Source organism: Thunnus thynnus, chromosome 3 (genome assembly GCF_963924715.1).
Source record: "Thunnus thynnus chromosome 3, fThuThy2.1, whole genome shotgun sequence".
Lineage (NCBI taxonomy): Eukaryota > Metazoa > Chordata > Actinopteri > Scombriformes > Scombridae > Thunnus > Thunnus thynnus.
The window spans coordinates 673,710-744,220 of NC_089519.1; the positions used below are offsets into that span (position 1 = coordinate 673,710).

Sequence of the window (70,511 nt, forward strand, 5' to 3'; positions counted from 1 at the left end):
TGAATCACTCTGAAGATCATTAAAAGAAATAAAAGATATTTCTCAAGTAACACAACTGAGCTAGCTTTTTAACAAGAGTGAGGTTCTGGTCTAAAATAACTCCACATGCTGAGCCAGAGAGCTGAGAGCAGGCAGAACTTGGCTGTAAATGTGCTCAGGGCCTAACTAACCACAACTAACTTTAACTGACTGACTGAGCTGGTTCAGAAGGTTTGAAGTACAGTACAACGCCAAATCACAACAAAAGTCATCTCAGGGCACTTTTCACATGGAGCAGATCGTACTCTTTAATTTACAGAGATCCAACAACCCCCCCCCATGAGCAGCACTTGGTGACAGCGGTGAGGAAAGACAAACGTCAAGCAGAACCCGTCTCTGGGTGGAAAGCTGTCTGCTTTGAGCGGTTGGGTTGATTATTGAGGAGTAAAATGAACTAACTTGTGTACTTTTGCTTCTGATGGAGTATTTTGCTTTGAGGTATTGCTTGTTTTATTAAAGTAAATGATTGTAGTACTACCAGCATCACCTCTGGCTGAAAGATTCAAATCAATCTTTCCTAATAATGGTGCATTATTAACAGTGTTGATGAATAAGTAGCCTTTCTATTGACAGCAAAAATAACAAAAACATGTTGATAAAATTCAAGTGTGCAGACCAGAGTATAAATCTTTATTGTACTAACTGTGTGTGCTCACAAGTCTCAGTGACAGATTAGACAGCATGAGATGAAGGAAACACATATATACTGTATAGAACCACCTCTACAAAGCTTTCCTGTTTTAGGTGATCGGATCAAGATTCCATCCATTCCTCAAACAGGTCAAAGTCTCCCCTCTCATTCCCCCCCGGGCTGTTTGCTTCGGTTACATCACCTCATAGAAGAGTAAATATCTGCTGGTGAGACGCATCCACATAAAGTTTGTGCCAGGCAGTGAAGAGATACGCCCGAAGACAAAATAAAGGAGTGTGGGAGACAAACTGGGAGGCACATACCACAGAAGGAAAGCTTTGAGATAAAAAAAAGCCATCTAGAGGATGAAGTGTGTTGCTGTTGTTGTGTTGCTGAGTCTCCTGTCACCGGGACACTCGGCTCCTCTGAGCAGCTGTGACAGTCTGGTGAAACCAATAACTATCAGCAAAGAAGACGTAAGTGCACGCCTGCTTTACTTTGCATCATAAATATTAAATGCTTTAAACCCAGCTAAGATGAGACATCTTTTATTTGAGAGTCTACCAGCTATTGCAGTGTGACACGATCATCAGTCTGCTTTAAAATAAATAAAAAAGATGGCTCCATTTGATACATGTCTGTACTGTATGTTGAGAGTCTTATATTTAGGCCTTTTACCTCTTCTGAATTCAGTTTTAATAAACACAAAACTGCAACTTAAAATCCTAACTAATGTACAGAAAAGTTGATTTTTTAAATAGTTTTTTTCCAGACATCACTGCAGCCATACAAGAACAAACACTTTCAAATGTGAATCCTGTAACTGCATCATTGAAACAGACAGAAAATGAGTCAATCATCACTGCTTCACCACAGATGATAAAAGTTTGACATTTTCTAAAAGGACTTGGTCATTTCAAAGACACAGTATGTTTTACATCTAACAGGATTTCTTCTTTCTGGGCCGTGAACCCACAAAAATCATGACACCAGCAAGTTGTTGCAAGAGCTCCAAAGGAATGACTATGTAGAAATGATCTCAGAGATCTTAACAGCAGAACCACTGACTGTGCACTGTCTGTCGGGTCCAGATGTTGGGTAGGTGGCTGTACATCGGGGGGAGCTCTGACCTCCCAGGAAGCCGTTCTCTGGGACACCTGATGACCAGCGTGTGGCTGGACATCACTGCAACAGCTCAGAGTAACATCCTCAATCTCATCCAGACTCAGAGAATGTAAATCCCCACCAACACTGTCACACCAAAGATCTGACGCAAGGAACAAAAAGCATCAAGATACATTTAGTCTTAACAACAAGAACTGCCATTGTGAAAAAAAATCATCATAATTGATCACTTTTTTATCTACATAAATATATAAATATCTTCACTGTGAGGTGAATTCTATTTTTTATGATACAGTTGTGTTTTGGGACCATATGAGTACAAAATGCATCTAATTATGTAAAATTGAATAAACAGGGTGCAGTAACTTATTTGTAGCTGTGTCATCCATAATATTATGTTTTGATGCAGCATTTGTTTTTTTCTTCACAGATATGGTGATTGTTCAAGCTTAGCATACAGTGTGACTTTTGAAAACAGCACAATGTTAATTGGTGAGTGAACAAGAGCCACAACGTATGAGCGAGATCATTAACCTTGCAGTTAAACTCTCCTTCTCTCACTCATTTCCTGGGATTTCCTGTGTGTGTGTGTGTGTTTTTTACAGAGCAACCTTTCTACCTTAAGGAAGTCTACCTGCCAACTGACTGCTCAGACTGCCTCGTTGTCCATGAAGAAATTATCTCTGGCAAAGATACTTTTACCAGTTTTCTGCTTTTTAGTAAGAAACACTCACTCAGTCTTGAAACACCTAACAGATCCTGAACAGGATAAGAAGTCAATCAACATATTTCTAATGAAATCAATTTAAACCTGGCAGCTGCTGTAGGTGAACTTTTCCAGCTTAAGATGGGCTTCAGCATGAAAATACAACAGTGTGGAGAATGAACACATCCTTATAGATGGAAAATTCATTTTTGTTTTGTTTCAAATGTCTTTATTTTTGGATGAAATACCTCAGATTGTTCTTGACTGTGACATGTTGATATCCAGGTAGGAGACAGAGTGTCTCACCTGATGTTCTGGAGACGTTCAAGAGACAAGCAGAATGTCTGCGGATGCCGTCGCCAATAATGATCAACACAAACTATGGTGAGTATGGTGCCCTCGTTCATTTTCTTATCTCTGCATACTGTGCTCCTAGAATTTTCCAAACCACACTGTGTATTATACATGTATATATTTCTTTATGCGTATGTGCACAGAAATCTGCCCGGACAACATCCCACCCTCAGAGGGGCTCACTGCCCTCAACTCTTTATTAGAGGCCAGGATGGGGCATCGAGTTGCAAGATTCCTGGATACTCTTTTTGATATGTTTGTGAACTGATCTATAATTAGTTTTGATTTTGTGCCACAAGTCATTTTGTATGAAAAAGCATGGAATTTGTTGTGATATGCATAAATAATTAAGAAAATTGCATAAAAATCAAGGTTTAGGAGCTACCGTGTTTTCTTCTGCTTATTGGCAGTTGTGGTATGATTATTGTTTTTTTTTTGTTGTTTGATGTCTCACATTCTGAGCTAAAAAAGATATGAATAAAAACAAGACCTTTTCTTTCTTTTCTTTATTCCACAAAGACCCTTCGTTGAGGTATAGAGACAGAGTTGCACATGAGACGGTAAATAATGTCGACAGTTGTCCAGTTATTGAAGTTAAACTCTGGGCAGATGCAATACAGATACAAGAAAATTATAAGTAAACAAATGAATAAACAAATAAGCAAACAAGCACGCTAAGGTCAATATTCACCTGCTATTTAAAAGTAACCGTCATTATGGTAACAGACTTAGAACACTGTCTAAAACTTGAACACACTGTGAAAATATATCGTGACATATTACAAATATGTATATAAATATGTATGAAGTATGATATATGCCCATATTTTATCATTTAAATCCTTTATTACAGCAGCAGGATTAGGAAGGCTCTGTCCACATCATTGGCAATAAAGCTCTACTCATAGATTCATACATACATAACCGATGCTCTTCTCAGTAAACCTCTGCATGTGTACAGTGACAGGATTATGTGATTGAGGCACTTGAGAATGATAGACACACCTCCATAGTGCCAAAACCTTTCTGTGCTCACTGTGCATGCAGGTGCACAACAACTGATTGGTCCATTTAGCTCAAAGCAGTGCTGTGCTAATGTATAGCCTTACAGAGCTGCTAGCATGGCTATGACTGTCTGTTTTACTCTGACTGGACTCTGATCAACTGATTTATAATCATGACTGTTGAATTTTTTGTCCAATTCTGTTGTCACAGTTTCACAGTTGCTTCCAGTAAAAACTTAAATGGTCAATATTGTTTTCAGAGTTTGTTTGAAGAGTGTTGTATCTTTGTATTTGTTCACTGGCTAGTCGCTAACTTTGTCTGTCTGCTGTCTGGTGAAAGCAGGTAGGATATAGAGGGTCTTTCAAACTACTTGCTTAGCTGCTGTGACTGAATAACGCTGATGAGAGAAGCTAAAATGCTCCGTAGAGGTGAGGGGAACTGCAGAGTCAGAACATAAGTATCTGTGGATTTGTCACCACAAGCAACCCTTTTCACGCACAGTACATGCAGTCATTTGAACCATTGTTAATATAAAAATAGTGATTATAACAGGTTCAAGTTCTACTTCTATATACATACACATCTTCTAAGTGTCTGTTGAGTAACATATCATTACAGAAGAAGTATGGTGGATGTGTGTACATACCAGAAAGTATAACATCTTTTCATTAGCAGTACATGCAGCATTAAAAAAACTCTTGATGACAGCTTGGTTGTAGGATTAGCTAGCAGCTGGCGAGAAACACAGCAGCAGAAAAAACAGAGTCATTTATTCTGTAGAATAGTACTTTCTTCATTACGTTTGGTTTCATCTGCTCTAATTCCCCAGTTGTTATTGTCTTTAATTTGGTTGTCTAAATACAAGTCAATAAACCTTTTACTGTCTCCATCGCTGAACCAGATTACGACACATGTAAACAACTCAGGAGTCCATGTGGGATGAGTCTCTGACCTTTGATGCACCAGTTTTAGCTTTAAGCAGACACAACCAGCACAGAGACACAGATTCAGGATCTTTGTGAAAGTGGATGCGACGAGTCATGATGGTGTTTGTTCATGTTGCTGTGGCTGTGCTCAGTCTTCTGTCTGTTGGGCAGTCAGCTCCAGTTACCAGCTGTGAGAGTCTGATCCAACAGATTGAAATCCAAGGAAGAGACCAGGTAAGATACTCTGTCATCTCACCTGCCATCTGCCTTTCACACTATCACTCAGTGCATATTGATTTTTTTTCCATTTATCATCTTATGTAACTGAGGGAGATACTGTCTGTTTCAGCTGTTGGGCAAGTGGATGAGCATCGCAGAAAGCACAAACATCGCAGCGTTCAAATTGCTGACAGAGATGTTTGCGGAGACCTGCTGGGTGAAAATCACAGCCAAGGAGAATAATGCCATCGATGTCTTTCAGGCTCAAAAAATGTAATTTCATGTTTATTTGTTTATTTTGGAGCCAAAGTCTTCCATAGTGTCCAGAGGTGTTTTTCCAAATCTTAAAAAATGTCAGTTTGTAATTCCACTTTTAAAAAAAACATTCAATTTGTTAAAGGTCTGGCAGGTGCTTCACTCTCACAGCTAAGATGACCTTGGAAAACAACACTCTCTCTATGGGTGCGTAGTGCTGCTGAAACATGCTGTGAAAATATCTTGACTGACCATGTATCTGCACAGATTTGGACTTTGTGTCCAACAAACACTTTGTGTATTTGTATGGGTTGATGTCTGTGTGTGTGTGCTTGTGATCCCCAGTGCACCCCTTCAGTGTATCTGAGGTCTTTCTGAGATCTGGCTGCCCTGACTGCCTCGTTTTACAGGCAAAATACACCATCGGAAGAAGCACATACACGGGTCTTCAGTTACTGAGTAGGACATACAGACCAATAAAATGGATGTAGTAGAAATGTAACCACTTTTAAATTTAAAATAATTTATAAAATGTTATTAAGTAGTGACTTTGAAATGGATTTGCACAGATCTGAAAATTCGTAAACTGTATTAAGACTACAGATGGACAATATGGTTAAAATCTTCTATCACTTTTACCATTTATGTAATTCTATATTGCAGTTTCATTATTTACTGTTTAGATACACTTTATAGACCAGATGACAATTTCTAATCATCTCTTGGTATATATCGTTATACTACCAGAACCAGACTATTCACAAAGTTACTGTTCATGGGAAAACAAGACTACAAACATGCTAACTGCTCAGTGAAGCTGCTCTTAGAAACAGTGGTGCTTTTAGCCAAATGCTAACATCAGCATGCTAACATACTCATGCTAACGCTCTAATGTCTGTATAGTCAAGTCTACCATGCTCACTGTCTCAGTTTAGTGTGTTATCATGCACTAAATACAAAGTACAGCTGAGGGTGATTTGAATGTCATTAGTTTTCAGGTGTTTGCTGTTGGATAAATCAAGTTTTTTTTACCTGATCTTTTTAGTCCCAAATTCCTTCTTTTTGTTACAATACCACTGCAGCTGAACAGAAAAACACTGACTGTGGAGACACAATAAGGGAGTTTTTTACTAAAAAAGAGTGTAACTGTGGCAGATATCCGCTTTGTTTGACTAAGTCAGATGGCTGAAGCTTCATATTACCTTCAGATAAACTCTTAAATACATTTTTGCCCAAAACAAGGCCTGTGGATTTTGTCCCCCGTTACTTTCATTGTAAACACATTTGGTGGAGATCTTCTAATGGTCAGTATGAACAGGAGGAATGATCACAGCAAATAAAACCTGTTTCAATGGTTATATAGGCACCTGACTGTTGTTTTAAGACAGACTTGAACAACTGTGAACCTATCCTTTAATGTTTGAAGTTCCTTGAATGACCCTGTATACACCCAAGTGCTGCATCCTTTGAATACGCTTGTTGTGTCTCTCAGGCAGGAGAGCTAAGGTGACTGCTGCTGAGATGGAGGACTTTAAGAAGCAGGTAGAGTGTCTGAACCTACTACCACCCACTATCCTGGATCCAGAAAAAGGTATGAACTGGCCACAAAGTCTTCATATGAATTTGAATTATGCTGCAGCCATGTTGTTGAGGCTGTGAATATCGTCAGTTCAGTATCAACATTTTGATATTGTGTTATAAGATGTATTTGCCATTTTAATAGTCAAAAGAAACTGTGGTGCCTTAATTTAAACAGCAGCAGCAGCAGTTTCTTAGTCATGGTGTAATTACACATGAACAAAGCACAGTAAAGCCAATAGTGAAATGCATTTTGCCTAAAACAAAAGTGAAAAAACTAAAACAGAAGTTAGATTTATATTAGATCTGATTAATTTCACACACGAAAGGTTGTCACTATACCTAATATGTCAGATAAACCTCGTAACCCACCTCCTTACACCTTCTTCAATATGCGACAGCCCAGCAGGGGTGTGGGACAATCACACACAGTGGGTGAACAGTTGCCATTAAAGGAAGCAAATTATCATCACATTAATATCTTAACAGTGAATTTGATTTTTTGTGTTTGCCTGTATTTCATTTTCATCTTCAGTGCCATGGTTGATCAGGTTGTACATTAATGAAATGCTCTCTTGACTGGAGTAAATAAAATGAATCCACACTTCTCTTCCTTCACAGGTTTTTGCCCAGATGAGTCTACAATAAAAGGAATAGGGACCATTGACCTAACCGATGTCTCAAATCACATGAACTCTGAATCTGTCAGTCTACTTGAAAATGTGATCAACAGTGGTGGTGGAATGTTAGTCGAAACTATCTCCAGTCACATGGCTGAATTAAAAGAAAATTAATATTGGCATGCTTACATGGCCAGGTCTGCCTGAAAAGGATTCTGCCTGTAAAAATTAAAATACCAAATGAATATGAAGTATGACTGTTGTTCTGTCTGTCTTTGACTATCTGTTTTAGATTATCTGTTATCAAATTGACAAATCAGATTTATTCATTTTTCTTGCTGAACCCCTTGTAACCAGATTACCACATGTATAAACAACTCAGGACTTTGTTATTACATGTGGGATGAGGGATGTGGGATTTGAACTTTAATATGTTACACGATTCAGACGGGGACAACATTAGAGGTGTAGAAGAATGTATCAGTTACTTATTATGTATTAGTCTATCAACTGACACTAGTCTCCTCCAGTAATTTACCACAAACAGCTTACTCTGCCACCTGCTGGCGGGTGCAGTATATGAAACTTAACTTTTAAAGGGCCAGTGTGTAGGATTTAGTGGCATCTAGCAATGAAGTTGCAGATTGCAACCAACTGAATACCCCCCCCCCCCCCTTCCAGTTGTATTTGAGAATCTATGGTGGCAGCAAAACTCACGAAAAACACGAAAGGCCCTCTCTAGAGCCAGTGTTTGGTTTGTCCATTCTGGGCTACTGTAGAAATGTGGCGGTGCAACATGGCAGCTCCGTGGAAGAGAACCCGCTCCCTCGGTAGACATAAAGGGCTCATTCTAAGGTAACGAAAACATGATTCTTATTTTCAGGTGATTATACACTAATCTAAACACACTTATGAATATTATATTAAAGTCTGTGCTGCTAGATGCCAGTAAATTCTACACACTGCACCGTTAACTATACCGACTTCTCTTCAACATACGTTTGTTGTAGCTAATACGCTAACGGAAGCTCCAAATGCCCACCCTATGTTGTAAAATGTCCACCTTGTCAGTCACTCAGACCCGACCGAGTGGACATATCAGTCATTTGTAATTTGTAGATGGATGTTATTTTGTCATCCCTTTTAATTATGGACTCAACCAAACACACACACACACTAGATTATATTAGTTTATATTATTGCTTATTCCTTGTTGGGTCACACTGTATATTAAGTGTAGCATCATTATGCATTAATAAAGCCTTAATAAACGTGAAATAACCCTTTTCTTCCTCCCTGTCTCTCTAACAAATGTTATTAAGCAAACTTCATCATACACAGTGCATTATTAGTTATTTAATGTTTAATTAACATTAGTGAAGAACATTATTGCACTCTTAAAAAAAATCTCTCTGGCCTCTTAACCAAATGCATTAAGTTATTTACCCAATACTCCTGCTTCAGTTTCAATCGTTCCTGCATCAGTGATTAGTTGCGTCCTTCTCTGCATATTGAGCTCTTTAGATTTGTCTGAGAGTGTTTAGAGTGATAAATAGCTCCTCAGTTTCAAAACAAGAACTCACAGCACCTCTCACTGTCTCCACAATTACCCTTTCAGGATAGCCCTTTTTAGACCACTTTCAATCTTGTGCTTAAGGCTGCTAAAGCTCAAAGTATTTTTGCCAATGACGATGGGCGCAGTGGTTTTTCTCTGTCCACCTGACCTGGGGTCCGCTGTCTGAGCTGCCACCTCCCCTCCCCCCCCCCCCCACCGACCGCAGGTGAAGAGAAAAGTGGCGCTGATCCCTCTCCAGCAACTCCTCACGTTCACAAAACTTGAGAACGTGTTCAAGAATTGCATGAGTTTTGCTTTTTTATGTCTTCGTGGTCTTTGCCAAAAATTACACAGTAGGCCTACTCAAACTCAATGTAGTTCTTTCACAGTCAGTTCAAACAACATTTAAAAAAAAAATTCCAGCAGAAACTCTTCTCGGAGCTCTAACATCTCACTTAGCTGACGCTTAACATTTGAAAAATAACACAACCGATCGGTGATGTAGTAGCTAACTGTTAGCCACTAGCTAACCTAACTGTCTACTGCCCTCACACACCAGTGTTTTATCATATTTTCTCAAAGCCAGGGAGTCTTTCATCGTAAAGTAATATATCAGTGGAAGCTCCAAACTGTTACACCATTCAGACGGGACGACATTAGTGGTGAAGAAAAATGTCCATTTTTATTTCTTCACCTGCAAGACTCAACAACCTCAAACTACCAACAGACACTAGTCTTCTACTATATGGCCTGCAGTAATGTACTCTGCCACCTGCTGGTGAGTGCGTTGTATGACACTTAACTTTTAAAGGACCAGTGTGGATTTAGTGGCATCTAGTGGTGAGGTTGCAGATTGCAACCATTGACTGTATATAAAGATTATCTATCAAACTAGCATGTTCTTTATCTTTCTAAAACCAAAAAATATTTGAATTTGTCAGTTTGTTGTCTTGTTCAATTGAGGGAGACACCTTCTGTTTCAGTTGCTTGGCAAGTGGATGCATGCAGCAGAAAGCACAAATAAGCCCGATGCTGAACAGTTAATGAAAACAGCCACTGAGTGAAAATCACTACCACTAATGAGAGTGATGCCTTCAATGCCGTGGTAAAAAAAAAAAAAAGAAGCATAATTTCAAATCTACATTTTAAGATTTTTTTTAGTCCAATAATCTGAACCACAATGACTCAGGTTTGGATAGCTCTCCAACCAGGCGAGTGAAGTCTAATTAAGGAAGCATGCCGACCGCACAAACAGGTACTATGTAACTTTTTATATGTACTTTGTCAGGGCACAAGTAGTCTGGTAAAATTGTGATTGGCAACAACAAGAAAGGTTGCAGGCCTTACCTGAACCCCAGTGAGTTCAACTAGCTTTCTGCTGCCACTCCACTCTGAGCTCGGTGTTGGTTTCAGTTCATTATGTTATAACTTTGACACAGAGTAGTGTGATCTTGTAGGATCCCATAACTCATAAGGAACCAATTTAGAAAATACATTTTCAGGGTCAGGTGAGACATGTAATGCAAAATTAATGAAACATGCAATGCAAATATTTTGTCTGACCACATATCTGCACAAACAGATCTGAACTTTGTGTCTAGAATTGCAACAGCACTGTGTGTGTGTGTGAGAGAGAGAGAGAGAGAGAGAGACTTCTGCTTACTGACTAAGACGACAGACATGTTGACTGATAAAATAAATAAATGTAGGTCAATGTAGTCACAAAGCAAATGCTGGTTCAGTATCACTTTAACATTCTCACTGTAACAACTCTGTATACACATGTGCAAATCATTCACAGATTTTATTATATTTTAGATAATAGTAACTATTGAAGACATATGAGTGTATATAATTACAACTATGTTATACGGTGCTATCAAGCATTCATTAGCTGTTTATACACAATTATGAATTCTTCGTAAGAGTTTGTTGTTAACAAAGATATTAAACACTTAGAAATGTCTGCTTACAACTTAATTTCAGTGAGTTATAAATCATATTATTCATATATTGCTTATAAATGACAAATGTAGGGTTAAAATAATTTGGCAGTGACATAGTTAAATCTGAGAGTTTACATGCATTAGATTGTATTTCAGACCAATCACTAAGTTACTCTTTATCACACAAAATCAAGTAAGTAAATACACACTGTAGGCATAAATTGCCACAATTAGGGAGATGACACGAGGCTAAAAAACCTGAAACTCCATAAAATCATATTCATATTCAAACCTCAGAGAGAACACTTTATGCTATCTTTAGCATAAAGTGTTACAAGAGTACCAGAAAAGCCAACAATGTGACAACAGTAATCGCAGGTTTACTCTGATTGAAATATCATCTGAAGGAATTAAAAGCAGTTTAACATTCCAGCAGAGGCCACTCTGATCAGCATCAGTGCATAAAACGTAGTGCAATGTTTAATGTGAAAACATTGTTTAATGTAAGTGAACCTCGACTTTTGAGCATTTGTTCAACAAACAAGAAACAAAGCTTGCCCTTTATTTTTAAAGGGATATTCCACTGACTATGGATGTCAAAGATATTTTTTTAGGCCCGAGGTGTCCTATACAGCCTGTGAAAACTGTTGTATGAGCTTCGTCAAGTCTGACAAAATTTCTAAACTGACATGGTGCTTTACTTGTTTTCTGCTCAGGTAAGCTTACTGTTAAAGTGCTTTCTAAATGAAACCCCAAAATGAACCAGAGACAGTTGAAAAATCATCAAACTAAGGAAATGATGTTGAAAACCACAGTGACAGAAATATTCATTCTTGAATTATTAAAATTGTTTGGAGTTTCTCCATTTAACAGAGAAGACTCTCTGGACAAGGTAAAGCTGGTTTCCTGATTACATTTCATTACTCAGAAAAGGTTAAATCCTCTGCTATAACTTATCCTGTCAAAACCTTTGCATCCCTGAAATCTAACCTAAAAACTGACATCTAGTCAATCCAAGTTGTATAAGGGGTAGTTCTGTATTTTATATTTCTGCACAGGATACTGTATATTTCTGTATGTTTCTTGTCTCTTGAGCAAGAGAAGGACTGTGACTGTTGCAGAGCTGAAGAGTTTAAGAAGCAGGCAGAATGTCTCAACTTACCACAGCCTCTTCGCCTGAACCCAGAAGCAGTTTTTTGAACCTTAATTAATATAGCAGATGCCATGATAGGTATATGTAACTCTACAAGAATGTGCATTTGTTTATTCACGATACGCACAACCTCTTCTTTGGCATGAATGAAATGAACCCACACTTTCTCTGTCTTACAGGTATTTGCTCAGAGGCAGGGTCTCCCTCTCAAGACACAAAGATTATAGGTGTGACATGCTTGTTTGGCGATGGATCAATGTCTGATTTCCTGAAAATAGATTATGGAGAGTGTAGGTGGACCAAAGGAGTTTGTCAAAATGCTCTATGATGTATGAAGACTAACTGTACAGAGTTCATGTCTGTCTAAAGACAATTCTGTCAATAAAAAAAGTGGCTGGCCGCTGCTCATTCTGTCTGGCAGGTCAGAGCTCACTCACAATGATGTGTTAAACAACAATGATCAGCATGTAGCAGTAGTTCCCTTTGCCCCTCTTGACTGTAAACTGTTGCCTTTTAAAGGACTTTCCCCTGTTCTTATGAAGTAGATTAACTGCCAGGCTTTGTGTTGAGCTACTTAATCTGCAGTTGTGTCATTTCCCTGATGTACAGATGTAGGAACTTCATCGTGGGAACCTACGTACCAGTCAGTAGATTTGATGAAGCCTTTGTGGTCAACAGGAAAACCACAGCTGCCTTCGACTTTGTAAATCGAGACATCTTGTGACCTTAAGATAACCGAGAATCTTCACATGCTTTTTTTTAACACACACAAAAACTGAACTCACATGCTAGTTCAGCCCAGGTTTTAAAACATTACACTCAGTTAAGTGAGGAGGATGCCCATAGCCTTGTTTATTGGTAGTTTATTACTGTACATACACCTGCTTATGAGTCATATGTACATATATTTTTCTCTCCCTCACACACGCACACACACACACACACACGCACACAACACTCAAGATTATATAAAAAGGACTCAATTTCTGTGCAGGGTTCAATCACAGTCTGAGATCTACAGAGAACATTTGCATCTGCATACACCATGTGCACGCACACACACACACACACACACATACATACACACAACTATCTGCATATGGCCTTATGCCTTGATTTACATAGAACAGACCACGATCAAAAATATAGAAGAGTGATGAACCAATAGGCAACCCAGTGGTAATCAAGTGAATTTGGGTTTTTTAAACATATAAACCAACACACTGTCTGGGCTTGGTGGGTCTGTGGAGTATGTGCCTCCTTCACTATCTAAACAGGAAGACCACAGGAAGGTTAGTCGTCTTTTTCATAGGGGCATGTTTCAATTTCAAAACAAACTCCAAGTGTATATAGTTTTACAAGTATTCAAATAACGTGTTATCTGTGATAGTATACTTGACCTCCAGGTGTAATCTCGGAACATATCTGACAGTGAGATGTTTCCAATGCATTTTTTTTTTGTTTATCTAGTATAATCCCCTGAGTGTGATCCATACAATCACCAGAGCTGACTCATCTAAAAGTAAGTGGCTGTGTTCAAATTCTTGCAATACACATAACTTCCATGTAGTTATGACCAGCCTCCGTGACTGGATGTGTTGAGTGGGAAAAGCTAAATCTATATATTCAAAAAGGCCTTTTTTTTCTCCTGCTTGCTGAAAATGTGGGTATATTTCATTAAACTGAGATGTTCTTCATGACAGTTGGAAAAAAAAAACTCTTCGGTGTTCATCAGGAAGCAGGATTGTTATTCAGATAGATGACTGAACTAAAAAGTAAAACTGTACTTTTACTTTTTAATTAAAACTGCATAAATTGATCTTATGGCCCCTTGGGGACAGACCAACAAGCTTTTAACGCAACACTGACATGTCATCATTTTATAAAGTTGATATCGCTAGCTTGTTAGCAAACAGTTGCCTATTTACACATCCAGTAGACACAGAGCAACATTATCATTCATTTACAGTTGTGTGCCTTGCCACCTGGCTAATATAAATTCAATATATAATTCCTATTTTTAACTCTGTTGGTCTCCACCAACTCTGGAGGGAAATATTTTTGGCTCTATAGCAGCTGAACACTCCACTATAATCACCAGCTAACTGTGTCCACCGTTTGGTGCTGGGCAGGTAGCATTTGGCGGGTTAATCACCATTTTCTGCTGCTGCTGGAAACAAAGCTGATGAGCGCTGTGAGAATTAACCAAAACAGTACAGTTACGGGACCAAAACAATGAGCTGAAAGCAGCTAAAACACTTTGTAGAGTTTAGGGGAAGATAATTCTCTGTAGGTTCATCACTGTAAGTGAAAGTGACCCCTTTCACAGTACACAGAAAAATACTGATTAGTGCAGCTTTAAGTCCACATTTAGGAAAAGTTTGATTTTACTCGGTATAGTTATCAAGCTAATTTTAGTAATCTTGCTTCATGATATAGAACCCTGGGATTACATAACACCTACTAAAGATGACCTAACACTCTTGATCACCCCAGACCGCTGAATAAAATGAGTCATACTATATAAAAAATTGAAGAACTTTCTCATAAAGGGCCACATCCTTAGCTTGAACACACATATAAGCCGGAGTCAGGTGATAAAGAAGAGAGGCCATGTGAAGATGTTAAGGACAAAGCGATTGTGTGCTTTAGTGTTGACACATGACCAGAGACAAAAAGGAAGCAGCCATGGTATATCTTTGCAAAAGAACAACTGAGGCCTGTTTCACAGATGCACACATCAAATGTGCACTCACACGCTTATAAATTACAACAAAAGCAACAAAGATCGGTTATGGCAAAGAAATACTTTAAAGAAAGAACCCTGCCTTACAGAGTAAAGAGCATCTATTCATGTCTGATTTGTCTCTTTTTTGCTTCTGTTTCTCTCTCTCAGACATAGAGACACACACATACATTTAACAAACACAGTGAACAGTTTTGCAAACATCGACTGCCTCTCTTTCACCAAAACAGTAAACAGAATTTGAGATACTAAAAAGAAAAAAAAAAAAAAAAGGTTTCTTCTCTTCATCACCAGTGGCCTTCTTTACAGCTTACTTATTCCACTGTGACTCAGAAGCAGTTGCTAGGCAGCCAGCTCATCACCTGGACACACAACAAATTGTTCCAGGTAAATTGTGTAGCATAAAGACCCATTCATACTACAGAGTACAGTCAGACTGCATGATTGTCACTGGGTTAGGGTGATGCACAGTGAAGTGTGCAGGGATATGAAAGTAGGTGGGAGGATAAGGATGTCTGGTAGTTGATAAGTGTGACATTTATTGAGTCCAGCTATTCTGGCCACTGGCCAAACATGTTCCTGTAAGACTAGTCCGTCTGCTACAGAGTTGATTTGGATGAAAGTTCCTTCGATGTGGTTCCTTTGGAGTTCCATGTTGTGTTGTCTCTACAGCCTCTAGTAACGATCTAGAGCACCAGACCAACAGTTACAAAAGCACTGGGGTGTATTTTTTTTTTTTTTGCAGGTGAATGTGGCGGTGTGACAGTAGGTAACGTATGAAAGTGTTTGTTTGATCATGGTCAGACTGTGCCATGTGCTTAGGTTTGGAAACATATAAGTGACAAAATTCCAGTTGTAGCTCACAGAACTCCATTCAGGAGTCCAGTCTCCAGCTCGAGTTCCAAAATCCGTAACACTGCCCATGGCTGGTTCTCCTCTGACATCCAACAGGCTGGTGCCGGTTAGCATGGCCGTGTCACAGTGCGCCAGCTCGCCTGATCAGGTCACGGTTCAAGTCTAATTGTGAATTTCGCTCCAAAAAACGTGTGGGGATGCTGGATTTGTAAACAATGATGTTAGAGAAGGTACATGTGGGAGAACGGGTCAAAGAGAAAAGAGGGAGGACCGATGCTACCCTGTAAACAAAAATATTGGAGTATTTCGGAAAGGGTAGTTAGTCAGAAACTTGACAGCCATTGTGGATCTGACAGAGCTGGGCAGCAGTGAAGGTTTAAGATCTGCTGCAGTCGGGCTAATCCGGTCTGAAGATGGGGATCTTAGGTAGGAATTCTATTAGGATTACCTGTAGGTGATAAGAAATATAGCTGTTAGTAGTGAGAAGATAGAGATTTTGCTATAAGGTTTCTACAATTACATATCGTGTTGTATTTGGTCATTGCAGACAATGACAATGTGTTGGACTATAAATATTGGGTTTACAGAACTTTTGAATCAGTGGGATCAATTACCTTAATGTGTCAGGTATTAAATATTTTGCACCCACATTGAAGCATGTTGGGTGTGTCAGCAGGGGTGAGAGGAAACATGTAAAACTCTGTTTCAAGATTAGTACAATGTGGAAAAAACACAACCTCATTCACTTCAGTAAAACCACTGCATTGAAGCAGCAGAGGGATCCAGCAAGAAAAACCCCCAAAACAAACACTGTAATTCATCCAGCAAAAAAGTTTAACCTAGCTTAACTTTCGCTTTCACAGAATGTGACGTCATCTAACAACACACTGTGTTGCTCAATCAAATATACGCAATCAGTAGATGACTTCTTAATGTCAACAATGGAACTAAGATACGTCTGATTGTATGACTGTATTTTATTGTCCCCACAGTACTTGAAACATGTGTAACCTTGTCATTACCACAGTGCTGTTTTTACAAGTATTTTGGGACAATATCACTCAAAAATACAAGTACAAAGCTAAAACATTAATAACAACAGATACAATACTTACATATTCCATCATGTTGTTGGTTTCACACTTCCTTTTGCTTAGTCTCCAATGCAAACACAACTGCAAACAGAGTGCAATAGTGATCAGAGACTTTCTATAACATGTCACAAACAAGTTCACTCACTATTGATACACACACATCCATCTATGCCTTCTGTGCTCACCTTGTGGTAGAGTCTGCTGTTCTCCCACTCCAGAAGCTTCTCTATAGATCTTCTTGTCTGGAAGGCAACAGTGAGATAGGATGATATATTATTTTTTCCTGATTTCTTAGCTGATTTCACTAAATGCAACAGAAGCTGGTGTGAGGTTTAACATTATGATGCATATGAGTGAGGAACGGTGTGGGTGGGTATCTCACCCTCTTGCTGAGGCAGATGACAGGCCACAAACTGAAGCCCAACGTGCAGCAGCAGCAGAGGCAACCACACAGGAGCCACCGCACATTCACGGGCAGCGTCTTCCTCAGACAGCTGTTTACACGGTTGATACTGGCTTTGAATTCCTCTGGTGCCACCTGAGGGTGCACACATACATGGTATCGTTAATATAGTGACATTTAACCTTCTTAGATGGCAGGTTCAAATTTTGTTAGTGGTCACAAAAATGTTAACTGTGTTTTGTAGTGGTGATGAGATGCATCATTGTATGTGTCTGAAGGCCAATGGAGAAAGACAACATACTGCACTACAGTAATAATATTAAAAATGACCAAATGATATATCATATGTTAACTGGTGGCTAGAAAATAATGTAAGCTTGTAGTGGAGCCCAATATGAGAGTATAATTTTGTCATAGATAATATGTAATGATGACTAACGACAAGATACTCACCTTTCCTGTAAGTGCTGAAGGAAATTCTGACTCGAATTTATTACTAAGCCCAAACCTGCAGAGGTGAGGGAAAAAAGTAGATAGTTATAGATAAGCAGACATACACTGTATTTGGACTGTTGACTTAAATAAAGACTTTTACAAAACAGCATCAAACCTACCAATTGTGCAACTAATTTTAGGCAATAGGTGGGTAAATACTTCCCTCCACTTCACCCAGCAGAAATGAGGGGTAAATTATTTTCAGGATAAAATCATTGTCAGCAGCATCTTATTTTAGAGGGGTCCCATAACACACAGACATTATAATATTACCAAAACAGAAACAATCTGTTATTTCATAAAATATATTTAAGGGATTTTAAAGCAAGGTATATCCACGTATCTTAGTCCTAAATCAAATTGAATGTGTATTAAACAAATCCAGTCAATTCAGATCAATCACCTAACCAATTTTAATTAAGGTACTTATTTGTACCACCTCAACAAGAGTAATAAAGGAGACATATCAGAGAGGCCAACGCGGTAGCTAGTTTGAGAAAACAACTAAAAACACATTTGCACAACCTGGCATTGTATCAGCTCATGACGAGGGTGACGTTTTAAATGTTTATTTCTCAAATACATCTGTAGTACTTGCCAGATTATCATTTAAAACGCCCATCTATGTGAAAATTAAGTCATTACAATCAGATAAGCCAAAAGTTATTTGTAAATGACGTGCCCTGCTGAAAAATGTTCTTCCTTTGTTTCAGTAACATTTGTTGTACTTTAGCCATGCCGTGTACTATCGTTTCGTTATAATTGTCTACTCTGTTTGTGCTCCATATCAGATGATCATGGTCTTGAGGCAAATAAATAAAAACATAATTAAAAAACGCGGAACTATTAACATTTTTTTAAATTATCTGTCTTGATCAGTCTTATCTTTGAAGCAAGAGGAAAGATTGGTGAAATCAAATGAGAGTACTTTTGGCCACGAGTGTGTTTTTGTTAAAATAATAACAATAATCAAACGTTTGACTTGTCATTAGCTAACATAACAGCTTTCCACATTACTCGGTACATACAGCAAATGTTCATATTTATTAGGCCGTATACTTCTGCTAAAACGAAAGCTGGCTGCTAACTGGATGCTATGCTAACGTTAGGTCACTAACGGCGGCTAACCCAGCTAGCAGCCGGTTATCCACCGACACCGCCGCGGCTAACCGTCACACGGTGACGGTAAACGCCTCTCTCGGTGCCCGTTAATCTCGTCAGTTTGCTTACACGGTGACGTGGCCGGACCCTCGCACCACCACCGGGTCCGGAGCGTACTTGAGGAGCTGCTCCTCCGCGGCCCTGTCCTCGTCCTCCTCTTCCTCCTCCTCCTCTTCGTAGATCTCATCAAAGTCCTCCATCATCGCACGGCTCGGCCTCGCGCTTCCCGGGAGAGACGCCGGGAGAGACACTGTGCCGCGGAACAGCGAGACCTTACCGAGAAAATAAAAAAAAGTACAAAGAAAACCGTGAAGACAATATATATACCCGTCCCGGAGACGATACAGCTCACATCGCTCAGCAGGCTCCGAAACAAAACATCAACATCCGCCGCAGTAACCGGAAGGGGGACAGACGTGCTGACGTCAGACTTTTTCCCCCGAAAAGATCAGTGTTGACATCCTAAATCTTTAAAGATCCACTTCACTCATACTTTGTAACAAATATAAATCCTCCACTTGGAATAATAAATCGTGTCTGATTGGAGTTTTTTCCCACAAAAAAACTGTTTTATTATTATACATATATAATTTATTAATTACCTCATCTCAACCATTGGTAAACTCATTAGCCCCTTCCCTGTTGTTTCCTCTTTCTCAACCGCCAAATGCAATGAATTTGCATCATTTTTCATTGACAAAATTCTCAGCATTAGGTGCAATATCCCAGTTACTAACTTTACTGGTAAGTGTGACGTACCTCCACCATTGCGTGTTGGCGGTCTCAAGCATTTCTGCATTGTAGACTCCAGGGATCTCACTGATGCTATAAATCCACTTAAGTCCTCTACCAGCCCCCTTGATCCACTTCCAGCATCCTTTTTTAAATCTGTTTTTAATTTTTTAACAGATGACATCCTGTCAATAGTAAACTGTGCTCTCCAGACTGGTATCTTTCCACATTGTATGAAAACTGCTGCTATTAGACCACCTCTGAAAAGAACAACCTGGACCCAAATGCACTTAGCAACTATAGGCCAATCTCAAACCTCATCATCCTGAGTAAAATCATCGAGAAGGTTGTATATCAGCAACTTATAGATAATATTTATGATAAATTCTCATCTGTCTTCCACACATCTCATAGTACAAAAACTGCTCTTTTAAAAGTTGTTAGCAAGATGTTGTTGACATGAGGATCAACAGTGACAATAAAAAAAACTCAGTCCTAATACTCCTAGACCTAAGATCTGCATTTTACACAGTGGTTCATGGGATCCTGCTGCAAAGACTGAGAGACTGAGTGGGTCTATCTGGCATGGGTGTCCAGTGGTTTGAATTCTGCCTGCAAATGGAATTTCATTGTCACACTTGATGACTTCAAATCTAACAAATACGAATTAGTGCATGGGGTCCTGCAGGGCTCCATGCTGGGTCCTCTTCTTTTCAACTTATATATGCTTCCCTTTGGCTACACTATCAGCAAACATAACATTATTTACCATAATTATGCCGACGACACGCAGCTTTTCATCTCACTATCCACTGATGGTTCTGCAATTCTCTGTTTATGGGTCTTCCAAACAAAACAATCCATAGATAACAACTTATTCAGAACCCAACTGCACAAGTTCTAACCAGGACAAAAAAATGAGACCACATAACTCCAGTCCTCCGAAAACCTTCACTGGCTACCCTCTGGCTCTATAGTACATATCAGACATGCTGTCAGTATACCATCCCAGCAGATCTCTCAGGTCACAAGGTGGAAACCTTCTCCATGTGCCTAGAGCATTTTCAAAGTCTGGTGAGATGCATTCAGCATATGTGCACTTAAATAATGGAACAGTTTGCTTGCAGATCTTAGACTTGCTCTGACAATGTATTCTTTCAAAATAAAACGAAAGACCTTCCTTCTCAGTCGAGCATTTTTTTTAATGAACACAACATATTTTGTATAAGATGGTGCTATACAAATAAAATTTGAATTGAACTGAATTAAAAATTCTTAAAATGGCATTGCCTCCTTCTCCCTCATTGAAAAACTCAGAATCTATGAGTATGTAAATATTGATCATTTCAAAAGTTGAACTGATGGACACACAATGTCTCCTATTTCACTGTAAAGTCCATCCTCAGTGTATGTGCATCGGACACATCATACTTGTGTACGTTGTATACTGGACTGTAGTTGGCTCCAAACTAATTGTGATGTCACAGATCATCTTTGGAAGTACACACCTTAAAATCAGATTTTCTGTGAGAACAGAGAAACTTTTCACTTACAGCGGATTAATGTGGAAACAGCCTTCTACTGTCAGACTCTGCACAAACGTTATTCTGCACAGTGAAGCTCAAACATCCAACTTAGGGAACAAGAATAGTGATGGGGAACTTTAATGTATCGTGTTGTTTTTGCTCTGCACATCTTGAAACTGTGCCTCGTTCATTTTGACATTGTGACTATGGCAAGAGGTTTCTAAGTTTATTAATGATACATTTATGGCTGGTTTTGCTTTATTGTATAAACATGTACTATTTAGGTTTTTAAGTTACAACAGAAAGAATGGGAAACAAGCTTGCATCATCAATCTTCTAATTATCTTAGCTTCAGTTTCATATTCACGCGTGTAAGTTTACCAACAAAAAACCTCTCTTCTCAGTTCTTCATAAAGAATGTGAGCAGTACCTACAGACCATTAAATCTTGCATCAATAAGAAGGCTGTAAAAAATGTTAATGTGTTTATTGTTTTTAATGTCTTTATTTAACTTTATTCTGTTATTTTATTTTATGTATTTTTCTTTCTATTTCTTATGTGTTTTTTGTAATTGTAAAAATACTCATTTACAAGTACACAAGCCCTTCATTTAAACTTTAGAATGTAGGATGAAAGTATAAGCAACAAGCACTTTAATTATCAGAAGCAAAAGTACTTATTCTGCAGAATTACTCATTATTTAGAGTGTTATATGACATATTAATGGGATATAATTACTTTACTTAACATGTAAATATCATTGTAATGTAAAGTCTACACTGTTTTATCACACAAATATAATGATAATGATAAAAGTTGTGAAATGTTATTATTATATTATAATACGGAAAATCAAAAACAAAAAACAGAACAATAAATCCAACCGGAAGTCAAGAATTCTTGATATGGCATAAAAGTTGGCGAGAGATTGCATATGTTGACCCTCCGGGTTATGGGTATTTAGATTTTGACTCACACACAACTAGTATGTGGTTGTGCTAAAACCATTTCCATTTGCTGCGTAGTTTAAGTCCTCCTCCACTCAAAAAATGTTTTTCCTCTCGAATGTTTGAGCTTCCCGGTGCAGAATGATATATTTATTTATGTATCACACTTGATATAATGCCTCGTTTTCTTTCCCACCAGCATTTCTTGAAGACCCGCCCTACTCTTCCACTGATTGGCTAGGACTCGTTGCCTTCGTTGGTTGGATTAGGTTTAGAATGTCAGGGTTAGAGCCAATCAGAGGCAGTGTGGGGGCGGGCCTTCACAGAATGCGGATATGACAGTACTTACTGTTTAGGAAGTGTGGAGACAATTGACCCACAGTTGCTTTAGTAAATCTCGGTAAACTTTTGCTTTAGTTTATTAGCCGTGCGATGGCAGGAACAGATCACTTTAATATGATTTTACAAATTTTCAGAGACGTGGCTCCTAGCATCACAAGCGGGATTCTCACTGTTGTCCTTTCATCGTGCGCGTTGTTTGGTATCCAAACATATTTCAACTTCACCCCGGGGGTCTTCAGCGTCGGTGCAAGTGTTTTTGTAAATGGACACCTCCACAGGCTCTTGACGTACCCTTTTTACCATAAGACACTTGCTCAGCTTCTCCTGAACATCATAACTCTGGTGTTTCTCAGCGGCAGTTTGGAGAAAGGTGTTGGCACGGTGCGTTTCCTGTTTCTGTTCATCTTGCTGTCGACCAGCACGGGCTTGTTTTACGCCTTCCTGGATCTTCTGCAGAGTGACAGCAGCCAGTGTAACACCGAGGGGTTGGTTCCTGTGGCCCTTGCCTGTGTGGCTTTAACTACCATGCACACAAAAATGACTAAAGGATTCCTGTGTGGAGTCAGTTTCCCCACCGTAGCTCTCCCTTGGGTGTTCCTCATAATCACTACTGCCCTCGTTCCTCACAGTGTGCTCCTATGTAATGTCATTGCCATCCTGATTGGGTGGATGTATGGTAAAGGATGGTTCTCCCTTCTGGACATATCTGAGGCCAGGGCTGGCGTTGTTGAGAAGATGATGCCCTTCAGGTTGTTGAGGAGCATCTGCGCTGTGATGTTTGTCCCTGCTTCCACGGAGGAGAGGAGGAAGACCCTCCTTCCACAAATTAATCCAACCCCTGGGTCCTACCCGGTCCAGGCTTATGCTCCGTTGTCCAGCATCAACACCGCTGATATGACAGCCAACATGTATGAAGGCTGGCCGAACGCAACCAGTGCCCTGTCCAGTCCCACACAACCTCTCAATCCTTATGGACATGGCTCTGCACATAGCTTTGGGACCAGTCATGGACAAAGCTGCAACCACAGCCACCTCACTCACAGTCATGGTCAACTATAGTTATATTAATTTCTGTGATTGTTTTACAACACTGCAAACATGCAGACAAGTCATATTCTATTAATACAGCTTTATTTTCCACTCCTAACCCACGACAAGTGATGGTACACCTGCAGCTCCTCTTTTCATCTAACTGAGTGGAGTCTCTGTCTGTATAAAGTGACATCTCTCTGAACGTTTAAATGTTACGGGTAACTTTTGTACTTAAATTTAAAAATGTACTCAATGTCTTTTATATCATTTGTTCCTTATTTCTACAAATAAATATATATATATATAATACAACATACAGAGTATCCAGAAAAAAAACACTCATTTACATACGGAAAGCCCTAATTTGTGTGCACATCCTGTCCTGTTTTTAGGCCAGAAGCAGAATAACAGATTCAATGTTAATTTCAATGTGAAAAAAGTGATTATTCACACACAGGATTATTTTTATTGGACTAGAAAAACCCCACCATGTCTTCAACTTTGATTTTTGAACATGTGCAGTATCTCAAAGGTCATGTTGTAAAAATATTTTTTTTGTTTGATCACTTGACCATAATACCAACAGGATATATCAGTTTTGTGCGCATACATGTCTTGTTAGCCATTTGCCTAATGAAGGTCCAGTATGGTTGAAACAATGACGTCGACTTGAAGACCAATAATGTTAAATCTAGTTGGTATACAAGCCCCTAAAAACAAGGCTTTCATTTGAGACGAGCATGAAGTAACTTTCTCTTCCACAAAAAAAACTCTGATCTGATATTTAGTTGTACTTCCATCATGGTCTTATTAGTGAACATGAAAAGACTTAATACCCATGTTAAATGTTTGCTGCTTGTGAACAAATTGTCTAGTGTGCTTTGATAGAAGTACAAGCAATAGCTTCAATATTCATTTCTCTGCAGTAATCAGAGTGGCTGCACACTTCAAATCAAATTTAATGCTTTTTAAGACCTCAGCAGAACATTTAATTAGGGCTGAGCTTCATGTTTGAAATGAATTTGACATTATTAGTGGGGACATTTTACTGGATAATTTTGTATCTCCATATAACAATCATCTGTAAAATCACAAAGTAATCCAATTAATGGCAAATGCAATGAACTGTGCTCCACTATTACACTTTACATTGGATAAAACTGTGTTTAAAAAAAAAGCACTTTAATTTAAAATTTAAATTTAAATTCCAATTTGCTTGGAATTATTCATATTGACAACACTGTAAAACAATAAGGCTGTTCTGGTCGTTCTCGAACCCACAGAGTCAGCTGTAGTTCATTCATTAAGGCACATTCATGTTCCAGTATGTCTACCTTTCATCCACTTAAACAGTCCATTAAAACCTGTTACCTTTGTGACAGCAGGTGGCGTCCTGTGGAGAACCGATTGAAACAAAGAGCTGGACTGAAGTGAGTCGCAACCAAAGACCAAACCATCTTTGAACTGGTGAATCCTGGGGGGAGATATTTCTCATGCAACTAGGCATCACCTCAAAATCTAAGACTTACCATAATTAAAAAATGAGATTTTTTAAAGACATTTTATGACCTTAAATTCTGAAAATCTTATTTAAAACTAATGATGATAATGATGGTAATGAATGTTTTGTGCTAGTGGAGATAAAAAGGTTTAAAATCACTGTCACTGCACAAAGAAAGACAGTTTTATTCCTCAAGCAATTTGGTTTATTTCACTCACTTTCAACAACATATTGATCAGAAACTCACAACTTCAGGACACCTGAGACTAAGTCACACACTGAGCTGCTTACTGTCCTGAAATGACAGTGAAGCCGGAGCACAGATGACGTCTTAAAGATCAAATAAAGGACTCATTCCTCCCAAGTGTCTCCATAGATGTTCTTCTTCGCTGTAACATAACAGATGGAGATAAAAGGAAATAATGTTAAATCAGCCTTTCACAGATTCATTAAAACTACTGATGTATATGTAAACTTTTCTTTAACCCAAAAAGTGCTTTACTCATCTCTGTGGTGGCAACTTACCCTCTTTTATTGGTCTTTCTGAACCCTTTTCAGGTGAAGGTTTGAGCAGCGTCTCGGCCTTCTGAGTGAGTGTAACCTCGTAGTTCTCTCTGTTTTTAAGCCTCAGGTCTTCATAGAGGATGGGCTTTCTCCTGGGCTCCTCCTCTTCCATATATGACTGGACTGAAGGACAGAGAAAGGTCATCTACACCAAAATACAGCTGACATACTAACAGTTAAACTTCAGGGACACATTTTGGTGACATTCTGAAGACCTTGTAAGCTTTAATCATCTTTGGACGAAATAAAAAAAAAAAAAGACTGAGAGTATATGAAGAACATATTCATCTACATAACTGTTAAGACAGTTGATTTTAGCAAGTACAACGAGTTTGAACACTGAAATCTATCATTTTATACTCTTTTAATCTTATTTTGTCAGAGGGAAGTAGGGCTTTGACTATAGCTAAACACACACAAAAGACACACAATCAAAAAATAGACTTAAAGCTTTAAATATGAGCAGACTAGGTTCAGGCTCGTCACAGGATTGATTAGCAAGTTAAGTGTCTTATTGTCAGTGGGCCCAACACACTTTAGGCTTAACGTGATTTCACACTAAAAAAGTCATGACTGTGTTTTTGTGAGCCTACACGATGGTTCTGTGTGTGATACCTTGAGCACTGAAGTCATCTGGTTTTTTCATCTGTGCAGGTGGCTCTGGATTATACCCATATCCATAATCTCTGGTCTGTGTGGGCGTCTGGCCGGGACTTTCTGCTGGCTGGAACATGGGGTCAAATGACAGGCTGTTTGGGTCACTCATCTCTGACTGAGGACCTCTGGAACTGGGTAGAACAGAAAAAAATGGTAAAAAGGTGTTTGGTGGATTGAAAAAATAAGACAGTAAATGAAAGAAGCAGCTGTAAAACCATATAGTAAGACGGTTTAATGAGGGTGAACTCTGGTGTGTGTACTCACTACTGTGGAGGCAGTCCTGTCCTCTGTCTGAGGGCCTCTCCCAGAGGGGAGTTCTCCAACCTCTTGAACTTCTCCTGGCATGTCTTCATGTAGGACATTTTCCCAGCCAGGTAACCACAGAAACCAGCAACTGGAGAGACAAACATGCTTCAAGAAATAATTCTCCATACAAATACTAAGAAAATCTTCACTGTAGAGTCAGATTTAGCTATGAAAGATTAATGTAATACCTCAGTAAGGATAATGTGACCACATTTTACACTTTCATATAATATTTCATTTCAACTGGGGTCAGATGACATAACTGTGAAAAGTATAGTTACTGATGTGGATATGATGCTGCAGCTAAACACGCATCAGCAGTAAAATAAGTTCAGAAAAGTTCATCACTTTACTACAAGGTGGCATTTAGGAGGATGTTTAAGCTCACATAGTTAAAACTGCAATCAATCCTACTTTCATGAAGATTATAATGTTATAGTTGAAACCATTTAGAGAAGTGATGATTCAACTTTATGTAGTTTGTGGTTCTTTTAAATTGTTGAGCATTAAACTATGAGGTGTTTCTAATATTTAGTCCCAATGATATCAGGCTACTGAGTGTTTAACATTCAGGAACTTACAGGCCAGTTTAGGTAGAGATCCAAACCTCGGAGATGCTGATAGGGTCCCTATACATTTAAACAGAACAGGGTTACGTTACAGATCAAAATCATTTTATGCTTATTTTACAGATGTTTTGCTGATTTCTCTACATTGTGCGTAACATTACCTCTGGCAACCAGGGCTTGAGTGATAGCCATGCTCACCACGGAGAAGGGCACCGCTGTGAGGGAAGCTTGTTGATGTCAGACTCAATACAAACATTTTGTTGTACATAATATGAAAATGAATGTACATATTGTTATGATCAATAAAACGTATTTGGCAAAGAAAGAAAATCTTTCCTTTATTTTAAAGGATAGGTTGACAATTTTTCAAGTCTGTCTTAAAACATCAGTCAGGAAGTTTTCCTCGCTGTAATCGTTCCTCCTGTTCAGAGATCCTCTTTCAATGGAAGTGATGAGGGACAAAATCCACAGTGTGTCCACAGTCATTTTATACAAAAATGCATTTAAAAGTTTATCTAAAGCTTACATGATGCTTCAGCAGTCTGAGTTAGTCATGACTGGATATCTGACACATTTACAGGCTTTTTAGCATCAAATTCCCTCTTTGTGTTTCCCTGTTGAGCTGCAGTGGAAGTATAGTAACAAAAAGAGGGACTTTGGCACTGATAAGACTGAAACTTCATAATTGCTTGTGCATTTTGGCACCCCATCACTTACATTGTAAGTGCATTATGAAGAGATCTTCTAATAGCCAGTATGAACAGGAGGAATGATTATGACAAGAAAAAACGTGTCAATGTTCATTCGGGCTCCTGACTATTGTTTTAAGACAGACTTAAAAATTGTGAACCTGTCCTTTAACTTAAAAAATGGGTCTGACCTGTATGTGCAAGACAGAAACTTACACCTGTACCAAAAGCTCTCGTGGTTGCACTCTTTAAACACCCTCCTCTCCTCCTCTGTGGGGATGTAGTCCATGCCTACTGGCCCCTGCAGATTAACACACCGACAACACAGCGTTAACTTTAAATCTCTTATTTAATTGGCACTAGACTTGTTGGAAAGCCACACACACACACACACACACACACACACACACACACACACACACAAACACACACAAACACACAGCCCCAACCTACGGAACACTGAACAGCAGCCAGTACGGTGTGTGTGTGTGTGTGTGGTTCCTCCAAAAGTAACGTTGAGCCAGCTAGCACGTTATTAGTAGCTTGTTGGATCCTGCGTGTTTCTCGGCGTGTTTACCTGTGCTCCTCTGCGCTGCTGCTCCTCGTTAAAACCGGTAGTAGTGGATGACATGTTGACGGTAACGTCAGTACTCACTGAAGCCTTCAAACCATGTGAAACGACAAAGTGTAAGCCACTCGGCGGACTGACTTCTGTAGTGTTTGGTACAATGTCATTGCTTCTGCCAGCACTGACATAACCCGGAAATAAAAGGTGTCATTTGTCGGTTACTTTTCCTAGGATGGCATTACGACCCGCCTTACTCTGTCTCTGATTGGCTTACCCAGATATTCTTACCCTAACCCTAACCAATCTCACTCCTCATACCTAAATCTAACCAATAAAACCAAAGAAGGCAACGAGTACTAGCCAATCAGAGGCAGAGAAGGGCGGGATATGACTTCGCCATCCTAGGAAAAAAATGGCAGTTAACGTTAGTTTAAGCAAGAAAAATGTGATGCAAGAAATGTGTTACTTCTCGAAAGTTAACACCCAGTTCTTTGTTTAATGCATGTTAAAGATTTAAAGATGTACATAACCTTGAAAGGACACATGCGATTCAAATGTCAACGTCTGCCCTCTAGTGCTACAACCTCTACTCACATCCTCACCTATGTGCAAGTAATGACCAGTGTTGGAGGAAGTACTCAGATCCTTTACTTCAGTAAAAGTACCAATACAGCAGTGTAAAAATACTCTATTACAAGTAAAAGTCCTGCATGAAAAATCCCTCTTAAGTAAAAGTACATAAGTATTAGCAGCAAAATGTACTTAAAGTATTAAAGTAAAAGTATTCATTTTGTCCCTCTGACTGATATATTATTATATGACATTAGATTATTAATGTTACTGTTGTAGCTGCTGGAGGTGGAGCTAGTTTACACTACTTTATATACAGTTAGCTAGTTTAGTCCAGTGGTTCCCAACCTAGGGGTCGGGCCCCTCCAAAGGGTCAGCAGTTAAATCTGAGGGGTCGTGAGATGATTAATGGGATTAATGATGATTAATCACTATTCTTTGATTTTTGCTGAAATATTGGATCATTTGAACATTTATTGAAATGAAAGCATGTGAGAAGTTTAGAGGGAAAAATCACTATTTGGTGGAGCTGTTAACAACTCATAGACATGTGAAATGTGACCCCGACTACACACTGCTTTTTGTAAGACGTCAAAAGACAAAAAGGTTGGAAACCACTGGTTTCATCTTTAACAATGTGTTGTATTTTAAAAGCTTGTTATATTATCCATTGTGTCAAATCTTCATCTGAAAAGTAACTAAAGCTGTCAAATAAATGTAGTGGAGTAGAAAGTACAATATTTCCCTCTGACATGTAGAAAGTAGCATCACATGGAAATACTCGAGTAAAGTACAAGTACCTCAAAACTGTACTTAATTATAGTACTTTAGTAAATGTAACAATCTTTTTAAAGTATTACCTGGCAATACAAAGTTACCTCTTAGTGCTTAATGTTACTTTATTGATTTGTCATCCCAGATTGTTTAACATCCAGTACTGTGCAAAAGTTTTAGGCACTAGATTGTTATCCATCAGGAAATGTCTGATCAGTCCCAGTTTGATTCCCAATCATACAGCCAGATTCATGAGGAACGATCTTCACCCACAAGAGGAACAAGGAGTCCTGCAACAGATGGTATGACCCCCAGAGAGCCCTGATCTCAACATCATTGTGTCAGTTTGGGATTAAATATAGAGACAGAAGACACTGAGACGCATAAATCCACAGAAGAACTGTGGCAACTTCTCCAAGATGCAGGAAAAACCTTCCTGCCAAATGCCTTGAAAAACTGTGTTTAAGTGTAACGAGGAGAATTGGTGCAGTTTTAAAGACAAAACGTGGTCACACCAAATATTAATTACATTTAGGGTTCTGCATTAAAAAAATGCATTAAAACAAACAAATGAGCAATGCAAAAGCAGACAAAACGACATCAAAACACATATGATAGAAGGATACAACACAAATTAAAAGAAATCTAATGAAAGCTGAGAAACTTTATAACAAAGTCATCCATCAGGGACTTACAAAACGTAATATATTCCATAATAATTGTCCCGCCATGTGCTGGTTGTATCCATACAGTATCAGCTATAACAACCCATACTTCCACAGAGACAAAAATACAATAAATTAGATTATTTGTATCAGATTATCAAGACACTGCCAAAATTAGAATAAAATGGTACAATGTTGCAATTGCATTGTATGATACCTAGGTGACGCCATTGCACACCATTTGATACAATGAAGACTTTTATTGCCTCTTATACTGTATGAAGCTGCATAAAGTAAATAAATGTATTTGTACTCAAAACTTGGCTTGAGATGAGGATTCAACATGAGTATGTCTTTTTATCCAGAGTGTGTCCAGAGAGGAAGAGACAGAGGGAAGAGGAAGAGACACTAAATCACAATCAATAGGCTACCATTTATTGATAAACCTAAAATAGAGGTGTATTTTTTCCTCTGTTGTCCCAGTTATCATCCATTCAGTTCTACTGGCAACATGACATAACAGGAGAGGCCAGACTAAAAATATGTTTTGTCTAATCTGTGCATGAGAGAGAGAAAGAAACATGTCTTTCCCAAGGAGAACTGTGTGAGTGTGAGTGAGGCAAGAAAAAGACCTCCTACGCAGGGTTAAGGTTCAGTTTGGTCCTAAGGACATGTTAGAGCGGTAGGACACTTAGGCTGATAATAGCAGCACTTGAGGGACTTGATTGGTCACTTAAAGGGGCTTTTGGGGGGCACAGAGGGGCATCTGGGATGATCAGTAGGCACTTAGGTGTCAGTTTAGTCACTGTGGGGGTACTTGAGCTAACCACATGGGCACTTTGGCCACTAAATTTCCAAACAGGTGTTATTTGGATAAACTTACCACGTATTGGGAATCTACATGATCACTTTCTCACCTGAAAAAATATTAAAAGTTAATTAAGTGACATACTAACAGATTTTAGCCTGGCTCAAAATCTGCACTACGATGGCAGAGATTTGTTTTTGGTTGGTCATGATAAGCATTTCTGTCTTATAGACCAGCAAAGAGTTGGTGCCACTCTGGAACCAGTTTTCCTGGCTGAGAGCCACTTCTTTGGCTGTTGAAATGTGAAGAACTGGTTTGAGATTGGGCACTGGCTCTGAACCGGCCCTCGAACTGCCTTGGTTGGAAAGGGGTCAAGTGCCTCTCTGATGTGCCAACAGGACCAAAAATTGAAAAACTGAAAATTATATGCTGAGCAACATTTACATGAACATTTTCAAAATTTCAATGTTAATTAATGTGCACTGCCTCCTATAAATAAACCAACAATCAAACAGGGTAGAAATAAAGCATGGAAGTGTTCTATTAGGACCTGGGTCTTGGATAGAGATGTGCAACGGCTTTAAGTTTTCATGTGCAAAAAGTGGTTGTAACTCTAATACATTATAATAAACTGCCTCTTGATTCCTCACACAGTTTAGCACTTTATTTTTTGTTTGCATAATCGTGTTTCAACTGATCTAAAATAAAAACCGTAATATCGAGAGCATTCACTCTTTTTTTCAGCCGAAAGATAAGGCTTCTGTCTCTCACGTCATCACATTTGATCGTCATAATAGATGAAACTATCAAAACACCTTTGCACTCTGCTTGTGAAAATGAGCATATCTCAAAAACTAAAAAATGTACATAGCTCAAATAACTTATGGAGAGTTAAGACACATTTTGTTCATGTTTCCCCATTCAGAATTGTTTTAGATCAATGTGTTTTGTGGGACAATAAAGATCTGAACTGAACTGAACTGAACTGAAATGGGGGCACTTCAGAGAGTGAACATGGAGAGATAGAGGCTGTCAAAAAGGACGCTGGCTTCCCCCTCATGTCCTCACCTAACATTGTCCCAGCAATCAACACAACTTCCGTGGAAATTGCATCAGTGCGGCCCAGTCTGACTTGTCTCCTGTGAGTTCTCTCTTAGCCATTGTTTTACAGGACTAAACTTAGGTCATTGGTATTTTTAAGAATTGACCAATGGGCAGCTGTATTAAGAAAATCAATAGATTGCTACAAAAGATTTCTATGTGCCAAAAATAGAGCATACCCACACACACACATACAGAAACTAAACTGTTACAAGTCAATCAGCGCCTGAACCACACCCTTCCCACTCACTCCCCCCTCCACCCTCTCACCCACCTACCCCCACACATACTCCCACGAGGTCTATCTGATAGTGAGATAAATCTTTGCCAACTGGAGCTCTCATCACTCTGAGGACTGTAAGAGTATTGGTTATAGGTTCAGGCAGTAAAGTGCTTTCTCTCCTATTTTACATGGATGCACACTTTGGCTCGTAGCAAATCAAACTAACAAGCTAACAAATTGATCTTCCTATGAATGTTAGATGCAAAACCAGGAAGGTACAGGCTGATAACTCAAGACTTATCAGTTAAAATGTGAACTGGATTGCAACACGACTTTGAGAGTTTACAACAGGTAAGAGTAGTCAAGGTTTGAAAGGTGTGTTCCTCTTATCTATGACGTGGAAATGTTCTTAGTGATGTAGAGGTTGTGCATCACTTCCTCCGCTGCCCTGCACGGACCCTTCACTCTTACCTGCGTGGACGCAGCATTTTAAAACCAGGAGCGCAGGTGAACTCCGCACACAAGAAGCATGGACTCACTACACCTGCCACAGGTAAGGACAAACATGGCTTCTATCAATCTGCATGCTCGCCTGACTTTAGAATGCCAATTTATTTATTTTTATTTTAATTTAACTGAATTGCATTATACCTCAAGTGCACATAAAACTAAAAACAAAACCATAATTAATGCTTTCAAATAGCACATTCAAAAAACACTTTTTAAATATCAGTTTAGCCGGTTGCTTTCCTTCTGTGTTATACTGTTGAATGGAACTTTACTGCAGCCCATGTGACTGTGATCAATACCTTTGCATGTGAGGGAAAGTGTGTGTGTGTGTGTGTATGTGTGTGTGTGTCCACATGTGCAATATTTCTGAACCTGATGGTCTGATAGTGATATTTTAAAACTGGGTTGCTGTAAACTTTAATGATATGATATGATGCAAGTCACCATCATGATGTGTAGTCAGCTTTTTAGGTTGACATTTTGACTTTATTTTTTAATAACGTGTCATTTCAAAATGGGAAAAATGTCATGACCTTTACTTGCAAAACAGTCATTATATAACGGAGAGAAGGTTACCTCCCGGATATGAATTTGGCTGACTGAGTAACACTTCAGATATTACTCTGATTAGAGAGTATAATGGAGTATTAAAGCATCTATGTTGAGGTCGAGGCGTCTGATGCAGTTAACATCCTCTACGTAGCGCTACCAGTGGTCTGCAATGAACAGAAATTACAGACAAAACACAAAGTACAGGATTTAGTAAAATAATGTCATTACCATAATCTACATAGGGATAATATCACATAATACTGAATTAAACATTCTTGTGTGGTTTGAACATTATAAACTCAGAGTGACTTGATTCAATCCTGCTATAACTGAAACAGCAGCATGAAGAAGCTAGCAAAATTTAAAATGACATTTCCACAATTCGACATAATATCAGATTATTAATCCTCAATTACTGATTACAATTGAAATAAAACAAGAAATATATATGTTTGTATATATAATTCACCAACCAGATAGACATTTACACACAGCAACACATTGTTGAGCATCCAACATCCAGCAAGCTAACGAAGGAAAAAGAAACAAACACCATGTGCCACTCGTGTCCTAGCAACTACCTAGCAACAGTGACAGCCTCATTAGATAGAACCATCTACAACCTTTGAATATTTACTCATGACATTAAGAAAATAAATATTTTCTAACATGACATAAGTTTGGATTGTAACTCTTCATATCAAATACTTCCTTCTTTTTCAGCCAGTGGCTCCCCAAAACAAATCCAAAGAAGATCACAACATGAGTCATGGAAATGAAAACCAAGGTACTCTTTATATTGTATGAAATACAACAGAAAGCTAATGACAATAAATATAATATACTATATTAAGGTTTTTTGTCTGTCATAGAGGTCAAAGGGAGCCCTGCACATTCCACGGTGGCTTTGATTGAAAGGGAGGTGAAGGAAGCAGATCCATGGGACCTACCGGAGCTGAAGGACACAGGGGTCCCGTGGTCAGGTGAAGACTTTTAAACAGTCACTAAGCACTGTCCTCTACTGTCCTGTATTTTTAAAGGACGGTTTCACAATTTTTCAAGTCTGTCTTGACACAACAGTCAAGAAGCAGACTGGTAGCCAAATGGTCACCACATAAATGCCACATAAACCCAACGTTCCTGGTTCGATTCCAACCAGGGACTCTTGTCGCATGTCATTCCCATCTTTCTCTGTCCCCTTGTTTCCTGTCTGCTTCTTTGTGCCTTGTTTTTTCTTGCCATAATTATTCCTCCTGTTCATACTGGACATTAGAAGATCCCTTCATAATGCACTTACAATGGAAGTGATGGGGGACAAAATCCACAGTCCTCCTTCTGTGCATTCAGCGTCCAAACGAGTCAAATCAAGTAGATATCTTTCAACGTTACAGTCTTTTTAGTGCCAAAGTTCCTCTTTTTGTTACTATACTTCCACCTGCAGCTCAACAGGGAAACACTGTCCGAGGAAACACAAAGAGGGAATTTGATGCTAAAAAGACTGTAAATGTGTCAGATATCCACTTGATATGACTAACTCAGACTGCTGAAGCTGAATATAAGCTACAGATAAATTTTCAAATGCTTTTTTACACAAAATGACTTTTGGCCCCAATCACTTTTATTGAAAATGCATCTGAAGGGGATCTTTTAATAGCCAGTATGAACAGGAAGAATGATTACAGTGGGGAAAACCTCTTTAGTGTTTCTATCCTTTAAGGTTATATACATGTATGTGTGTGTCCTGATTAGATGTACCTCGGCAATAAGTAATATATTTACATGTCGGCTGATTAATTACATAGATATGATAAAGTAGATATGATAAAGTGTCCTACTATAACATGTTGCATAACCACACACATGCTGTCAAACCAGTTTTTCTATAGTTAAACCAGCCGTACATCACCTACATGAAACTAAATTCACAGTATATGCAGTGTAACATGTCTCTTAGAACTCCTTCATAAAGATGGGCAAATTTCCAAAGAATTATTGCCTCATTTAAAGTACAATAAATTAAATCACTGATTGATTGATCTGATTATTTAGACTGCAGAGGTCATAAATAGTAATTGATGCAATCCAGCCTAGCCAGAAAGCTTAGACTGTGCCATCATAGACGGGATATCAAAGTTAAAGTGAGGTGAGTCAGTCACTGTTGAGTGTCGTGAACTCAACAAAAGGTTATAATGATATTGCAACTGACCTTAACAGGAGGTTACTGAACTTTAAATGATATGTTATGCATTTCTGGTTATATAATTGAACAAACAGCAATTTCCATTGGAGTAATCTTTGTTTTTTAAGTTAATTAATGGTAATAAATCAGTTTTTGAGAATTTCGTGTGAGCTCTGTGCTTAGGATAACTATGTTTAAAATTTAAAGTCCCTCTCCACTCAAAATTGTGTTTTTCTTCTTGTTGTTTGAGCTTCACTGTGCAGAATGATGTTTGTGCAAAGTTAGATGCAAGGATGCTGTGTAGTGGAAAGTGGAAAGTTTCTCTTTTTTCTTCTTCTCATATTATTTATTCTAGCTAGTTCTATATAATTGAACCAAATTACATTTAATCCTGATCATTTTTGGTGTCTGTCTCAGCTCTGGACACCAGAGGGAAGGTGCTGAGAGTGTTCGTGTCTGTGGGGAAGGGCATCTTGCTGTTGGGTCTCCTCTACATGTTCATCTGCTCCCTCGACATCCTCAGCTCAGCCTTCCAGCTTGTTGGAGGTAAACGCACCAACACTTGTCTCAGCCCATGGCAGTAACATGCAGCTGCTTTCTCCTTTGTTCTTAATTGTTCCTTTGTTCATCTTGCCCAGGTAAAACAGCTGGCGACATCTTTCAGGACAACTCAGTTTTGTCCAACCCTCTGGCTGGTCTGGTCATCGGTGTTCTGGTCACCCTGCTGGTTCAGAGCTCATCCACTTCCTCTTCCATAGTTGTCAGCATGGTGTCTTCTGGATGTGAGTACAAAGATGCACACATAGACACACACATCCATGCACAGAATAAGTACAGATGAATAATGATGATGATGCTGGAGGTGTTGAGGAGAGGCAGAGAGAGAGAGCTGATGATGAAGGAGAAGTGTGTGTGTGTGTGTGTTTTGGCAGTGCTAACGGTCCAGCTGGCTGTTCCTATCATCATGGGCACCAACATCGGCACTTCTGTTACAAACACGCTTGTTGCCATGACGCAGGCTGGTGACCGTAGTACCTTTCGCAGGTAATCATTTTTTGTGTTTCTCTTTGCTGTTTTCTTCAACAGTATCTACAGAATGACCCTGATGAATTATCTGTTATTCATGTAGCAGTCGAGTACATACATTGACCCGTTACAAAATTTAGACAGAAATTCTTTACTCAAGAAAACTAGAAATTCCCTGATACACCACCGTCACAGTGGTAACAAACTCCAACAAGTGCACCAGGACAGCACATACAATGAGTCCAGCATTTAAAAAACAAAACTTGATATAATTGCTGTCTGAAAATGTTTAGTATATCCCAAATTTTGATGAACTGACAACAGCATTTTGAACTTTGTGGTAATAGAAAAGTCTATATTAAATTAAGTCCTTCTCTTTTTCTAAAAACTACAAATGATCCATATTCAATCTATAATTTATGATCCTCAAGATTATCTAAACAGTATGTATGGAGTGTTTTACACTGGACAGCACTGATATGCAGCTCCCATTGGAAAATGAACTTATTTATACCCTTTCACGACGCACCCAGGGCTTTTGCAGGGGCCACAGTGCACGACTTCTTCAACTGGCTCTCTGTGCTGGTGCTGCTGCCTCTAGAGGTCGCGACTGGTTACTTGTACATGATCACCAAGCTCATCATCGACTCCTTCCATATCCAGAGTGGAGAGGCCCCAGACCTGTTAAATGTGATCACTGATCCCCTCACCGAGTCAATTATAGAGGTAAGATGTCACGCTTGTAATACTGTTACTGTCACTTCTGCAAACGTGATCAAATTTTATTGGTGTTACAAAAAGATTTTAACAGAAATTTGGCAACAGTCTTATCCAGAGTGAAGGAAAGGAGTAAAGTTGTTGTAGGGATCGTTATAACCCGCTGGAAAAGATCAGATTAGCCTATAACACCAAAATGATTTAGAATAAGTGTTTCACACAACATAAAGCACATTTTACCCCTGTGTAAGACAGCACAAAATAAACAAAAAACAGGAATCCATCCAATATAATGCCAAAAATAATCTCACACAATTGTGTCATCCCATAACCTGATTAAATATAACAGCCAGGGTTTCAGCCTCATGTTGTCCACTCGCATATTTCAGATAGGATTCAGACTCAAACATGTGCAGATGTATTTGAGAAGTTTCCATTTTGAGTAAAGAATGGGAAAAAAGTTACAGCTAAATAGCCTGTTTCAGACAGAGGCTTAACTGAGGGACTGCATAAAGGGCCAGTATAAGATAAATAAGGAGTTTTTTGAACTGTAAATCATACAAAGATATTCTAGTAAAGCCCCAGAAAAAAATACAGACCAGGAAATGTGCATGTTATGTCCTCTTTAACTGGTTACCAGACAGTTATTTATATGAGGCAATACTGAATTCCACAGTAGATAATAATAATAAAGATAAACTGGTAGAAATGTGATTCATGAAGCCATAAAGCAGTATTAGACATATTTTCTGGAGGATGAATGTGGATGTTTGTACCTGTTAGCACTGTGTTGTTTCTATCAGAGAGATAGAGTAAGATTCAAGTCATTATATAACATTGTTAACCTTTGTCATGGTTGTACATTTCTGGATGTTCTGTATTGTTCTCTCCGATCCAGCTGGATGAGTCTGTCATTAGTGGGATCGCCACCGGTGACCCAGAAGCCAGGAATAAGAGTCTCATCAAGAAATGGTGCCAAACCTTCAGCAACACAGTAAGATCAAACATGTCAGCCTTAAAACAAATACTCAGACACATCAAGAATGATTACAATATTTATTTTCAAACTGCCGCTCTTTTTCAGACCTTAATGAATGTTACAGTTCCTGGTCCAGAGAACTGCACGTCTCCGTCTCTCTGCTGGGTCGATGGAAACTACACCTACACACTGAAGAACGTCTCTAACACATACAATGTCAAGAAATGTGAGTTTTCATGGAATTGTTACTCTATTTTGCCACATTGGATTGCAAACAGGGTTATCTGTATATAAAGAAAATGTGAATTAGATATTGATGTCATTATATACATACTGTAGCTTCATTTCACATGGCATGACAGGAGGGTTTAACCTAACTCAGCAGCTCAACTCTGCTCTCAACTCTCAACATCATTCTTTCCTCGGTGAAGGTTCTTAGTCTCTTTTAGCTCAATGTTTTGGTTTTATAGACATTTATTTACCCTATTTCCAGCAGCAAAAGACAGCAGTTTACAACAAAAAAACACTATACAGTAAGCCACCTGCCAGCACCAAACAGCAGTTAACAAACTAGTCTTGAACATAGTGGAACATCTAGCAACACTTTGATGATAACAACTTCATAAAGTGATAATATATTAGAGTTTGTCTGCCTGCCAGTGGCCAGAAAAATCTTTTAATGCAACTTTAAAGCAAGTCATCACCTGCTTGTATCCATAATTTCATGTATGTTTCTGTGTGTCCTTAGGTATGCACATCTTTGTGGATGTGGATCTGCCCGACCTGGCGGTGGGTCTGATCCTGCTGGCTCTCTCCCTACTGGTGCTTTGCTCCTGCCTGGTCCTCATCGTCAAGCTGCTCAACTCCATGCTGAAGGGACAGGTGGCCTCGGTCATCAAGAAGATCCTAAACACCGGTGAGCGGCTATACGCAAGCTGTGATTTTACAATGAATTGGATGTGATTGCACTGATTAGTAACACATGAATGCATGTTTCTGTGCTTGCCTATATGTGTGTGTGTGCAGATTTCCCGTTCCCATTTGGTTGGGTCACAGGTTACATCGCCATTGTAGTCGGAGCTGCAATGACATTCATTGTGCAGAGCAGTTCGGTTTTCACTTCTGCTATCACTCCACTCGTTGGTGAGATCACTCATCCATCCATCTCCTCTATTTTGTTTCATTTTAAACATATATGCACCATGTTGCACTTCAAAGTCACAATAGTTGGCCTGATTCTGCTTGTAATTATTATAGTCATTGTATTTTCTTTTGACACCAAACTTCATAGTGTTAATAATAAATCATGTGAATTATACACATGAAACAGGAATAAAATGGGCCGGGGTAGCTAGAGAGACAGGAAGAGTATAAGTGTGTGAAAATGTATTTTGACCAGTGTCCTCTTTGTTTAATAGGTATTGGTGTCATCAGCATAGAGAGAGCGTACCCATTGTCTCTGGGTTCAAATATTGGCACAACCACCACAGCCATCCTGGCTGCTATGGCTAGTCCTGGAGACACACTGGCTAACGCTCTACAGGTCAGTAATTCCACACAAACGTGCACTCACGCAGGCCGACCAAACTGCCTTTTAAATAGGTTTTACATGTTTTTGATTCAATGTGAATAAGATCTATTTCCATGTTTTGAACTTCCACTTTTTATATGTAAGCGAGTTCCAAATTTGTATTTTATGAGGAGAAAAGTAGCAGCCTGCAAACAAAGTTTTGTTTATGTTTGTTCCAGATTGCCCTCGTGCACTTCCTCTTCAACATCTCTGGCATCCTTCTGTGGTATCCAATCCCCTTCACCCGAGTCCCTATTCGGCTGGCTAAAAGCTTGGGCAACATCACCGCCACATACCGCTGGTTTGCTGCTGTCTACATCATCTGCTGCTTCTTCATTTTACCGCTCTCCGTCTTCAGCCTGTCTCTGGCTGGCTGGCAGGTACTGGTGGGTGTGGGTGTACCTCTGGTCACCATGTTGATCATCATCATGGTGATCAACATGCTGCAGAAACAGAAACCCGGGTGTCTGCCTGCAGCGCTGCGATCCTGGGACTTCCTCCCTCTCTGGGCCCATTCCCTGGAACCTTGGGACAAAGTGGTCGGTGTGTTTACTGCCAAATGCTGTTGCTGCTGCAAATGCTGCCAGCTTACAGCTAACGACCAAGAACATACAGAGACAGAATCTGTGGAAAAGAAGAATTCACACACAGAGGTGTATGATAACCCTGCAATGAGTGCAGAGAAAGAGGTGGAAAATGAGATAAAGATAGAGCTTAAGATTCTGAAAATGACCTGGCTTTGAGATTTTATATACACATGTGTGTGAGTATGTGGTTATGATGCAAAGAGGCATCTTGGTAATGGCACAAGAGCCAAATATGGGCAAAAAATGTCAAATTTCCATAATATTTATTTACTTTAAGGATATTGTTTAGTGTAAGATGGGAAATGATTCCCAGTTGTCAGTTTATGAAGATCCAGACAAAGAAAATAACACATGCAGGAAGGTGCTAGTTTTTCTTCTGTGTAGTGTAAACTGAGGTGGACTTTAAAGGATAAGGCTGGCAATATTTCATATTTTTGTAACTGTCAACAAATCCTCTGGAAAGACCAAAACCAGCAACAAACTGGTCAGTCTGTCAATACTGTCTGACTTCAGTCTCTTCTGTCTGTGGCTTTCAGCCTCAAGTCCATTTTAAAACAGCTTTATAACAGAAATACTTTTATTTTTTGAAAAGTCTGGTAATTTCCTAAAACAGCTGGGCACTATAGTTTTAGCAAATGTAACTTTAACAGGAGTAGATACTACCACCACTTCCAGCAGCAGATCAATGCACATTTAGTATTTATAGAGTTGTTGGACAACAAAGGAGAGGAATAAGCTATACCAGGTTTTGGTTACACAGGAAATAATGGTTAGTACGATCAGTTCATTGTTGATTTTCATCTTTTAACGGGAACTTTTGACACTAAGAGGAACATATAAAAGCACCAGACACATCTTTTAATATTCTAGTCTCTTTAGCTCTGGCAGGCTGAACAAATCACCACTTAGATAAGATCAAATCATGAATTTAATAAGACATTTTCCAAACATGGTTGTTGGATATGATCTTATATGAAATTACTAAAATTATGAAATATAAATGAGGTAAATATAATGTTGATTAAAATCAATATCTGAAGTTCATAATGAACAGTTATTGACAGAGCAAACGCCTGCTGATTTGACAGACTTGGTCAAATAAACGATCATCACGTTGCCAGATTTCTATCAGGTTTCATCTTTTGTATTTTTACATTTTGGTTTCCTTTTACTGTGTATAAAAGACACTGTGACCTCCTTAACACATCGTTTTAAGGTGTAAAAATTATTTTGTAATTAAGAAGGATAATTGTATTCAAAGAATATGTAGTTTGAAATTTGATGAATGTGCATCTAACTAATTGTTTTTAACTTAAATTTTTGAAGATGATGTTTTGATGTTTGATGATGTTGAGTTTGAGTTGTATATTGTATCTGCACAATACCTATTTAAACATTAAATAATAAAAGATTAATTTAACTGAATGCTTAAAATCAATGTCAGTTTTTTTCTACACACATACAGGAACTACTAGACTCATCACTTTAAATGTTCCTTCATTAGCAGAAATGTCTCACTGACCCTGTAGTAATTACTTTCCTATCAGTGTTATCTCAAGTGTGTTCAAAGTAAAACATGATGGGAGTGAACAAATATGATATAAAACAGAAACAGGGTTGAGATTATATAGTATCTCAAAAGCATCATAAACTTTATCAACACAATTACCATTATCAACATTTATTAATGACTGTCTCTCAGAGGGTCAGAGAGTTGTCTGGTTCTAGTTTATGTCTGTTTGATTGAGTGTGTGGGACAATACAGCCAGTGTCCAGGAAATGTCCACTGCTGTGCTGACCGCTATACTGTCACATGTCAGTGAGCTGTGTGCAAAGAACATGAGATGGATTATCAATGTGTCAATATCAGGGGTGCACAACTGTGCCAAAGCGCACAACACAGCAACCACGAGACACTTTCCACATGGTCAACTGATGCTCACTCTATATGCAGCGTTTCATACACACACACACACACACACACACACACACGCACGCACACACACACACACACACACAGTCGTGTTTCCATCACTTCAGAGGACATTACATTGACTTACATTCATTTAATGTAGCCTTACCCTCACCCTAACCTTAACATAATGCTAACCTTACCTTAACTTTAAACTAAGTCTTCACCCTAAAATTAACGATTTACATTATGGGGACATGCTTTTTGTCCCCATGAGCTAGTTGAGTCCCCACATGTGACTGTTTAATGCCCCAGTAACATGAGGAATACCTGCCCAGATATTTGTAAAACCCATCCCTAAAGTTTGTATGCAAAACAAGCGATATTTCTAACTGGGGATTTACAAAATTGTGTTCCATCATTAAGTCTTTGAAAATGTCTTAGACATTAGTAATGTGTATAGTGGTTGCTAAGAAACATCTGTAGCTCTGTCCAATCAAAAGCACCCAGCTATGCAAACAGAAAGTCACTGAAACACCACAAGCTGCTCAAAAATGAAAGTTTTAGGTGTTCGCCACTCCTTTGTCAGTTCTTTGTAAATGTAGATATCATTTACTCCATGTTAGCAGTATTCATGCAGTCCAATCATGCTAAACTAGCTGATGTTATTAGTTAGTTCAGCAAAAAGTTATTGGCATGGTATGTTGTGTTATTCTTGTAACATAAATTAAACCACCTTGTCAAGTGTCATGTTGCATATATCGATCATATTATATTGCCTCTTTTATTCCTCACTCTAAACGTATTATATATTACATATATCAGCAAGCCAACATTAGTAACATCAGGCAGGTGCTGGGTGTAAATATTAGTAAACTTATATACAATACACATACATACAATATACATCATAACAAGACTGAACTTCCTGGACTCTCTCAGCATGTACAGAGAAAATCAAGACAGGATGGTCTTTTCTATTAATGATAAAGCAGCTGCACAGTGCACTAATCCACAGGTTACATGTGACAGGGTGTGTTGCATCTGGGACATCACCAGTGACACGAGTGTGCAGAGGGCACTGTGAGTGTGTCTAGAGAGCATGTTAATCTTATCTATTCTCATACTTCAGCTAAAATATTTTATAGCCCTGTTAATTAATTTGTTTTAAAGGGATTATACTGTAACATTTTGACATGCCTGCCTGTCTATCCACTTCTGGAGATCAAAACTAAACTACTGCACCGTCACATAATCAGCCATCCACCAACATGAATAAAATATATGACAGGGAAGCTCCAACATACAGCCTTTCTTTAACCCTGAAGTAGCTCTAATGTTTTTAAAATCATCTTATTCTACACTGGCTGACAAAATCATATTATATTCAAGCCTAAGACACCTTGAAATGAAAATATTCTAGATGTCTTTTGCATCATTATACGCATCTATTTAAAATCCATCTCCCTAAACAGCAGCCTCTCATATTAAGTATCTTTGGAAACGTTGGGATCTCCAGTAGAATATTAAGTAAAGTTTTCTTGGTTTGAACTAAGTTTGACTGACCCACCACTGTCACTAGTGTTGTTTTAGTCAGAGGATTTCCAGAATTTCCAGGTCATGTGAGCTCAGAGTCTCAAACAGGTCATTATGCTTCTTTACCAAATACCAGGAAGAAGCATATATGTCACATAGGCTCCCCTGCTCAGAGAATCGACATGTTTCCATGTGTTCCAATGAAATTCAGAGTCTAGTGTATGAACGGCAGCTCAAATCTGTTGGACTGACCGACACTGTCATCTAGTGGTCACCATGACAACGGCACAGAATCAGAGCCGTGTGAGTACAGGTGAGTATAACATTTTAAAACGCTGAATGACAGAGAAGAGGAGGAGACTGATGTGAGATGATGATTATGCAATGTGTATGTTGTCAGTTTGTTTATTAAAGATAATCTAATATATGATCCCAAAACATATTTAGTCATTAAGGATTAGACAATACAACAATTCAACAAACAAAATAATTTATTAGTTTCAAACCCAGAGGCAATTTGTGGTTACAGTCATTACAGATAATTGAAGTGCACTTTACACAAACTGTACACTGTCACTATCAATACACTACCGTTAGAACTACAGTACTTTTAAGAGCTCATTATTATATCCAATACTTACTAGAGCCACTTCGTCTATTAAAAGTAAGACGAAAGCATGATATAAAAATATCAATACATTAACATACAACACATATGTACTTGTAACATCATTCATTGTATTATACTAAAGACATAAAGAATAATTTAAACGTTTGTGGGCTACTACATACTTCACAGGCTTGTGTTTCCATGTGCCTCTCTCTGAAAGCCTGGAAGAGGCCTTTCCATATACATATATATATATATATCTATATAAGACCACTATAGCTGGTCACTTGTGCAAGGATTTGTGCCTAAAATCTCCATTTACCATCACAACATGGGCCAAACCCAATTTTAACTGTCTGCTCCTTCAATCAGGATTCAGGGGAGCTGTTGCATTGTTCAATGACAAAATTATATCGAAAACAGTTCGCATGTGGATGAGAGAAGAGTCTTGTGCTTAGAAGGGGACGGGTCCATAGTAGGCGACGTATGCTGCCACAATGCCGGCGGTGTCGGCCATCTCGTCACAGGCGATGTTCAGCTCACATACCTCTCTGAGGCTGGATGTAAGAGGAGAGAAAAAGCGTCAGGAGGCTTCTAGCATCTCAGGATTCACGGTCTTGCTGTTGTGTCTCAGTATTTTACTTTTGACTTGTTTTTTTACAGGAGAATAAAACATAATATGAATTTCAACGTCCATATTCAAATTTCAAACTTTGCATGTGATGTTAGTTTGTAGAATTAATCTCCAAATGAATCGCAGCAAAAACCGAGTACGAGCAAAACATTAGCTACTAGAGTGCAACATATATTGGTGCTGAATTATTCAGGTTTATAACTGTACCTTTCCAACTGGAGAGGGCTGAGATCTCCTGCTGGAGCAGCTCTTCTTCTCCTCAGGAGGACAGCAGCCAGGTCTCTCTTCACAACCACTTGAGAAGCTGCGTGGACAAACATCACAAACTCAGACTACACAGATATTCTAAAACTCTACGTTTTTTCTAAAATCATGCAAAGATTCTGTCTGGAAGCAAAAACAAAATGGCATACCTTCAGTACTGGCTGACTCTGAGGAAGATGAGGAAGATGAAGAAGAAGAGGAAGAATCAGAAGCAGAGGAGTCAGAAGCAGAGGAGTCAGATGCTGAGGAGTCAGATGCTGAGGAGTCAGACTCAGAAGAGGTGGACTCAGAGGAAGAGGATTCAGAGGAAGAGGATTCAGAGGAGGAGGAAGAGGAGGAGGAGGAGGACGAGGAGGAGGAGGAGGAGGAGGAGGAAGAGGACGAATCGGAGGCTGAAGAGTCGGAGCTCGAGTTTGAGTCGGATGCTGAAGAGTCAGAGGAGGAGTTTGAGTCAGATGCAGAGGACGAGGCTGAATCGGACTCGGAGGAGGAGGAAGAGTCAGAGGAGTCAGAGGATGAGGAGGATGAATCCGGGGCGGCAGCTGCGGTGTCAGCTGCAGGGTCAGCAGCTGCGGGGTCAGCAGGTGCAGCTTCAGCAGACGTGTCGGCAACATCGTCAACTACGACCTCGGGCTCAACGGCTGACGGTCACAGAAAATATTGTGCTTAGATTCCTACAAATGACTTTGATTTTGAGAATAAACAGTTTCTTCATATACAGCAATGATGAGATGAGCTTGTCCTTACCTCCCATGGACCAGCACACCGACAGAAGCGCACAGATGGAGAGGAGAGTCAGAGTCTTCATGGTGCCTTGGAGTTTGTGTCTCGCTGTAGACAAGCTGTTGGTTTCTTGAAGGCTTGCTCTTTGCTTTCTCTCGAAGGCTTGTTGTGCTTCTTTCCCTCAAACTGAGGTCAATATATACTGTAGTCCACCTCCTTCCAGACCAGACCCACACATTGAGATAATCCTCTGATTGGTTGGGGAATCAAATGTCAACATTTCCGCTTCCACTTGTCATGAAAGCTCCCATAAACACCCACGCAGCCCTGGCACTGAGTGCAAAAACTCATTCACCCGCACACAGGCTTACAAGGCTGTAAACATTCTTGCCATTCAGCTCTATGAGTGCGTGTACTGTGTGTAAACCTGTACGGGTACGTTTAGCTTCACCAGACATTAATGCCAGTCCTAGATAAATATATTAATATGAGGAGAGTAAGATTAACTTTACCCTGCTCCACAATGCACATGCATAAATGTAAATATGCACACACGTGGACAGAAATGACTGATGTGAAATAGATCATCTTTTATTTTGAAAGAACTCAGTTAAACTGTGGATAAATACAAATTAAATTACTGAATTGACATCTTAAAATAGTTTCTGTCTTTGGTTTCCGGGTAAACTGAACAGTATTTTTCTCATATTTTCTAGTTCCAACAAAAATGGAAGCATTTCCCTTTCAGTCATTTTCTGAGGTCAAACCAATCATTTCTGTTTACCAATCCTGTACATCCCCGTCAAATTCCAGTCAATCCTCACCTCTCATCAGGGGGTATAAATAATACAACATACCCCTGAAAGTCCAAATCAGTGCTGTTACTGATCTATAAAATACCTTTCAGATGTGATTGGATTTTAATCAGGGTAATCAGAGGTTTGTGTTGCCTCTTTAACATCAAGGTTTCCAGATCTTCCGTTGCTGTTATGTTACTATACTCCTTGCCCCAGATTTGATTTCCCACCCCCACAAACCCCAAACTATAGCCTGAGTCGACTACAAGCTACTAATCGAGTGACACGGAACAGCACTGAGCCTCATTATGCGACAGAGCTTAATTAGAGTGTTGCAGTGTCCCACCAGAACCGCAGTCAGTCACTATTTAGAGATCCATCTCAGTCCAGGTCTTGGCCAGATTCATGCACGGCCACGGCTTACCAACTCCAACCAGTGGCCCGATACACAACCTCGCTTGATGTATTTAAGCATACATACAGCTAAATATAGGCAACCCAGCGATATGCATGTGGCTTTCTGTTTGTGCGATACAGCTCAAGTGTGGATCCAGCTGTGGTTCACAATAAAAAAAAATGGTATTTGGAGGTTATAACTGGAATCTCAACCATATTGCAACTTAAATACTGTCTAGATAACCAAACATTTATGTATGCATATCACTTCGCTTATATATTTATATATATCTCAAAGGCCCCAAACAGTGTCATCTATCATGTAGTGCTGATGTAGGGTGACCTTGGTGTCCTTCGTGTTTCGTAGTCTAGCGTTATTCCTGGTGTCAGGGATTTGTCTTGGAACGTGTGCCATGTAATTTCAATGTCTGGTCCAACGTTCATTTTTGTGGATACACTTCATTGCACGGGGGGAGTGGAAGGGGGATAGTTGGGGAAAACAATTGCCACAATGTTCCTGAGTAGGCAGGAAACACAGCGTCTGAGGCATTTCTGCTTTGGATCAGTTCCTTTTTTGTTGATGCATCTTGGCTCTGAAATAACACAGACAATGAGGAATGATGCTGCTCCTGGTTCACACATTCTCCGTCCAGCAGACACTGGAGAACACACACACAGGTGCAAATACTGATAAACTGTGGCCATTGTGTTATAAACCATATCAGTGGTATGTGTAGATCACCTCTGCTGCTAAGCTCTATTGACTTCTGTGGAGTGATTTTATTTTATTCTGTTCATACATGTGTACTGGTGAGGTCGAAGCCTCCTGTTATACTGTGAAAGGGCATTTTGTTGTTTTATGGAGAATCTCTGTGGAGATTTTCCCACTTCACAAATGCCAGGAGTGCTTTGCTTTTCATTTTTAATCACACATTTCTTCCGTCCTCTCACATCATTTTGGGAACATTTACAGGAATCACATCTAGACGATGGTGTCTGGCTCTGCGTCCCTCCACCAGTCCACCAGATACACTTAGACTGAGCGGCAGTAACGCTTCACACTGATCCTCATAGAAACTTTGCAAAAATGAATTGAAACTCAGAGCAACAGAAACAGAAATAACTCTTTCAGTCCTATTCTTGTCACACCACTCTACTTGACAAAACTTCATGTTTACATCAAGATCAATGTATGTTTGAGTTCTTTGGTTGGTATGTAATGCTGAAGTTTATTTGCTGTGTTTGTTAAGTGTGATTTGTGTATTTGAGTTACATTCATGTGTATGCTGGGTGTCCCTGTGTTTTTCCTTCCGTGTTCCCGCCGTTTTCCCTCCACACCTGCCCTGCATCAGTCTCGTTAGCCCTGCCCTGCTCCCTGTGTCTTCCTCAGCCAATCAGCTCCCAGCCTGCTCGTGTCTTGCCACCTGTTCTTTGTTGTTTCATTAGTTCAGTTTGTATTTAAGTTCTGGTTTTCACTTCGGTCTTGTTGGGTCATCTGTTCCGTATTGTTTTGCCTGCATTATCATGAATAAAGCCTTTGGGTCCATCTCCTGTTACTCAGTTTGCTGCTCTACTCATTTATAATGAGAGTTAACGTGTTATAATGAGATAATGTTTCTCATAATAATGAGAATGAGTTCTTGCAAATATTTGATGTTGCTGCTGCTGAAATGGATGCACATGAACGCTTGAAGGACTTGAAGTCTTACTTTCTTTTAACACATAAATGAAATTCTACTCTTACAAAGCGACCTGGATGGAGTTGTTATCAGCATGTGGACACTCTGAAGGATGTTTTCCATTCTGCGTCTCATATTGGAGAAAGAACCAAAGTGACACTCTAGATGGGTTTCTGAAAGCCGATGGGATGTCTGTCACAGTACAAGCACTTACTATTATGAGAAAACTTTATCATTATAATGGAAGAGGTATGCTTGTTATAGCATATAGGCATATTTTTACATAGAGTGGCAGTTCTGCACTGCTGAAGGTAGTAACAGAAGACGGCACAGGTCTCAAACTCACTGTCAAGCACTGAACCAACATTATTAATAACAGTGGTGTGTTTAATATATTAAGTGGACTACAAATACAACACAGAGCCTTTATTGTGGTCAACTGAAGCTGCATTTTTATAATGTTAAAAGTTCTTTGTTTTAAATTTCCTTCTTTTGTCACTGACATCTTTGTTCCACTTACATGAGTCACAGCATCGTATCACTGCAACAAACAACTCTTTAAATGAGCAGTTACAGTCGTGCATTCAGTTTTTATTTTAAACCCTCGCTGTGCGTGTGGCAGCTCACAACAGAGAGGAAGTTTCCCGTTTTGTTTTTTTTTTTTTTTTTTTTTTTTTTTTTATAGCGTGCTTACCTTCCAGTGCTGACCCAAATTACTTATAATACATTGTGACTACATACACAGCGGGGTCCAAAACTCTGAGACCACATGGAAAATCTCAAATATTTTCATGTAAACCTGGAAATGATCAGAAAGTCTGAGGTTTCAGAAACATTAAAAAACACAAGAAGTTGACATGTAAAATGAAGAATATTTAAGATTCTGCACTATTTTCAGTAACAAGGAAAAAACAACTTAAATATTTTGCTTAAACAACCATTTAATCTTCTCAACTTCAGACTTTTTTCTTTCTTATTAGAGACTATAGAAACCAGTTTCAGATGATGATTTATGAGCAGTAACTTGGGAATGTAAGAGTCTACTGCTCAGTTTAGACCAACAGGACCATGAGCTCCAGCAGATTTACTGTATTTTTAAGATCAAGCAGGAGATGATGGACAGAGTTGGTGCATATGTGATGCGTCACGAGAGAAAACACAAAGACCAACTAGCACTGATAGCTACCACGCATGCAAATACAAGTGGCTGAGATTGTGACCTCCAACTTTTCCTCATTGGAATTTCCACTGTCACCAGTGGTAAACTGTATCACTATGGTAACATGATAACCATGATCTGACCCATTATAGCTACAGATAGCCATATATAGCCTGCCAGAGGACTACACAGTTAAATCAGTGGCAGGTGTGATCACATTATCTCTGAAAAAGGTAGAATATACTGGTCTGCTGCACTACTGTTCTGTGTAACAGCATAACAAATAAATGACTTTACATTGTGTAAATAGAGACAGACAGAATGGCAAAGTTTACAGTCTGCTGATGCTTTTACTGCTACAGCTGTTGACCAGCTGTTTACCTGCATCCAGAACATCCTGAGTCTGGCAGGACCACTAAATAAATATCATTTTAAGAAAACAGCATCTGTCAACTTGAGAAATGTCTCTGCACTCCTGAAAAAATAAGGATAATGTCGAACCACATAATACGAGCAGCAGATGAAAAGAATAATTCTATAAAATTTCTATGCACATACGTTCTTACCACTGTCTCATAATTCCACTGTATACATATTGTATACTGGCAATAATTGAATGTTATCCTTTTGTATGTTTGTGTAAATATATTTTTGTGGAAAGTGTTTTATGTGATTCAAACTCAGAAAAAAAAAGATTTTGGTCATAAATTGCTCACCATATAAATTCATATTCAGCGTGCTGAAAAGCATCAAATCAGATTCACAGTGTAAGCTACAGGAGGTCACACTAATTTTAGTCATTTTAGAACATGTGTTAAGTATGATGTAAAGCCTGGAGGAGCTTTACATGTTTATCAAAATGACAGTAAAATACACACGTATAATAAGTGAGTTTATTGTTTAATCACTGGTGTGAGCTGGAGTTAAAGGAAAGGTTCACAATTATTCAAGTGTGTCTTAAACCAACAGTCAGGAGCTCAAATGAACATATGAACAGTTTTTTCTTGCTGTGTTCATTCCTGCTGCTCATACCGACCATCAGAAGATCTCGTCATGATGCATTTACAATGGAAGTGATGGGTCCAAAATCCACAGTCCTCATTTTGAGCAAAAATGTATTTTAAAGTTTATCTAAAGATAATATGAAGCTTGAAACCATCTGAGTTTGTTAAATAAGGTGGAAATCTTCCACAGTTACAGTATTTTCATTACAAGTGCTTTTCTGTTCCGCTGTAGTTGAAGGATCATAAAGAGGGAATTTGGCACTAAAGAGACAGTAACTTTGAAAGATGCTAAATTGATTTGTCTAATTTGGACAGCTGAAGCTTCATATTAGCTTCAAATAAACTTTTAAATCATTTTTTGTACAGAATTTGGGCTGCCAGCATGAACAGGAGGAATGATTACAGCAAGAAAAACATGTGTCAGTGTTCACTGGGGAACTTGACTATTGTTTTATTTAAAAAAGTAGTTATGCCAAGCAGACATAAGAATAAAGGCTAACTGCTTTATAAAGGGACAATATCTTACTTTCCTCTTGATGTTATAAAACTAAAATATGCTCTCATGTCTCTTTTATCCGCAGACTCCCATCAATTCTTTATCCAACATTGTCTCATGAGTGGATTGTCTCAATTACAGCCGTAAACAAACTCAGATGGCAGGCGACACACACTGTATATTTCCATCTGGTCCCTGAGAAACGTCCACCTGCCAGGCTTTCCCAATTCCGCCGGATGTATCCGCTTGGCAATACAACACCACTAATTACACTGATCCTCGTCTAGGCCTTGAAATTCCCTTCTTGCCTGAGAGAATATTTCTGGGACAAGCCCAAACTTTTTCTCTCTTGATGTCCACAGCCCATCTGTTGTTGTTCTAGAGAGCTTTTATAGGCTTTATTGCTAAATACTCTCTCTTTTATCCCGTCTTTAGAGCCCGTTATGTCTTTGAGTCAAGTATCATTAGATTAATTTTGAATTGATGACCTACTTTCAAATGTATGCGATTGTGCTGCCTCTGTGATTCCCTCACATTCCTCACTGGAGGTTTTCATGTTAGTTTATCTTGTACAGATGATGTTTTTCACTTTATTGACACACTTCCACAATCCAGGATGACTCATATGAGAAAGTACCGCTAACTACTGCGTCTTCACTGCCATATATCCATGACTTCCCAGTCTGCTCTCTGTCACTCTCCCTGAGGTCGGTGTGTTGTGGTTCTGACAATAACATTAGTGGACAGACAAACAAACTCCGCCAGATCTCTGCAACTTGTGGCCAGTAACCTGTGGTCGGCTAACTAGACCGCAGACGGGCTCACACTCGCGTAAACAGACAAAACATAACATACACGGAGAAAGAATTGAGGACACATGACACACACACGCACACTTTGTATTGTTTCCTTTGTGCTGGAGGGAAGACATTATGGGAAAAGACAGTCAAGTTCATTCACTTTATATTCAGTTTTTTATTCCGTTTATAAAATATGAATTAATTGACATTTGTTCATCCGGTCTTAGAGCTCTGTTTTGGCCTCTGCTCCTGCCTGTTTCACCTCCTGAAAGATGGAAGAGATGAGTGTGACGAGTGTGATACAGCAGCAGATATGTGAAAGACAGGGAACGATAAGCTAGTCTCTACCTCAAGGTATTTATTTAACATTTTCTGTTTTCACAGATATGATCAAATCTGCTGTAAAATGGAAAGCTTGAAGGAGGAAACTTTATCCGTTTCAACATTTGCACATTTTGAGATGTTCAATTTATTTACGTTCTGCTTCATTTCTATAATAATCAGAAAAATATAGTATTTTCAAAATGTTCTGTAATAAATGCAGAAGAAGAACAAGGACAGACACAGAATTTCTAAACCATATTTATCAGGTACACAAAGGTTATTTATATTTATTCATAATCAGCTCATTCAGTTCTTTGGGAAATTATGGTTGCGCCTGAAGCAAATGTACTGATGTAATGTATCTGCAGCATCAAGAGGGTAGAACTGTTTTATAAATCTGGTGAGTTTGGTGATTTTGACAGTGGGTGATTGTGTGGAAGCTGTGGTGTATCAGGAGCTTAATGATAAAAGAAAAACTCATCTACATGAGAAGCAGCTGTGACGGAGCTTGAAGGAGGCTTTTTTTAAGAAGTATGACATCATCTTATCATCATGTTTCTTTCAGTGAATCCTTTTCTTGTTTACAGTATCTGACTAAAATCAAAGAGTTTGGCTGAGATTGCATCGTGTCATTTCAAACGGAGAGGACTGTTTCCATTTGAATTCAAGTGGAAATTCTGCATCTAATATAATATAATCAGATTTCAATCTTTTTTTAGTGCAGCTGTTTAGTAATGTCCTCGCAATAAACTAGTCGCTCTGTCTGGCTGTAAGGCCTCAGACACTGTCACACCCAGCGGGAGCTCTGTGTGTGGTGTAACAGAGCAAATTAGTGCACATAGTGAGGTTTCCTGTCTTTCGTGTGGCACAGTGACGACAAGAAGTGCTTTTGCTCTTGGTGTCCATTGCCGGTGTGGCTCAGCTTCACTGTCCTTTCTGCCAGTTTCTCAAACATTACAAGTGGAACAGAGTGTTCCTGTTTTTGTTTTTATTATACCATTTCTTGTTTTTTTTGTAGTTAATTGTTGTGCTGCTTATTTTAAGCTGATTTATGGAAGGGCGCTCAACACTTTTTATAAGTGTCGCTCGACAGAAATGGCGCATTTTTGACAGAAAAAAAGTGTTGCTCAACATTTTCCTTTCATATCGTGCACCTGGAGAATTTAGTTATGTCATAGACACTCATATTTTGTTGTGCAATGTGATTGGGTAGTGTTACCTACGTCGCCATGGAGATCGTAGTTTCCACTCAACTTCCTTATTAATATTTTGGTCTGTAACTTTAGATAACTTGTAATGTCCTTGTTTAATTAGTTCTGGTTGGGATGATATGATGTAACTACACAAGCTGGCTGGAGGATAACATGGTTACCATGGAGATGATTAAAACCTTTCATCGAAGTAAAATTGAAAATGTTGTGTAGGTCTTTCATTTCTGTTGAGCGACCCGCCATAAATTAGCCTTTACACTACACTACATGTTAAGAGAAACTGCTGACAGGTCGGTTACGTTAGTAGCAGCTAATAGTCTCAAACAGAGATGAGTTCAGCTTACAGAGGTTTAGTAAGTTTACTTCTTTCTAGCTACACAACCCAGTTTTTTTTTTTTTTTACATTTTCAAACTTGGTTTTCAACCCCAACCAACATCTTTTTTTGAGGCAATTTATCAGATTTTGTGCGTCTCCTGGAGCCACAAAAGGCTTTATACAAGTTTTTAGCGCATATGCAGTAGCGTTCCTCAACACCTGTAAACCAATGTGTAAAATCAGTAGAGTTCCCCTTTAAAGGTTCTCACCTTCAGTTCCCCTCGCAGGAAGGACTGGCAGAACTCTCGTACTCGCTCGGCAGAAATCTCTCCTTCTGGAAGGAGCCACTTCATGTCGGAGGCACTGTCGTAGATGCCAACTCGTGGGAGGTCCTTCGACTTGAGGCCGAAGTAGCCCAGTGACTTAAAGTTGGACTTCACTGCTCCATTGATCAGCACAAACAAGAACTGCAGAGCAGAGTCAGTTCATTTGTTAGATTGTTGTCTGATTGTTTCAGCCTACTGTGCCACATACTTAAACACTTTTTTACTCAGTAAATTAGTCTGATGAATACTCACCTTGCCTGTGAACTCTGGGGCCAGAGCTGCCAGTTGCTCCTTGAGGTCAGTATATTCTTTACTCCCCCTGTTAGCAAAAAGCAGGAGGTGTGACTTCACCTCTGAACTGAACAGGCCCACTGCTGTCTGGGGAGGGAGAAATCAAATAAAAATCAATCAATAAAAAAGAAACAAAGATTAGACAGACTGTTAAACATTTTAATGATTATAATGCAGAGGTGGACCTACCACTTGGTTGTATTCTGTCAAGTATCGGACCTCGTTGATTGTGATAAAGTTCACAAGACCTTCAGATTCTAACTTCTTGGCCTCGGCAAGTACAAGGTTCTCCTGGTGGTTATCTGCCTGGATCACATCACACCATCATCATACGACTGATTGAACTCATCACATTTATCATTGTGAAAGACGGCTCATGATGTAAAACCGATGCACAGTCATTAAGGTGTAAAATACCTTTCTGAAGATTGTGATGGTGTCTGAGTCGACGCTGTAGTCAGCCCACACCTCTTTCTCAGTGCAAATGGCTACAGGGACTGAGTCGACTACTTTCGCAGCTGCCACAATTTCCTTATAGCCATGACTCTCCTCTCCCTGAAATATAAAAGGGAAAGACACATATTTGTCCTTTTTTAAATGTCTTTTTCTTTCATTAATACATTATGTTGTACTGAGCATATCTTTTGTCTTTTTTCTTAGAATTTGTGAATTATTAGACCTATACTGTGCCAATAAGGCACATTTTAAAAAGAGGGGGACGTATGCTTTCATACATGGGTCGGATTAAACATCTGTGCCAGGCGGGCACTTATAAGACCCCCCCCCCCCCATGCACTGATGTGGTGGAAAGTTACTAAGTACACTCACTCAAGCACTGTACTGTCGTTTGCACTCACATACTGTACGTCACTTTTATGCTACTTTAAACCACATTTCAGAGGGAAATGTTGTACTTTTTACTACACAACATGTATTCCACAGCTATAATTACTTGCTTGCAGATTATGATGTGTTTTACATAAAACTGACCAAAAGCATATAAAGTAAGTAAAATTATAACTAGACCAGCTGTAATGTTAAAATACAGCTTACATGTTAATCAATCTGAAATAATAATCAAGTTACATAACTTTAAAATATAAGAATGACCTGAGCTCTTCTGCTGTTCATTTTGTTGATATTTACAAACTTTTAGTTAAATACATTTTTGAATAGAAGACTTTCACTTGTAATGAAGCATTTTTATATTATGTTATTACTACTTTTTACTTTTTCACTTAACTTAATACATCCTCCACCGCTGCACATAATAACCACTATATATGTTTTATAAATGGGCTTTTTATTCAGAACCATCTGGAATTTGATTTTTTTTTTTGATGCAATACTTTACCCGTGGAGGTTAGTGTTAGGAATAGGAGTGTGTTTTTTTTGTTTTGTTTTTTGATGTTTTCTTCATCTCAACAAGAATTTTTTCTCTCTCTCAAAGACCACCAGCGGGTGTGGGGGACACCAAACAACTCTCCTGTTAATTCTCTCTTCAAAGCAAAAAAAAAATAATAATAAAAAGAAAATGGAATGAAGGTGGCAGAAAGAGAGCAAGTGATAGAGAAACAAACACACTGGGAGGAGAGATGAGACTGACCTAGAAGATGGTAAATCACGGTTATTTCTGAGACAGTATTGCGTACACTCTGGCGATCCATGTTATCATTTTGCAGCCTGTAATATGTGCTCATTCACCGTGAGTCACTGCACAAATATTTTGGTCTTCCTTTGCCTTCAGCATCACGGACCAACTACTTTGTTATCCTCATGTGCTCTTCTTTTCTCTCTTGCACGCTCCTCTCATGAACCCTCTCTCTGCCTTTGCACTTGTTTATGAGAAGGTCAATTGAGCCAATCCCACAAGACTTCAGATACGTATGTATTTCCTGTCCAGTAGCCTGCCATCTTCCCTGGCACACAGATTCTGGCCAAAGGGCTCGCCTCTGTGGGACAGACAGCCAGCCAGCCACCCTTTGTCCTCACAGCACCAGCGCTGCCAAAGGTGTGGCCACAGGAAATATATCTTTCTTTGAAATCTATTCATGACAGTATCGCCAAGACGGGTGCAAACAAATGCAGTATTTTTGGCGATCTCACCGTCTCACCCTTTGCTAATTTGTCTGGTTATGTCTGGTTTGTCACATGCATGTTAGCATAATAAAATAAGCCACAAAAAAGTCTATGTGGGTTTGTTTTTAAGATGACTTGTTTCTTTGTGTGACCTCATTTCCTTTTGTCTGACCTCCAGGAATGCGATGACCACCACTTCAGCAGAGTCAATGAAGGCCTCAGCAGCGTTGGTGTCAGTCAGCCTGGGAAGGGCACCGTCTGTGAAAGAAAGACACAGAATTACACAAAAATAGTAAATGGACTGCATTAATATAATGCTTTTCTATCTTAAAAGACAAAGGCGAGGCGCTGGGCTGACCATCAACAGAAACTATGTGTAATGCTCAAGGTCACTTCGACATATGGACAGGAGGAGTAAAGGAATCAAATCACCAACCCTACAGTTAGTGGGGAAGCCGCTCTACCTGCTGAGCCACAGTCACGCACTACTTGACACATAATTCTACATAGTTTGCAGTCGTGTCATTGTCATAACAATACTAAGAGTCTACAGGCATGCTTGCAGCTCTGTGAGGCTATACTTAGACTCACAGCGGTGGTTTGAGCTGAAAACGCTAAAATGCTAAATGTTTGTAATGTTTACCATGTTCACCATTTTAGTCCAGCATGCTAACATTTCTATTTAGCACTAAAAAAAAGTACAGCTAAGGCTGATAGGAATGTCATGAGTTTTACAAACCAAAGTATTGGACAACTTCAAATACCGACCTGATGACGGCACCATATGAAAAGATAAGTCGCCAAAGTTATCACAATTCATCCTGAGCGGGACGTGAATGTCTACACAAAATTTCATGGCAATATATATTCAATAGTTGTAGAGATCTTTCAAAACCACAAATGTGAACGTCATGGTGAGCAGATCACCAGAGGATTCCTCATCTGAGGACCATGAATGCTTGAACAAAGTTGACATGAGAATGCATCCAGTAGTTGTTGAAATATTTCAGTCTGGACCAAAGTGGCGGTCTGGCGGACACGTTGCCATCCCTAAAAACTGTATATTAGTAGATCAGTGTTGCAACACTTCATATTGAGAGCAGAGAGAGGAGCACTAGATTACAAAATATGTATATAGATTTATTATACATATACATGTTATGCATATAGATGATATTTAAATCAATTTACCTGTCTCTGTGGCAAAGACAGAAGACACCAGGAGGGAGAAACACAGAGTGAGCAGCATGTTTCGACTTCACAGGCCGGCAGATAAACCAAAGGAAAAACCAAAAAGACCAGACAAGCTGCTTGAGTCTGTATAAAGAGTCGTGTCAGCTCTCTGACGGTCGCCACATGGCAGCTGGAGGTGGGTTGTGATTGGAGGCTTCATGGGAACCAGCCAGGTGTTCTTGATAAGTTGGGGTGCTGGGACATTGGAGTACGTGTCGCTGTAGGACAGGGGACAGGTGTGTGTGTGGGCCTGTGCTATTGCAGAACGGGTCAATGATACAGTGAATTTCTTTGACTTTTGCTTTTCTGCATCCTGCGTGTCCACACATCACTCACCTTGTGTCTTGTTAGTAGCATCTTCTCAACAACTTTGCTCTTAAAATGTTTTGTGCTGCAATGTGTTACATAAATTTGTTGTGCGTAGGAGGCTCAGTTGGGTAACAGTCATGCGTTATCCCCGGGCTGCAAATAACCAGTAAGGAGACGTGTGACCAGTGAAGAATGGGAGATTAACCAGGCTGCATTTTGGTGTGTTCACCACATGAGGGACACAAGTCCTACTCAGTTTATTCATCATGCAGCCACACTTAGTTAAGTATTTTAATTATAGTAGGAGAATATGTGATGTTTGGAATTACAGCAGGTATTTGAAGACAAAATAAAATCTGCATTTTTTGGGGGGGAATAACAGGTATGTATTTCAATGACTGTAAACAAATATATCTGAAGAATTTACACTAAACATCTCTTGATAGAAGGAAAATCAAACTGTTATGAGAACAAGATTTAATCAGCTGTATAAGTGAAGGTGACCTCAGTCATCATGAAATGTCACCATGAACTCCATGTTATGTTGTTTTTATATCATGTGAGCAGTCACCAGTTATATATCCAGAGTAGTGTTAGACAGGAAGTGCACACAGCAAATGTCTTCATGCAAAAAGATACTATAAGTGTTAAATTAGTGTCAGTGCCTTTTAATGATCACCATCATGCCAGAGAAGAGCTTATTACAGATATTTAAATGTAATAAAATCAAATATTTTGAGTCAAGAAACAATACATAAAAAGTTTGTTCCAATAATTAGTTAACAGAGAAAAACATCAGTAACCATCAGACACACGCGCTGTCCTTAATGTCCTTAATGTTGACCCTAAAACAACAAACTAAAAGTCACTGATTTGCAGTTTTAATCAGTAACACCAATAATTACAATAAACTCAAAAAAAATGTTTTATATCAAGTCTGATGTTTTACTCAGAGTTTAAACATTTTTCCCTCTTAAAAGGAAATGTGCTAAAAACTGCATGCAAGTTACACTTTGGTCGACCACAGAGCAGAAAAACAAGCCGCATGCACTAAAATACAATGACCTCGTAAGGACAAGACGGTAGCAACAGCTGTGGTCTGAACCCTGTAAACTTTCTCCTCGTGTGACTGTGTGGGTTTGCATAAAGTAAATCCAAACACTTCTCATATACACGTGTAAAACCTTTGTATGAAAAACAGGTTATTGTTATAAAAGCTGCACATCTGTTTGTGTCGAGCACAAAGTGTCTCTTAAAACTGTCTGTAGTTGAACGTCCTGATGTGGTCAGTGAGATCTGGTCTGTGAGGCAACAAGTGCCATAATATGTAAAACATATTAAAGACATACAGTAAACAAAATATCAATAAGTTTTTCTGTCCATGAGGAGAGAGGAAATGGGACATAACTGTATGAATATAGAAACAAGTAGAAATCAAACAATAGTGATGATATACATTATTGTAAACAAATTTAAATCTGTTACCTGGCTAACAGCGTTGGTGTATATTATGACGACGTGGGCATCCCATGTTCACATGGGGCTTAAAGACAGCAGGGCATCACTAATACTGCAAAGTAGGACAACACTTAATGCCATAGACTTATGACTTCTGTGTAATTCACATACACAGACGTCACAGCAGTGACGGTGCATGAGCATGCAACTCTTCTCAGGTGAGAAACACTTAAAGCTTCTTACAAATGTTTAACTCTTCAGTGTCACAGCAGGGCAATAAAATAAAGATAACTTATAATGTAAAAATCATGACAAAAGTCTTGTTCTGTAACTTTTTAATGCTTGCAGCAGGGATGTTATTTTGTGCTCTTGTGCTGAAGATCAAATAGTTCAATATTTATATCCTCTACATGTCTATTTCCCTTTCAGTGTAAGTCAAACACATCAAGAATAGTTTCTTATTGTTTGTATCACTTGCATCTCTGCATACATGTCTCCTTTTAGATTTTATTTCAAAGTTCTGGTTAAGACTTTCTGTTTCTAGCTGCATTTTACAATCTTTAAGTTATAAGAGTGCTGACACATATGCTTTGCAGTAATGTTGTTGTTTATGGTATTCCTGACACAAAAGCCTTCCGGGGAACCGTTGAGATAATGAGAAGGATGCAGAGAGGCAGAGCAAGAAGGACACAAAGAAATGTGAAACGCTGGTTTCAGCAGTTTCTGACTGAACAACAGACTCAAAGAGGATGCCGTTTACGTTCAAATTACAGGCACAGTCGCTCATATAACTGCTGCTACAAATAAACAAAGCAAAAGTTAGAATTACAATACACACAGCGGCAGAAATTAAGACATCAGTTTAAACTCACACAGGATCCGTGATGTGTTTTCCTTTATCATGGCAGCTTTAAACTCACTTTTACTGATGACTGAATGAATAAATAAACGGTCTGATTACATGTTGGTGGAAACATTCAGAGTGTGAAGGTGAGGGAGGAAGACGAACTGCATTAAACAGGACATCAATATAGTGAAGTTGAAAATCAGCATGATAGTCTTGTAATTATTACCTAAATTCATCAAACTGTTACAAACGAAGACATTTTATGCAGCAGGTCATCAAAATCATTTCAGTTTCTTTTGAAGCTCAGCAGACATGTAAATAACATGTAAATAACATGTAAATAACATGTAGATAACATGTAGATAACATGTAGATAACATGTAGATAACATGTAAATAACATGTAAAAAACATGTAAAACTGTTTTTATCATTTTTTCAGATGTACTTGTTATCATTAGTTAATAACGCTTTCTTGTTTTTTACTGTTTTACTGGTCCTGTCTTCTGTGTTTGTGGATTAAATTTCTTTTCTTTTGCATTTAAGCAAAACTTGTTTGAACACAAAACTAAATCTTGGTTAATCATCATTTCTCTCTAAATAAGAATGAATGAGTACATTCTCTGCTTATTATCTGTATAAACCAATTTTGCAAAACTATGAGATTTTTTAAAACACTTGTTTGTTTCATTGGTGTATTTTTTTTTAAGTCAATTTAAGAGCTACTGACAGAACACCTTTATCAGTCATCAGAGCTCTGCACCACAATCTCAACCTTAATCTTAAAACTCTTTTCTCTATTGAATTTCATCTTTATTTTGCTGTTGTGCTTTAGGTTGCTGGGTAAAGAAGACTGACTTTTTTCTCAGAAGTGATACTTTGCACAGTGTGCGTGAGTGGCCCCAGCAGATCAGCCAGACTTAATGCTTCTTCTAAGTTTACATGCAGGCAGAGAGGAGAATTTAGTGGTGAGAGGTGATGTAACACTGGTAAACCTCACCCTGATGGATTACTGGTATTTAGATTGTGGCCAGGTTAAAGCTGTCACTATTTCTCAAACCTCAGTTACACAACCTTTAACCTTGTTAGGCTTTGACACATGCTGTGTGTTTGAAGGTCTCGCATCATGTGGTGGTATTAATCCTCAGACCGTGCTCCTGAGCTGCTCCTGATGCTGCCAGAGTTTGACTTATGCAATGTGCACATGCAAACTCAAATGTCTTTTAATAGAGATGAAGTAACATTAAGAAACGCAAAACATATTTAAGCCTAAAACAGGAAGATAGTTGAAAGAATTCAGATGCGAGGTCAAAGAGAGAGCAGCTGATTCACACAGACACAGAAGACAAAGCCGGTTTTAATGGGGAAATATTTCTGTGACAAGAGCAGAAGGCAACACGCACACTACTTCCTTAGTCTGTCCTGTCGTGCAGAGATTCAATTTCCCTGAAGATCCACCTCCAAAGAAAAAAAGTCAATTCCCGCACACACTTATCAAGACTTCAGAAAGGTCCCTGTGACCGAAACACTGACACTTTTTAATAAATCAATGCAGGGTGATACGTGTGTGCAGGAATTTAACCTTTTTCTTTGAAATACTTACTGCTGATTGAAAGAAAACTAACACAATTTAAAAGTAATATTCAAAATTTCTGTGCCTTTTTATGAGTGGGATGTTTGGTCTGGAGTGTTGATGTTTGAGGATTAATATGAAGTGGGTCACGGTTACTGTGTCAACTGTGTGGGAGTGTTTGCAGTATGGATTTCTTGGGTGGGTTGGAAACAGCTTACAGACTGTCTGATGGTTATGTCAGGGGTCCACTGAGGATGGGGAAGCCTTCTGACACTTGACTTATCAGTATTACACTGTATAATCCTTCAGCCATGTGGTGCAAAGATGCAAAATACCAGAAATATGCTGTAAGTGTAAATTACAGGCAGGAAATGAAATAATAATTAGCAGGTGTTCATTACTAAAATGAAATTGCAACTAATCAGTGTGGGGGGAAAAAGCTGAATATTGTCCTTAAAAACTATGTAAGTAAACCAATAATTAGGCAGTAATTTGCCCACAACATAAACAAAACAGCAAATAACATTTTCATTAAACACAAGGAAATGCCAAGTCATGACTACTGAAATAACCACTAATGATAAACTCAACGTTTTTAATGAAATTGCTGGCATCAACATAAAAGAGGAAAATGTTTGCATTGAATGACAACTTGTTGTTAATAGGCAGCTTTATTTATTAAGAATACTGGAAGTAAAATGTATCTCTAAATTATCTCACATAATGATGTAATAATTGCATATATTGTGTGAAAAATGTACTTCGAGACGATGCTTGAATATAGTTTCAGAAAAAACAAAATGAGGAGGGAGCTGCTTGTTTACAACAGTTCCACATTTTCCTGCAGATATGAGAATATATTGGATATTACTGTATGTGTCAGTTGCATGTGCATTGTTGGTACTTTAAAACATTTTCATTGGTTCATTTGTTTGCATTAGGTGCAAATAATCTCAAATATGTAGATTTTATATTAAAGAAACATGCAAAGATCCTCTCACTGTGCACATTAGCATGCATATAGATCTATTTTGAGATGCAATGTTTAAATGATTATTAATGCATGACCATCTTTCAAACAACACTTTTTGCATTTTAAGGTTATGTAAAAAATAAAAAAATAGCACAATTGGCACTGTAAAAAATCACTGTGTGCATATACTGTAATCATGGCCAATTTTAGTCTCAGCAGCACAGCCCTGACAAACCAAAACTCACACACAGCTAAACACACACACATTGAATCTGTCTGCAGTGACCCATATGGACGAGTCCCAGTCCGATTACAGCACGCAAGCTGTCAGCTCGCCTCGCCGCTGAGTGAACAGTCGTACCTTCGTGCCAGAGCAAAGAACTAAGTGACAAACAGGAAACTCTGGTGGGGAGCTGACAGGCATCACCTGGAGTATTGCAGGTTCTGCAACGTGCCTCCTCACTGCTCTCAGCCTGCAGAGATGTTGTTGTTCTTTGTCTGTCTTGCAGACCTGCTGTTGGAATATGAGATGTAATATATACATTTATGATGTTAGAACATTAATAATTGATAAGAGAAGAGAGTGTGTGAGAAGAAAAGAGAAACTAGAGACATACAGTGTATGTACACAGAGTCTGCATGTTGCTATAACAGAAACAAGGACTCTCCTTCTAGGAAATGTATTCTCATACACATCGTATGGTTTGTGGGTGATTTTTGGATGTATAGGTTGCAATTTGGGGAAAGATTTACCAAGCCTCATTGTCAGCAGTAGTATGACACTATTCTACTGCACGTGTTCACTTATGACACACAAAAATGTTTCTCAGAATGTTTACACTTCACAATAAAAGTGAAAAACCAGTTCATTATTCAAATGGCTGAGCCATGTTGTTGCTGGTCAAATTTTACCAATCCAGCACTTTTCAGTCAGGAGAGTGTATTCTTACTGTGCACGATAGCTTTAATAATGACATGTCAGTTTGTTTTTGCTGTAGCCATTCAGAGAAATTCACACTTTGCAGCACCACGAAACAAACACTCCAGAAGAAGTGAGGGCTGCATCATCCTGAAAGTATTCAGATGTTTCTTACAGCTTGGCTGTAAAAAGCAGGTATTTCTTAACTTTAGGGTTCAGTTCTTGGTTATCTGTGGACAGATGTTTCAACATAGAACACTTTAATACAAATTAAATTTAAAGCATAAAACTGCAGTATAAAATGTGTAAACTCTAGGTCTTCTGATTTCAGGAACAATTACTGGATATCAGAGTGAGTAATGTTAAACGACTTTGAACATTATGACAGGAAAAACAGCATGTGACGTCAGCAGTTTAAGCAGCAGGAAGGTGACTCAGAGCAAAGTTATTTGAATTACAAATACATGATTTTACCAAACCCATTACAGCAGGCAGAGTAGCCTATACTTGTGCAGCATATCTCAAAGAAAATAATGAAGCAGATACTGTATATTCAGTCACACAGATCTATGAATACCAATGCTGGATGTAAACTGTATACTCAGGATACTTACAGGGCAAAATAAAATGCTAAAGCTGCTTGAAATTGCTCAGGGCAGCCAGAACATTTGAACAATGAGGCCACATGTAAAGTACACAGTGTGATTTACCTGGCATGACTACTGTACATGTGCTGTCTGACTTTGCAAAGTCTAATCCTGCAGCCAGAGTGTAAAAATAGGCAGTGGGTGGATATTTTTACTCCAGATACCTACAAATACAGTTAGGAATCATTGCGCTTAAATAAACAAACTGAATGTTCATTCTGGTGGCTTTCTGTTATTTTGTTATAGCCAATCATCTCTGCAGGAGACAACCTTTTATAATATCATAAGTTAACATCATCACATCCACCACAGTGAACTGACTCCTCTTCCTCTCAGTAACCAGCAGATGCAGCTGTTGCAGCTCCACATACAACGAGGACCAGAGACCCAGAGATCCGGAGATCTGGAGAACCCAACTGCACTTTAAAAAGAGACGTGTGAGGCTGGCCAAGACTGATAATCTCATTTTAGGTTAGTTGGCAGGTACACTGAACACCTGTGGCTCAATGAACACAAGAAAGCCTTAATTATCTTACATGGCAGCCTTTAAGCAGCTTTCAGATGTAATTTACATGTGAAGGTTTAGTCTACGTGTGTGTGTGTATGTATGTGTGTGTGTGTATATATATATATATATATATATATATATATATATATATATATATATATATAAACCCATAAGCCAACAATTACTGAGAAGAATTACTGTTTTACAGAGAAGAGGAAGTTGCTGTTCATTTATATGTTTGTTATATGTTTTAAATGTATTCATATGTATAACAGGCTTTTAATGTAGCGTAATTAGCGTAAAACACAGGAACTCTACATAAAAGCTGTTCAAAAAATATCAAAAATGAAGTTTTGTCTATTGCACAACTTATATTCACATAAATTCTTCTGCTACTGATGAGATCAATCTTATTGAAGCAAATCAGATTTGGAGATGATACTTTTATATTCACATCACAGAGGTTTTCCCACGGAAAGTCTTTGGTAACAGTAGTGAAATATGGAGTAACTTAGACGCACTTTTTCAACTTTTCCTTTTGCAGTTCCTCCTTAATCTTCAAACACGGCCCTGTACTCATCTCCTCTGTGCTCTCCCATCGCCCCACGATTCACCCTGAGGACCCCGATAATGAAGAGGCCAAAGGTTTTGAGCTGCTGTCTGTTATGTTCATGCCACATTGCACAAGGCATCGTCCCTTTGTCCGCTCGCTGTTTAAAGGCTCGAGCTGCTAATGGGTGCACTGACACAAATGCACATTGATATCTGGGGGCAAGACGGACACAAACAACACTACAGTATAACATTAGCTGTTTACCTAAAATGTTACCAGAGCAGCTGTTAAATATTTCATTACATATCATCAGTTTCTGCAAAATACAATATGGAGTAATTTCTACTTCACTACTGCTGAGAAGCAAATATTTTACTATTTACAAATGAATTTGACAGCTATGGTTACTACTCTGCAGATTTTACATACAAAACAAGATAATGTAATGAATTGTTACAGTAAAATGCTATACAGTAATAATTAATGCAATAATATTATATATAATAAAACACTGACCATTCTCCAACATATTGAATGTGTTTATGTTTTACTGTGTCCACCAGCTGAGCAGAACTCCTTGTGACGCGTAAACCGAACTTCATATGTAAAATCAGCGGAGTGGCCCTTTAAGTAAAGAATTTGAATACAGTACATGTTGCAGACAAAGTAATGTAACACCAAATAACTACAACTGCAAACCTCTTTATACTGGATGTCTGTTATGTGCTTCCTCCTGCAGTTTTGTGTTCATGTCATAACTTTTTTGGAGTGAACCTTTTTAAAATGTTTCATCATTTGATGATGATTTTGTGTTTTTAGAAAGATTGTCTCTTAAGTTTTCTTGCTTCTTTAAAGAAAGATTTCTGTAACAGCTGACAACTTGATGTTGACTGTGTTCAGTCTATATTCTCTGTGAATGAGCAGGTTTCATTGCCATGGCAGCGGTAACCTGCCTTTTTATTTCTTCTTGAATCCTTGAAGTCATATTTATATTAACAATTTGATTCAGATTCTGATTCAGGCAACTTTATTTATCCCAAAAGGGCAATTCAGTTTGGCAGTGTACCCAGACCTGCATAAGAAAAATAACAAAAAACTAACAAAAAAACCCTCAAAAAACCAGAGACAGTCAGTACACAGGTCCTCACAGACATGAATAAATGAACAATAAATAGATGCATAATGAATAAGTGAAATCCTAGTCTCAACATTTGAGTGAATATACATTTTTTAATAATATGCAAGCACAGAAACTTAAAGGATAGTTTCCACATCAGCATTAACGATGGGTTTAGTGTACTGGGACAAAACTCAAAGACAAAAAAATACTGCAAAGGTGCCTCTAAGGTTCCCCCACAGTGTGATGAAATGCACCATGCAAAGAGATAAAGGATCACAAGATATAAATACAAGGTGTATTTTAAAGTAGATATGTCTGTCAACGTGAGAATTTGAAGTTTTGGAAGAATATTGACTGACAGTAATTAGCATCACTATCAAGTTGAAGCCAAAGAATCTGAAAAGACATTGATTGTGTATCTGTCACAGCCCACCACATACATCAGTGTTTTACCCACACACACCTCTCTGAACTGTCAATTCAACACTTTCATTTTATGAAGTAAAGTAACAGGAAATAAATTATTTACATGAAAAATAATTGTAGGTGTAAAACAACTTCATGGTTAATGTTGGTCATTCTTTATTTTTACTATGTAGTCACTCCATAGTAGTCGAGTCGAGTTGCATTGTGGGTAATGTAGGCGTCAGGTTTTGACAAAATAGACAATATCACTGGTTCTGCTGCAATGTTATAAGTGTGCGATGCTAAATCAGCAGCATGATGTAATTGTCTTTTTGCTGTTTGTGATTTGATTTTCTTTCATTGGCTGTTGCCGCTTATAGCTCGAGTATAAAGATGTTGTCTCATATTGTGATACCTCTTGAAGTACTATGACTGACGCATCGCATTTTATAAAAACTTAGTGGTGAGTTTGTGTTTGAATTCAATACTTACTGGTTTCAAAATAATAAAAATATTGAAAAAACAAAACTATAAACAAATGAAGCTTAGCAAAGACTTTCTTCATGCTACTCTGTTTGTCTCTCTGTGTGTTCCCACTGTGACCAGTTGAATTTCAGTATACAAGACTCAGAATAAACTGGAGCCAGAGAGCCTTCAGTGCCATGTCTCAATACAACAGAGGACTCTTATGTTAACTTTAGTCCCTCCCAAATTGATAATCTTGTTGATAGTGCTGCAGGCTCATTGTGAATAACACTGGACTCCATCTCCCCTCTAAAAAAGACAATAATAAACAAAAGAGGTTAGCTCCATGGTTTAACTCCCAATCCTACAAATTAAAGCAAACATCATGAAAACTTCCTTTTCTTTTCAGTACTTTGGCTGACAAAGAGTCATAACTCTATTGATCCATATATTCCTTTAGCTCTCAGTAGTAACGACTTCATGAGCTTCTTTAATGAAAAAATTCTAATTATCAGAGACAAAATTAACCACCTCCTGCCCTCAACAGGCACCGTTCTCTCCCCAAACACAGGAACCTTAGAAACAGCTGTAAATCCTGACATATGTTTGGACTGTTTTTCTCCAATCGACGTTCCTGAACTAACTTCAACAATTTCTTCATGTAAACCATCAACCTGTCTCTTAGACCCCATCCCAACTAGGCTGCTTAAGGAAGCTTTACCCTTAGTTAACACGTCTTTACTAGATATGATCAATCTGTCTTTAGTAACAGGCTATGTACCACAGCCCTTTAAAGTAGCTGTAATTAAACCTCTTCTTGAAAAGCCTACTCTTGATTCAGGTGTTTTAGCCAATTATAGACCTATATCTAACCTTCCATTTCTCTCTAAGATCCTTGAGAAAGCAGTCTCTAATCAGTTATGTGACTTTCTACATAACAATAGTTTACTTGAGGATTTTCAGTCAGGATTTAGAGGCATCATAGCACAGAGACAGCACTGGTGAAAGTCACTAATGACCTCCAAATTGCATCGGACCAAGGACTTCTCTCTGCATGTGTCTTGTTGGACCTCAGTGCTGCATTTGACACCATTGACCATCACATACTACTGCAGAGACTGGAACACTTAATCTGCATTAAAGGAACTGCATTAAGCTGGATTAAATCCTATTTATCAGATCGATTTAAGTTTGTACACATTAACAATTAATCCTCCATGCACGCAAAAGTTAGACACGGAGTTCCACAAGGTTGTGTGCTTGGACCAATGCCATGCACCTTATATATGCTTCCTTTAGGTAATATTATTTGGAAACACTCCATAAATTTTCATTGTTATGCAGATGATACCCAATTATATTTATCAATGAAGCCTGATGAAACCAATCAGTGAAGCAAACTCCTGCAATTTTCTGCTACTAAACTCAGATAAAACTGAAGTTATTGTGTTTGGCCCTAAACACCTTAGAAACACATTATCTAATGATAAAGCTACTCTGGATGGCATTACCCTGGCCTCCAGCACCACCGTAAGGAATCTGGGAGTTATCTTTGATCAGGATATGTCCTTTAACTCCCACATAAATCACATCTCAAGGACTGCCTTTTTTTACCTACGTAACAATGCAAAAATCAGGCACATCCTGTCCCAAAAAGATGCAGAAAAACTAGTTCACACATTTGTGTGCATTATTATATACGTAGTATATTATGTATATTGGATGAAGCCAGAAAATATGACCAGTGAAAGACACAAAAGGCCAAATAACATGTGTAGTTGTTTTGTTATTGTTTTTTCCTGCCTGACTGTTGAATGTTAAAATCATTTCATCGTCAGTGTAGTTTTCTGTGTTAATAAGAGGAAGGACACAAAGACATAATGTTGTGTGGAAAATATTAACATTTATTGTGTTTGTGGAATTGTTCATTTCTACTGACCAAATAGATTGAACCGAAGTTCATTTAGACTTTCACATGAAAATAAAATTTGATTTGCTAATTACACAAAATAGACATCTGTGCATGCTGAGTCAGCAGCTTTGAGGAGAAGAGGAGGGGACAGGAGAAGAGCAGAGCAGCACCAGGATATCACAGTAACAGATATCAAACCCTCTCACATATTTACAAAATATATACTCCTTTTTTCCACTGTGGAAAGTACAATCTCAGGTCCAGAGCTGCTGACACCACTTCATTAGAGAGGCAAGAAATGCGAAGGAGAGTTTCAGAGAAAAAAAAGAGACGGCAGGGTGAAGAAAAGTAGAAAAGGACGAGGGAGAATTGGTAGAAAGGCAGGGGCAAATAAAGTGCACGAGACAAATGAGAGATCTGGATTTTATTTTCCAGGTCAGACCTCTAAATCATCAAAGGCTGCCTTCTCTCCAG

The 70,511-nt window shown here is 38.7% G+C and overlaps 8 protein-coding genes across 8 annotated transcripts in view; 3 read left to right on the forward strand and 5 right to left on the reverse strand.

Moving 5' to 3' along the window:
* The first annotated feature begins 842 nt into the window (after positions 1-842).
* LOC137173750 (uncharacterized) lies at positions 843-7,714 on the forward strand. The gene is made up of 11 exons (XM_067578810.1): positions 843-1,146; positions 1,762-1,904; positions 2,226-2,287; positions 2,401-2,514; positions 2,787-2,885; positions 2,999-5,020; positions 5,136-5,278; positions 5,406-5,467; positions 5,606-5,719; positions 6,753-6,851; positions 7,460-7,714. Exons 6-11 carry the CDS (start codon positions 4,889-4,891, stop codon positions 7,630-7,632), a joined length of 723 nt encoding a protein of 240 aa, XP_067434911.1. The 5' UTR covers positions 843-1,146; positions 1,762-1,904; positions 2,226-2,287; positions 2,401-2,514; positions 2,787-2,885; positions 2,999-4,888; the 3' UTR covers positions 7,633-7,714.
* A 5,226-nt stretch (positions 7,715-12,940) lies between these two features.
* On the reverse strand, positions 12,941-19,264 carry chic2 (cysteine-rich hydrophobic domain 2). The gene is made up of 6 exons (XM_067578823.1): positions 18,936-19,264; positions 17,664-17,718; positions 17,190-17,345; positions 16,993-17,049; positions 16,829-16,888; positions 12,941-16,161 (listed from the first exon to the last, which is right to left on the reverse strand). The coding sequence occupies exons 1-6, from the start codon at positions 19,067-19,069 to the stop codon at positions 16,111-16,113; spliced, it is 513 nt and encodes a 170-aa protein (XP_067434924.1). The 5' UTR covers positions 19,070-19,264; the 3' UTR covers positions 12,941-16,110.
* A 3,100-nt stretch (positions 19,265-22,364) lies between these two features.
* On the forward strand, positions 22,365-23,747 carry rhbdd2 (rhomboid domain containing 2). Its single transcript, XM_067578836.1, has one exon. It carries the CDS (start codon positions 22,504-22,506, stop codon positions 23,470-23,472), a length of 969 nt encoding a protein of 322 aa, XP_067434937.1. The 5' UTR covers positions 22,365-22,503; the 3' UTR covers positions 23,473-23,747.
* A 1,376-nt stretch (positions 23,748-25,123) lies between these two features.
* On the reverse strand, positions 25,124-28,497 carry LOC137173772 (OCIA domain-containing protein 1-like). Its single transcript, XM_067578848.1, has 8 exons — positions 28,309-28,497; positions 27,948-28,032; positions 27,204-27,257; positions 27,055-27,102; positions 26,432-26,561; positions 26,126-26,298; positions 25,472-25,633; positions 25,124-25,335 (listed from the first exon to the last, which is right to left on the reverse strand). The coding sequence occupies exons 1-8, from the start codon at positions 28,360-28,362 to the stop codon at positions 25,298-25,300; spliced, it is 744 nt and encodes a 247-aa protein (XP_067434949.1). The 5' UTR covers positions 28,363-28,497; the 3' UTR covers positions 25,124-25,297.
* Positions 28,498-32,560: 4,063 nt separating this feature from the next.
* On the forward strand, positions 32,561-41,985 carry slc34a2a (solute carrier family 34 member 2a). Its single transcript, XM_067578858.1, has 13 exons — positions 32,561-32,993; positions 34,226-34,289; positions 34,375-34,485; positions 36,099-36,227; positions 36,320-36,463; positions 36,614-36,725; positions 37,241-37,433; positions 38,323-38,418; positions 38,509-38,629; positions 39,152-39,319; positions 39,430-39,546; positions 39,822-39,946; positions 40,153-41,985. Exons 1-13 carry the CDS (start codon positions 32,970-32,972, stop codon positions 40,714-40,716), a joined length of 1,968 nt encoding a protein of 655 aa, XP_067434959.1. The 5' UTR covers positions 32,561-32,969; the 3' UTR covers positions 40,717-41,985.
* Positions 41,986-44,519: 2,534 nt separating this feature from the next.
* On the reverse strand, positions 44,520-46,488 carry bglapl (bone gamma-carboxyglutamate (gla) protein, like). The gene is made up of 4 exons (XM_067585905.1): positions 46,264-46,488; positions 45,666-46,157; positions 45,460-45,556; positions 44,520-45,175 (listed from the first exon to the last, which is right to left on the reverse strand). Exons 1-4 carry the CDS (start codon positions 46,322-46,324, stop codon positions 45,073-45,075), a joined length of 753 nt encoding a protein of 250 aa, XP_067442006.1. The 5' UTR covers positions 46,325-46,488; the 3' UTR covers positions 44,520-45,072.
* A 6,228-nt stretch (positions 46,489-52,716) lies between these two features.
* LOC137180515 (endoplasmic reticulum resident protein 27) lies at positions 52,717-58,424 on the reverse strand. The gene is made up of 7 exons (XM_067585906.1): positions 58,309-58,424; positions 57,290-57,375; positions 55,456-55,593; positions 55,228-55,344; positions 55,000-55,125; positions 54,691-54,888; positions 52,717-52,835 (listed from the first exon to the last, which is right to left on the reverse strand). Exons 1-7 carry the CDS (start codon positions 58,364-58,366, stop codon positions 52,794-52,796), a joined length of 765 nt encoding a protein of 254 aa, XP_067442007.1. The 5' UTR covers positions 58,367-58,424; the 3' UTR covers positions 52,717-52,793.
* Positions 58,425-70,446: 12,022 nt separating this feature from the next.
* The window catches only part of LOC137180516 (retinal cone rhodopsin-sensitive cGMP 3',5'-cyclic phosphodiesterase subunit gamma-like), a 1,612-nt gene continuing 1,547 nt past the window's right edge, over positions 70,447-70,511 (reverse strand). Inside the window, exon 3 of the mRNA XM_067585907.1 lies at positions 70,447-70,511. This exon is cut by the window's right edge and continues 211 nt beyond it. The gene's annotated coding sequence lies outside the window, so the exon portion shown is untranslated.

Coding starts and splice junctions, on each gene's coding strand:
- LOC137173750 (XM_067578810.1), top strand. CDS start 4,889: ATGCGACGAGTCATGATGGTGTTTGTTCATGTTGCTGTGGCTGTGCTC. Junction 5,720..6,752: donor CACGGGTCTTCAGTTACTGA/GTAGGACATACA, acceptor TGTGTCTCTCAG/GCAGGAGAGCTAAGGTGACT. Junction 6,852..7,459: donor TATCCTGGATCCAGAAAAAG/GTATGAACTGGC, acceptor CTTCCTTCACAG/GTTTTTGCCCAGATGAGTCT.
- chic2 (XM_067578823.1), bottom strand. CDS start 19,069: ATGATGGAGGACTTTGATGAGATCTACGAAGAGGAGGAGGAGGAAGAG. Junction 17,719..18,935: donor GGGTCCGGCCACGTCACCGT/GTAAGCAAACTG, acceptor TCACCTCTGCAG/GTTTGGGCTTAGTAATAAAT. Junction 17,050..17,189: donor TCATCTGCCTCAGCAAGAGG/GTGAGATACCCA, acceptor GTTGCCTTCCAG/ACAAGAAGATCTATAGAGAA.
- rhbdd2 (XM_067578836.1), top strand. CDS start 22,504: ATGGCAGGAACAGATCACTTTAATATGATTTTACAAATTTTCAGAGAC.
- LOC137173772 (XM_067578848.1), bottom strand. CDS start 28,362: ATGTCATCCACTACTACCGGTTTTAACGAGGAGCAGCAGCGCAGAGGA. Junction 27,258..27,947: donor CGAGAGCTTTTGGTACAGGT/GTAAGTTTCTGT, acceptor CTTCCCTCACAG/CGGTGCCCTTCTCCGTGGTG. Junction 27,103..27,203: donor TCAAGCCCTGGTTGCCAGAG/GTAATGTTACGC, acceptor TTAAATGTATAG/GGACCCTATCAGCATCTCCG.
- slc34a2a (XM_067578858.1), top strand. CDS start 32,970: ATGGACTCACTACACCTGCCACAG. Junction 34,486..36,098: donor CACAGGGGTCCCGTGGTCAG/GTGAAGACTTTT, acceptor TGTCTGTCTCAG/CTCTGGACACCAGAGGGAAG. Junction 37,434..38,322: donor TCACCGAGTCAATTATAGAG/GTAAGATGTCAC, acceptor TCTCCGATCCAG/CTGGATGAGTCTGTCATTAG.
- bglapl (XM_067585905.1), bottom strand. CDS start 46,324: ATGAAGACTCTGACTCTCCTCTCCATCTGTGCGCTTCTGTCGGTGTGC. Junction 46,158..46,263: donor GGTGTGCTGGTCCATGGGAG/GTAAGGACAAGC, acceptor TGTGACCGTCAG/CCGTTGAGCCCGAGGTCGTA. Junction 45,557..45,665: donor AGAGTCAGCCAGTACTGAAG/GTATGCCATTTT, acceptor TTGTCCACGCAG/CTTCTCAAGTGGTTGTGAAG.
- LOC137180515 (XM_067585906.1), bottom strand. CDS start 58,366: ATGCTGCTCACTCTGTGTTTCTCCCTCCTGGTGTCTTCTGTCTTTGCC. Junction 55,345..55,455: donor CCATCACAATCTTCAGAAAG/GTATTTTACACC, acceptor GATGTGATCCAG/GCAGATAACCACCAGGAGAA. Junction 52,836..54,690: donor TCCTGCGAGGGGAACTGAAG/GTGAGAACCTTT, acceptor TCCATCTTTCAG/GAGGTGAAACAGGCAGGAGC.